Here is a 72089-nt window from a genome sequence, read left to right on the forward strand (position 1 = left end):
CTTCTAACCAAACTGCATGCCTACGGAGTATCGCCTCAGTTGTGCGACTGGATTCGTGATTTCCTGTCAGAAAGGTCATAGTTCGTAGTTAAGGACGGAAAGTCATCGAGTAAAACAAAAGTAATATCCGGCGTTCCCCAAGGAAGTGTTATAGGCCCTCTATTGTTCCTGATCTATATTAACGACATAGGATATAATCTGAGGAGCCGTCTTAGATTGTTTGCAGATTATGCTCTCATTTATCGTCTTTTAATGTCATCAGATGATCAAAACGACTTGCAAAATGATTTAGATAAGATATCTGTATGGTGCGAAAAGTGGCAATTGACCTTGAATAAAGAAAAGTGTGAGTACTAAAAGAAATCAGCTAAATTTCGATTACGCGATAAGTAATACAAATCTGAAGGCTGTAAATTCAGCTAAATACTTAGGGATTACAACTACAAATAACCTAAATTGGAACGATCACATAGAGAATATGGTGGGTAGAGCAAACCAAAGACTGCGATTCATTGGCAGAACACTTAGAAGGTGCAACAGGTCTACTAAGGAGACTGCTTACACCACGCTTGTCCGCCCTATTCTGGAGTACTGCTGTGCGGTGTGGGATCCGCATCTGGTGGGACTGACGGATGACATCGAAAAAGTACAAAGAAGGGCAGTTCGTTTTGTATTATCGCGAAATGGGGGAGATAGTGTCACATACATGATACGTGAATTGGAGTGGCAATCATTGAAACAAAGGTGTTTTTCGTTGCGACGGGGTCTTCTCATGAAATTTAAATCACCAGTTTTCTCCTCCAATTGCGAAAACATTCTGTTGGCACCGACCTACATAGGGAGAAATGAACATCACGATAAAACAAGAGAAATCAGGGCTCGCACAGAAAAATTTAAGTGCTCGTCTTTCCCGCGTGCCGTCCGAGAGTGGAACGGTAGAGAAACAGCTTGAAGGTGGTTCATTGAACCCTGTGCCAGGCACTTTATTGCGAATAGCAGAGTAATCACGTAGATGTAGATGTAGATACATTGAGAGAGACACACAGAACAGGGACAGAAACCCTGTCTCCAATACTGAAGTGTTTCTAATAGTTGGACGTATCGCCAAGTTCTATGCGTTAAAGCTGTGTGCGTAGTGGAAAGAGGATAGAGGTGCTATTTTAGCGTAGGACCTTGCGCGTGTGTCAACTACTCGGTCAAACACGTTACAAGCGGTGTCATCAAGCAGCCATCAGCTCGAGCGCGGAAGCGGCTAACAAGATGATGACGCGGTCGAACGCCGAAGAGAGGCGATGGTGGGTGCCGTAATTGCCAGCAGTAATTACTGCGTTAATTTGCACCGTAAGCAAGAAGGTAAAGCTGCCCGCACACGCGGCACTCTGAGCAACTGCGCATGCGCGATCACTCTCGACACACGCCATTCATGCCACCCTTAGGTTCAAATGGTTCAAATGGCTCTGAGCACTTAACATCTTAGGTCATCAGTCCCCTAGAACTTAGAACTACTTAAACCTAATTAACCTAAGGACATCACACACATCCATGCCCGAGGCAGGATTCGAACCTTCATCATAACCAACATGGATTCCGCAAACAGAGATCATGTGAAACTCAGCTCGCCCTATTTGCCCAAGAAATTCACAGTGCCGTAGACACTGGCGAGCAGATTGATGCCGTATTCCTGGACTTCAGGAAGGCATTTGATACGGTTCCGCACTTACGTTTAGTGAAAAAAATACGAGCTTACGGAATATCGGACCAGGTTTGTGATTGGATTCAGGATTTCCTAGAAGAAAGAACACAACATGTCATTCTTAACGGTTCAAAATCTGCAGATGTAGAGGTAATTTCGGGAGTACCGCAGGGAAGCGTGATAGGACCTTTATTGTTTACAATTTACATAAATGACTTAGTTGACAACATCGGTAGCTCCGTGAGGCTATTTGCAGATGACACGGTTGTCTACAAGAAAGTAGCAACATCAGAAGACTCGTACGTACTCCAGGAGGACCTGCAGAGGATTAATGCATGGTGCGACAGCTGGCAGCTTTCCCTAAACGTAGATAAATGTAATATAATGCGCATACATAGGGGCAGAAATCCATTCCAGTACGATTATGCCATAGGTGGTAAATCATTGGAAGCGGTAACGACCGTAAAATACTTAGGAGTTACTATCCGGAGCGATCTGAAGTGGAATGATCACATAAAACAAATAGTGGGAAAAGCAGGCGCCAGGTTGAGATTCATAGGAAGAATTCTAAGAAAATGTGACTCATCGACGAAAGAAGTAGCTTACAAAACACTTGTTCGTCCGATTCTTGAGTATTGCTCATCAGTATGGGACCCTTACCAGGTTGGATTAATAGAAGAGATAGACATGATCCAGCGAAAAGCAGCGCGATTCGTCATGGGGACATTTAGTCAGCGCGAGAGCGTTACGGAGATGCTGAACAAGCTCCAGTGGCGGACACTTCAAGAAAGGCGTTACGCAATACGGAGAGGTTTATTATCGAAATTACGAGAGAGCACATTCCGGGAAGAGATGGGCAACATATTACTACCGCCCACATATATCTCGCGTAATGATCACAACGAAAAGATCCGAGAAATTAGAGCAAATACGGAGACTTACAAGCAGTCGTTCTTCCCACGCACAATTCGTGAATGGAACAGGGAAGGGGGGATCAGATAGTGGTACAATAAGTACCCTCCGCCACACACCGTAAGGTGGCTCGCGGAGTATAGATGTAGATATAGATGTAGACAGCAGCAGTCCCGCGGTTCCGGACTGCAGCGCCTAGAACCGCAAGACCACCGCGGCCGGCCCACCCTTAGGGACCGCAGCGCATTACATTGTGGCAGGCATTAACAATTGAACGCTGACTGTTGCGAGCGATACCGTACTGCAAGTGGGAGGTAACGCCAGGGTCGTTATATCAAGTACCATTTTGGGGCCAGTATTTGCCTGCTTGCAGTTTACAAAGAAAATTTGTTCCACACATTTAAAATTACAAGCGAATGTTGGGCTAAACTGTCTGTTTAAGATACGAAAATCAGTACGTAACCAGTGAGTAAACATTAAGGTTTTTTATAAAATTTACGACACGTTTCGAAGGCTGTGCTGCATCATCAGGTGGCAGTTGCGGTGTTCAGTTCAGTTTCATTGCTTCCAGAAAAAACAGCGATGTCAAAAATTGTAGAATGTTTTATCAGTTTGATTTCCAGGATGTTATCAGTAGATTAATGACAAGAAATATTTTTCAAGTAGCGTGACGTACCTGCAACAGAGTACATTTTTTAATACTTTCCTCAAGAGCTCGACATTTGAGCATTACACACTCACTGTTTCCTAACTTTACCACAGATGTTACAGGTGTTCACCGACTCCCGACTTACAGAGATATTTCAGGTTTTTTCGTCTTATTCTACGCAAAGTTTAAAGCAAAGTTAGACATCAGTGAATTTTTTTACACATTTTCGCAAAATTTCTACGCTTTTCTATATATGTGAGACCTGTGTTAACTCCACTTTGTAAATATTATACTGTATGGTACTATACCAGGTGATCAAAAAGTCAGTATAAATTTGAAAACTGAATAAATCACGGAATAATGTAGATAGAGAGGTACAAACTGACACACATGTTTGGAATGACATGGAGTTTTATTAGAACCAAAAAAATACAAAAGTTCAAAAAATGTCCCACAGATGGCGCTTCATCTGATCAGAATAGCAATAATTAGCATAAAAGCAAAGATGATGTTCTTTACAGGAAATGCTCAATATGTCTACCAGCATTCCTCAACAACAGCTGTAATCGAGGAATAATGTTGTGAACAGCACTGTAAAGCATGTCAGGAGTTATGGTGAGGCATTGGCGTCGGATGTTGTCTTTCAGCATCCCTAGAGGTGTCGGTCTATCACGATACACTTGCGACTTCAGGTAACCCCACAGCCAATAATCGCACGGACTGGGGTCTGGGGACCTGGGAGGCCAAACATGCCGATTGTCATGCGCAATCACTGACATTTTGCTGTCCAGCGCCATCTGTCGGACATTTTGTGAACTTTTTTTGTTCTAATAAAACCCCATGTCATTCCAAGCATGTGTGTCAATTTTTACCTCTCTATCTACATTATTCCGTTGTTTATTAAGTTTTCAAATTTATACTGACTTTTTGATCATCCAGTATGTACAACAAGAAGATCTATTATAAATGCAGTGGAACAGGGTCAAATGCGAATGAGGTAGCCTAAGAGACAAGGCATATCAAACTAGGGGGGGGGGGGGGGGTTCCTTATAACTTCTGCATGTCCATTGTCAGTCGTCTCAATTACACTTACACAGTACTGTAATTGAGATGACTGAGAATGGACATGCAAAGGTTATAAGGAATCTTAGTGCGGCATGCCTTTTCTCTTAGGCCACCTCATATGCAGCTAACCCTACTCCGCTGCATTTATTATAGTAGGAAGGGATGGAAGAGAGGAAGAGAGTGAGAGACTGGAGAGCAGAGGATGAGATAAATGTAGTAAGAAGGTTGGATGGAAGGGAAAGAGGAGAAATAGAGAAGTGGAGTAATACGTGTGAAATGACCAATGGAAAGACAGAGAAAGGGAAGGTTAGAGGGAGAAAGAAGAAGAAGAAGAAGAAGAAGATGGAGTGAGAGAGGAAGCGAATGGAGTGAGAGAACAAGGGGATGAAGTAGCAGACAGTGGTAGAAAGGAGAGAGGAAGAGGGAGGAATGAAGGAGAGGGTGAAAGGTAAGGGCGAAGAGTGATGGAAGTGAGGGAGGAGGGGAGGAAGAGGATAGGGAGGGGGCAGGCAGGGACGGGAAGAGAGGCAGGGGGAGAGGGTGGGAGGGGAGACAGACACAGGGAGGAAGGAAAGAGAGTGAGGTATCACTCCCTCATTCAAACAGTTTATTATGCAAGTAATTAGGAGTAGTAAAATTGAGGCACTGATGGTAATACTGATGCCAAGGCTGAGGAATATAATTTATGGAGAATTAAAAATAGATATATCTGACTGGTACACCGGTCAGAGCAGAGGGGAGGTCTTCTGGGGACCATCTGCGACAGAGAAACTCCGCTTGCAAAGGAAATTGTGAGGTGAAAGAATCGAGAGGGAGAGGATGTAAGTGAGACTGACGGTGAAAGTGAGTGTGAGTCACTGCAATTGAGTAAGAATGAGTGTAAGAGAAGAAAGAGGAGAAGAAAGGCAAAATAAGAGGAGGAGGAGTAAATGAATAAAAAGATAAAGTAGGCTAAGTAGAAATAGTAATTGGAATCTCTATTTCGTGACGTACACCATTAAAAACGGCGACTGCAGTACGTCAATAGAGTGTGGAGACCGCTTGCAGCGCGGTGCCGTACATCGCTCCACAACACACCGTGGACCACGAGAAATACGGGTCCACAACAAACTTGTCACGTCACACTAGTCGGCTTGTTCGCCACACTTCGCGAACGCTCTGCTCCCCGCAGGGCCCACGGGAAATCAATACGTAATTGAAAAAGTACCCTCTAAAGTACTTAACTTTGTCGTCTTCTGTCACTTAAGTCATGTGAAACCATTTTAATTAAAAACCGTAAATATTCCATTTTGAACTACTGAATCGGCGATAGTCGACACTTATGTATCACTAGTGCCCTATACTGGTTACAGCTCATGTTGCTTAGGTAAACGATGCCCTCCGGCCATTGTTAGCACTTATTCATGTACCTACGTGTGCAAAGCATTTGACGCTGATACTTACATCAGAATGCTCATATTGTTATAGTTGTCAGACTTATTATAGTTTATTACGTTCTTTTTTGTTTACAGTGGCCTTCAACCAACTGAGCCTATTACTGATGATGACAGTAAGCCAAATCTGGTCATACCGGGAATTATATAACAATACACGTTCAAGATGGACGGTTTCGAATAATGTATAGTTGTGAATACACTCTAATGATTGTACATTGTTTGTTAGACGAGAATGAGGCAAAGTGCGTCAATATGTCAACTGTACGTAATTTTCGACAAGCCTTGTTACCAATCCTTGTTGTCTGATACCCCTTTTTGCAGAAATGGATTGGTTTTAAAGCACATGGCTTACTTTGGCCGCACGCCGCCGTAACGCCACACGTCTGTATCTAACAAAGCGTCTGACACGCAAGGACGCAATAAGCCGTAACCCAGATACATACTCGGCGGCGTTCTGTGGGGCGCTGGGAGTTGCATCAGACGTCCGCCTGGCCTTCTATAACCGCTACCTTCCCGGTGCGGAGTTTTGGAACTGCCCCACAGCCTTGCGAAAGATGAAATTATGGCAGAAGGTGAAATCACATAAACCAGTAAGCAGTCAGTCTGTAGCCATGCTGATAAATTGAGGAATCTTTGAAACGAATTTCGTCATGGCAACACTGTACAGATTAAGCTGAACCGGAACCAGCTACGGAAATATATGACGTATATGTCACGCTGACAGGGCACTGGTTTATTTCTCTCCAACTGTTCTTGTGTCCAGAAGCACTGAGTATAAACTATCTACTGAAAACTACACACCTGTTAGAAGACACTAATGTGGGGTGTGTCACTCTTCATCTTTATGAGGACTTAAACTTTTCTGGAGACATTTTCAATGAGGTATCTGAATGTCTGTGGAGCCTTCATCAAAGGGCGAAATCAGAAAGGACTGGACACTGTGGTCTGGAGGGAAGAAGACGTTTTAACACGTCCCAGAGGTTTTACACTGGTTCAGGTCGGGACTCTCGTCAGGAACGTTATTGTCAACAAACCATTGCCTCATGGGTGCTACTGTGTGACAGGTCCCTTCAGCGTTTAGCGTTTTCTCAAGCGCAATAAGACCAGGATGTATATGCGGACAAGGAAAAAAAAATCCCGGATTTCCCGGTTAAAAATACACTTTCTCCCGGACGAAATACTGTGTGACAGGTCCCTTCAGCGTTTAGCATTTTCTCAAGCGCAATAAGACCAGGGTGTATATGCGGACAAGGAAAAAAAATCCCGGATTTCCCGGTTAAAAGTACACTTTCTCCCGGACGAAAATACACTTTTTCCGTGTTAAATAACAGGATACGTTCCCTCAGTGCTGCAAAACTTATCAATCATTTGAAGGGTTAAGGTTTCATACACCGGCCTGAAATTCCCGGCACATTAGTAAACGACCTCGATCTGGTTAAAAAAAATTATATGCAGCCACAAGTACGCTGCATATTTTCACATTACAAAAGTATATATTCGAATTTCCACCAAACTCGGCAAGTTAGTTACCGAAGCATTGAAATCGAGATTGCGATGCGCTTTTGTAAGTCAATCATAGCTCATGCAACGTGATCTCGCCAGCCAATGAAAGCAGGTATTCAGAGCATAGAACACGCGATATAGTCAGTCAACAGCAACATCGCTGTTAAATAGTGCGAACACACGACAAGAAAAAGTTAATGGTTTAAATTGATATACAAGTGTGGCTGCAAGGGAAGGTACGATTTCACTGGTATAATACTGGTCTCGAAGATCAATTAGCCACCAGAAAATCTAAGGTTTCAATTGTTCTTTTTTTACGTGTGTTACACTTTAACATACATCACACAAATTCGCCAGTAAAATTTTAAGTTTTAAACGACAGTCAAACGATCTATGATTTAAGAAATTCATCGCACATTCTCATACGCAACATAATTCATCTTGCGTAAAAGGATATTTACATAGACGCTTTTCAAACAACCATTCGTAATATTTTCCCGCGAGCTATTAGAAACAGGTTCGTTTCTTCAGCTGCCATTGGCCCCCAGGTAACAGTTGTTACTGTCCGTGCGCAGCCTGTATGTTCATACGTTTAAAGCATTAAGAGAACTTGCATGACGTAGTACACTACTGGCCATTAAAATTGCTACACCACGAACAACACGTGCTACAGACGCGAAATTTAACCTACAGGAACAAGATGCTGTGATATGCAAATGATTAGCTTTTCAGAGCATTCACACAAGGTTGGCGCCGGTGGCGACACCTACATCGTGCTAACATGAGGAAAGTCTCCAACCGATTTCTCATACACAAACAGCAGTTGACCGGCGTTGCCTGGTGAAACGTTGTTGTGATGCCTCGTGTAAGGAGGAGAAATGCGTACCATCACGTTTCCGACTTTGATAAAGGTCGGATTGTAGCCTATCACGATTGCCGTTTATCGTATCGCGACATTGCTGCTCGCGTTGGTCGAGATCCAATGACTGTTCGCAGAATTTGGAATCGGTGAGTTCAGGAGGGTAATACGAAACGCCGAGCTAGATCATAACGGCCTAGTAACACTAGCAATCGAGATGACAGGCATCTTATCCGCATGACTGTAACGGATCGTGCAACCATGTCTCGATCCCTGAGTCAACAGATGGGGACGTTTGCAAGACAACAACCATCTGCACGAACAGTTCGACGACGTTTGCAGCAGCATGGACTATCAGCTCGGAGACCATGGCTGCGGTTACTTTGACGCTGCATCACAGACATGAGCGCCTGCGATGGTGTACTGAACGACCAAGCTGGGTGCACGAATGGCAAAACGTCATTTTTTCGGATGAAACCAAGTTCTGTTTACAGCATCATGATGGTCGCATCCGTGTTTGGCACATTGGAAGCCACCTCTTGTTCGCATTGACGGCACTTTGAACAGTGGACGTTACATTTCAGATGTATTACGACCCCTGGCACTACCCTTCATCCGATCCCTGCGAAACCCTACATTTCAGCAGGATAATGCACGACGGCATGTTGCATGTCCTGTACGGGCTTTTACGGATACAGCAAATGTTCGACTGCTGCCCTGGCCAGCACGTTCTCCAGATCTCCACCAATTGAAAACGTCTGCCGGCCGAAGTGGCCGTGCGGTTAAAGGCGCTGCAGTCTGGAACCGCAAGACCGCTACGGTCGCAGGTTCGAATCCTGCCTCGGGCATGGATGTTTGTGATGTCCTTAGGTTAGTTAGGTTTAAGTAGTTCTAAGTTCTAGGGGACTAATAACCTCAGCAGTTGAGTCCCATAGTGCTCAGAACCATTTGAACCATTTTTGAAAACGTCTGGTCAATGGTGGCCGAGCAAGTGGCTCGTCACAATACGCCAGTCACTACTCTTGATGAACTGTGGTATCGTGTTGAAGCTGCATGGGCAGCTGTACCTGTACACGCCATCCAAGCTCTGTTTGACTCAATGCCCAGGGGTATCAAGGCCGTTATTACGGCCAGAGGTGGTTGTTATGGCTTCTGATTTCTCACGATCTATGCACCCAAATTGTTTGAAAATTTAATCACATGTCAGTTCTAGTATAATATATTTGTACAATGAATACCCGTTTATCATCTACATTTCTTCTTGATGTAGCGATTTTAATGGCCAGTAGTGTAAAAGAAACAGAACATCACATGATAATCCAAGAGCATCTGAATTTCTTAAACCATACTAAAATACCCAATTCCGCTTAAAGCGTACATTCGTATGTTCAGATTCACAATGAAGTATGTCACAACCTGATATTAAGCTTTTCAGTGTGGTTTTCTGGATATAAATTTTCTTGGAGTACCAATACTACATCATCTAGTGTTTGGTTCTTTATTATCGTGGCGTCGAGTGAAATAAAGACTTGCATCTGGCGGCAGAACTTCCCCGAATAGGGACCTCCCGGCCAACGATGCGATACTCACATTTCATTTTATCGATAATTCCATACGTGCCAGAAGATGAAAACGTACACTTGAAGTCCAGCAAACAGTTGACACTAGCCAACAGTATGGAACGAAACACTTCGTTTCCAATAAATTGACTGCCTCAGCGAAAAATATTAAGAACAGCCAAATTTCTTTAGCAACCACACGAAAATAACTTAACTGTTCTGCAAGGCGATTAGTGCTGACTCTTAAAAACCTGGAAAGAAAACAAAACCAAAAAACTGAAACGAATTACGTATTTTAGTCTTCCATAATCATGTGAATCTATTTTATCTATGAAATCTATGAATTGATGGATGGCTCCCGGCCACAGGAGTCCGTTTTGTTTTCATGACGTGAGATCTGTAAACGAAGAGGAAACAAACAGCAAAATAACTAAAAGTAAACACAGTGTGCCAGAAAAAATTTTCCTGGTAGCACCTGGCTGCTTGCTACAGCCACACTTCCAAGTAGCCCGAAGCGGGAGAATGTACTGTTCATGCGCCACTGGCATCTTCCCTAGCGAAGTTAACGTAAACAATTGTGACATCACGCTCATCGCAAGCAGTTTGCTGTTATGAAGTACTGCATAGTCTTTCGTCCTAATGCCTTTAACACGTTTTGTTGTTGGCAGACGTTTGCGTCTGCAGCTTGTTTTGTTGTAAATGGTGCGTTTCCTTTGCAATTTTTCTCTTGTTTAGGTTTTATGGCTGCAATATAATTCTGCAGCAGCGAGGTCTAATATTCTTTCTTAGATTATCAGTTGTTAGCAATCAAAATTGCCCACTAAAGCCAGCCGGCGTGGCCGAGCGGTTCCAGGCGCTTCAGTTTGGAACCGCGCGACCGCTACGGTCGCAGGTTCGAATCCTGCCTCGGGCATGGATGTGTGTGATGTCCTTAGGTCAGTTAGGTTTAAGTAGTTCTAAGTTCTAGGGGACTAATGACCTCAGCTGTTGAGTCCCATAGTGCTCAGAACCATTTGAACCATTTTTTTCTAGGCGCTTCAGTCTGGAACCGCGCGACCGCTACGGTCGCAGGTTCGAATCCTTCCTCGGGAATGGATGTGTGTGATGTCCTTAGTTAGGTTTACGTAGTTCTAGGTTCTATGGGACTGATGACCTCAGATGTTAAGTCCCATAGTGCATGTGAACCATTTTTTTTTTTTTTTTTGCCCACTAAAAACTCCCACATACCGTAAAACTTCTTTTTCCGTACCTGACTGTTGCCACCACAACCAATGGCAAGTAACGCTCTCCAGGAATTCGCGAAACCGAGACCTTTCCATCGGATTGACACAGGCTATGGTGTGACTCATTATTCCGAATCATTCGTTTCCAATGATCAACTATCCACCGGTGTCGCTTTTTACACCACTTGTTGTGCGTAACGAGCTAAAAAAGAATGAGTTACAGTGGTCAAGAAGCGCCTCGTAACCCACAGATTTCTGTCAATGGTGAGGGAGGCTTATGAGTCGTAACTATCGACGACACAATAGTGGGTACCAAGCATAGCGTTCGTGCATTAGTGGTGAGTTCCTACGTAGGTCTCGTCGGCGTCAATCGTTGCTATTTTCTACTAATGAGGAGAGGGATTCACGAAATATTTTAAAAAATGTCCTTAGTGCAACCACTTCCGTCATGGGGTACACCCATCATGACCTACACCACCATTCCCTGTTGCCATACTGCGGCAGCCAGTGTTGGCTGTGGGAAAGGAGGTGCTGGATTCGTGAGAGGCATTTGGAGCAATTTGGTTGAACAAAGCGAATCGCCAAGCTTGCGACAACGTGCTAACCAGTACGTTCCAAAACGCCGCCCATAAAGGGATTTTCCGGTACTCATACCTCGAGTTCTGTTGGCGACAGAAAGATAAGGTGAAGTGTTTTGTATAGCCAGTGGGCTAGGTTCAAAAATGGCTCTGAGCACTATAGGACTTAACAGCTATGGTCATCAGTCCCCTAGAACGTAGAACTACTTAAACCTAACTAACCTAAGGACAGCACAAAACACCCAGAGTGGGCTAGGGACCATTTGTATACCCAACAGAAGGATCGTCTTAGTGTCACTATCCTATAGTAAAAAGCGGAAGTTCGAGTACTACACACTTTGTCCTGCTTAAGCAAATGAAGCATATCGGTTGGTTCATTCTGAATTTGAGTAGTCTACCGTGTGGCGTAAGGAGCATATAGAGGCACCATTAAATCATGGGCGATTCCTTAGAAAAACCCCAAAAACAATTTTTACCATCTTTTCGTATCAAAACCGAAACGCGAAGACGGTTATGCACAGCAAATGGCTGAAATGTTTACGATGTATTCTTAAGGTCCCGGTATTGAACCACCTTTAAAAGTTTCTACATATCTTTATCAGTTTCTGAGATACAGAGATTCAAACTTACCCTACTTGTACGCGTAAAAAATGTACGTAAAAGTTTGAGGTGAAACGTGTATGAAACGTCCGCTTAGAAAAAATTATGAATGACAGTGCTGGAAAACTTCTTACGTTATTTGGTTTTCAAACAGGTGAGCAAAACTGAACGTACTCAGACATTTATCTCTTTACTTATTTTGATCATCACTAAACTGACACACAATATTTTTAGCGCAACGCAATCTGATTTTCAATAATCCCTACGAAAGAATGGCCCTGTCTAACAATAACCTACACCTTTCAAGAATCACTTACCTTACAACAATCTTCGTTACTCTAACTACTGCAATACAGCCAACGCCAATACTGCCAGCTAAATAAAAGATTCTAACTACTGTATGCGCTAACTATTGATAGGCATAGTTAGCAAATGAGAGATTTTGGTAGAGAACAAACAATGTATTTACCTTAATAGTGTTCAGAAGTCATCATTTTCAGACGGAGACACTTCCAGATCGTCCGCTTATAGTAACCTCTCAAAACTCTGGCATCTCTCTCTCCACATCCACCACTACTGGCGCCTCACCTCCAACTGCCCAGGGCTACGTGCTGTTCACATCCAACTTCCCAACACTACACAAGAGAATGAGTCCAACCAGCCACAGACTGCACACAGCACAGTCAGTGATTTTCATACAGAGCGCTACGTGGCGTTACCAACATAAAAACCTAAACTGCCTACTTACACGTGGTTTGTGAAGCGACGTAGCTCGGAGAAATATACTGTGCAGTGTCTCCTATATCATCAGAAGGGTTCTGAAAAGTCCGTGTTGTAGCACCGAAGCACATGCAAAATTTTTCTGCGGGGAAGATCCGGTCTCAGACGTAAAATGAGTTTCTCGTTGTTCCCATTGCACATAAGTAAACAACCAAAATTTTACTGACATATCACGTTTTTTTCATATGAGTGACATGCAATGTTGTGGCAGGGAAAAGAAGGGAACTAGCGGAAGAATGCTCCTATCGGAGCACAAAAAGTACTGTGGGAGAAACAGGCAGTGGCAGTTAGGAAGAGACGGAAAAGTAATAGACACCGGAAGCTGCTAGACAATGATTGTGGTACAGAGAGAGTGACAGAGACAAGCACAGTGTCAGACAAGCTGAGAGACACAGTGGCAGTGGTATATTGTTGACAGTACAGTACTAGAAAAGAGGGAAGGAGACAGTGTCAGAGGGAGAGGAATAAAGAGAAAGAAAAAGTGGAAGTGGTTGAGAGCGACTCATATTGACAGACAATGAGGAAGGGATAGTGACAGTGGAAAGAGGCAGCAGCAGTGGGAAGCGACGTAGTAGCAGTAAGAGAGAACACGTGAGATACAGTGGCAGTGGTAATAGGACAGAACGAAGGGGACTGTGGCAGTGACAGCTAGACAGACACAAAAAGATAATGACAATAAGATGGGCTGCATGAGTGAGTGAGAATGGACAAGTGGGAGTGGATGGGAATGAGCGTCTTCAAGAGACAGACTAGTGAGTGTGAGCGAGCTACAGTTAGGTGAGCTTATGGGAGTGAGGCGTGAGTTGCCTGTCAAAAAAAGAGCACGAATACGTTTGCGTGCCAAAATTTTTGGGAAAATGAATGAACCAGCTGGTAACCCACTTTCCAGTCAGAGTCTTCTGAACTGGAACATATTCGCCTCCTCTGTGGATTTTTCCACTGGCTTCAGGGTGACCAGCAGAGAAGGCTGTGGCCAGCGCAAGCGCATCCAGAAGCGAGCCCGGTGCGCGGCACCAAGGCCGCTGCCTCAGCCGCTGCCAATGTCCTGGCCCGCGACGCGACGCGTGACCGGTTTCGAACGGGCGACCCGCTGGGCGCGCCGCGCGGCCCGCTCGTCTGACCTTTACCCAAATTTACATACGAGGGCCGCAACCGGAGCCGGCGGCCCACGCCACGCGGGTCGGGGTCGTTTCCCGGTCGCTGCCGCCGGCAGCCGACCGCCTCGCCGATCCAATTGTGTGCACAGCGCAGCGGCGCGCGCTTCTCCCTCTGTTGTCGAGGCCCACGACAAAGACAGGCCGTGGCAAGTACGTCACTGCACGTGACCCTGCAGGACTTCCGAGGGCCAGCAGTCGTCTTCGGCGGGGAGCGAGTAACTATTCCTGACGAGTTTAATTATTCCTGATTGCGCATATAAATGCATGCAAGCTCTCGACAGAACACGACAAATTCTATCTATCTATCTGTCTGTCTATCTGTCGCTTGCGCCTGTGTCCCGCATTTTGCGCGTGGTTGGCGTGGTTAAATCGGAATTGGCATGTTAATGTGAAGGGGTGGCCGGATGCCCTTCCTGCCGCCACCCTGTACCCCCCGGGACGGAATCAGAGTACCCCATCTGTCAGCGTCTAGTGCAAATCATGGAAAAGTGCGGATGTGTTTCAAATGTCTGTGAGTCGTGTAACTCAGGAGGGACGTGGGGACCGGCCCGGTATTCACCTAGAGGAATGTGGAAAATCGCCTAAAAACCACATCCAGGCTGGCCGGCACACCGGTCCTCGTCGTTAATCCGGTGGGGGGATTCGATCCGGGGCCGGCGCGCCTACCCGAGTCCAGGAAGCAGCGCATTAGCGCTCTCGGCTAACCTGGAGGGTCGACAGCACACGACAAAGTGACACATATTTTAAATTACTGAATCTGTTACGCTAGATACTTTTGTTACCTCGTAACTAGCCCCTTCTACCGGCTACAGATCGTGTTGTGGAAGTATACAATGCCCTTTGTGGAAGTATACAATGCCCTCAGGCCATTCGTTCCGCACTCATCCGTAACACTGCTACTAAAACACTACACTACCAATTTTCGTTTAGTGAGTATTCTTATAAGAAAAATTGTTCTCTGATCTATATTGAGGTAAGCCTTAGAACTTCAGGTTAAGATTGAGAATTTGAACTAGTGACGATGTTCTCTTCGAGAACGTGGGTATAGTCAGGATAGTTTTCCATGGTAGTGGTTGTTGCCGTGGTAATGGAAATGAGCGTTTGGCGTCATTGGCCGGGAGGCGTGTTTCGGCGCAGGTCCGGCCGCCTTGGTGCAGGTCATTCGACGCCACATTGGGCGACCTGTGCGCCGGATGGGGATGAAGTGATGATGAAGACAACACAACATCCAGTCCCTGAGCGGAGAAAATCCCCGACCCAGCCGGGAATCGAACCCGGGCCCGTAGGACGGCAATCCGTCATGCTGACCATTCAGATTTTTTTTTTTATTTTTTTTTTTAAGGAACCGCTGCAGGAGCAGGACGACGGGTAGGGCAGGGTTCGACACCCGAAGCCTGGCCATCCCGCCGCCATGCCCAAGCAACGTGTTCGAGGATCGAAGTATTAGGAAGAGGATGTAGCGGGCTTGTCTGTTTTGCTTTATTTATTTATTTCTTTAATTTTTATAACATTTCTAATTTTGTTTAAATTTTTATTTTGTATTCTATTGATGGATTTATTTTTGTTTCATTACAAAAAGGATCCAACAACTGCCGCAGCCAAGCGTCCGAGGCGTCTTCTCGTCTGTTGGGAGCGGTTTCCCCCTATTCCGTCCGTAGAGGATCAATATGCTCGAGGATTCTTCTTCATTTTCAGCGTCTCATACCCGGAACGCCCTAGTGAGCAGGAGGATCCGCAAATAATGAACCTAAATAATTTGCGAAACGAGTTCTGTACTTCGGATGACGGCTGAAAGCTGCATGTGTCGTCAGCTATCGGGACGGACGTTGCCGTGGCAAAGGGTAAGAAGTGACTACCTTGTCTGCAAATAGTAACTGAATTTCCGTTTCTGCTTGATGATGGATAAATACATATAAGGGAGAACAAATTAGACAAGTTTCAGTTCCAATGGCAATGCTATCTCCAAGAAAATGTGAAACTCGTTGCCAACAGCATAGATATACACTGAAGCGCCATAGAAAGTGGTACAGGATTACGTATTCAAATACACACGTATGTAAACAGGCAAATACGGCGCCTCGGCAGGCAACGCCTATATAAGAAAACAAGTGTCTCGCGCAGTTGTTAGATCGCTTACTGCTGCTACAAAGGTAGGTTATCCAGATTTACGTGAGTTTGAACGTGGTGTTATAGTCGGTGCACGAGGTAGAGATGAAGTGGGGATTTTCCCGTACGACCATTTTACGAGTGTACCGTGAATACCAGAAATCCGGTAAAACTTCAAATCGCCGACATCGTTGCGGCCCGAAAAAATTACAGCAAGAACAGGCTCTGAGCACTATGGGACTTAACTTCTGAGGTCATCAGTCCTCTAGAACTTAGAACTACGTACATCTAACAAACCTAAGGACATCACCCACATCAATGCCCGAGGCAGGGTTCGAACCTGCGACTGTAGCGGTCGCGCGGTTCCAGACTGTAGCTCCTAGAACTGCTGACCAGCCCGGCCAACGCAAGAACAGGATCAACGACGACTGAAGAGAAGTGCAGCCCTTCCGCAAATTGCTGCAGATTTCAATGCCGGGCCGTCCACAAGTGTCAGAGTCCGAACCATTCACGGAAGCATCATCAGTATGAGAACTAGTGGTCGAAAGAGCACTCTTGTGCCCTTGATGACTAAACGACACAAAGCTTTACGCCTCGCCTGAGCCCGTCAACACCAACATTGGACTGTTGATGACTGCAGACATGCTGCCTGGTCGGACGAAAAATGGTTCAAATGGCTCTGAGCACTATGGGACTCAACATCTTAGGTCATAAGTCCCCTAGAACTTAGAACTACTTAAACCTAACTAACCTAAGGACATCACACACACCCATGCCCGAGGCAGGATTCGAACCTGCGACCGTAGCAGTCCCGCGGTTCCGGACTGCAGCGCCAGAACCGCTAGACCACCGCGGCCGGCGCCTGGTCGGACGAATCTCGTTTCAAATTGTATCGAGCGGTTGGATCTGTACGGGTATGAGGACAGCCTCACGAATCCATGGCACCCCCATGTCAGCAAGGGTGTGTTCAGGCTGGTGGAGGCTCTGTAATGGTGTGAGGCGTGTACAGTTGGAGCGATATGGGGTCCCTGATACGTTTACATACGACCGACAGGTGACAAATGCTTAAGCATCCTGTCTGATCACTTGCGTCCATTCATGTCCATTGTGCATTCCGACGGACTTAGGGAATTCCAGCAGAACAATGCGACACCCTACACGTTCACAATTGCTACACAGTAGCTCCAGGAACACTTCTGAGTTTCAACACTTCCGCTAGCCACCAAAGTCTCGAGACAGGAACATTATTGAGAATATCTGGGATGACTTGTAACTTGCTGTTCAGAAGAGATCTCCACCCGCTCGTACTCTTGTGGATTTATGGACAGTCCTGCAGGATTCATGGTGTCAGTTCCCACCAGCACCAATTCAGACATGCCGTGTTGTATTGCGGCACTTCTGCGTGATTGCGGGGGCCCAACACATTATTAGGCACGTGCACCAGTTTCTTTGGCACTTCAGTGTAGCTGCTTGTCTGTAAGTCGTCAGACGTTTTGTCCTTACCAGTAACGTATTTACGTCGTGACGTCGTGTTCTGAAGGCCGTTTCATCAGCAGCAAACTTACCTGAAAAAGAAAAAAGAATGCATGAGATGCAGGCTTTGCAGTAATTTTAAGCCTTCTTAAAATTAATTACCTGTTTCCGAATGCTCCAGCACGTAGATATAATCTAAGAACGCAGATGACGGAATCATTTTTCTTTGTCGGAACATAGCTGCTAAGATGAGGCGGGTGAGCCAACGTCGTGGGTTAAGTGTCAATCCTTTCACAGTATCTTATGGAGTGATGGAGCTTGGCAAATGCGATCGTGATCAGTACGCCGAGCTCCTTTCTGATGTTCGCAAGGCAAAAGTTGTGTGAGCCTCGTTAGACGAAATAAGAAAAAACATACCCTGGCAACACATTATCTGACGTTTATCTGAGTGCCAGGAGCCAGCAACCTAAGACGAACGAAAAAACACAACAGTTCTGCTTCAAATCACCAGTGCATACATTATTATACTGTAATGTGGTGATGTCCAGTGTACTGCAAAGTTACAGAAACTGTGGTTAGCAATGGAGATTAGTACAATAATATGAAGTGTGTCTTCTGCAGTTTGGAGGAATGTTCCGTGGGCGATGAGGTCGTTAGAGCAAACCTGAAGCTAGGGTTGGAAGGACGGCGAAGACTGTCGACTGAAATAATCGAATATGTCGCCTCGAAGGATGTAGGTTAACCACGGAACACCTAATTCTGGATCAGCCGGACTTGGATATGAACCACTATCCTTTCGAATACGGGTCCAGTGACTAAGGACTGTACCACCTCGTTGGTCGTACCATCAACGTCAAGTGCTGCAGTGAGAAACCATTTGGAGGAAGAGACTGTCACAAATCTGAAAGTGATCAAAGGTCACCATGACAATGAGAGAACGCACACCTGTTCGTCAACAAATCACATGATCGTCCAGCTGGTCTGGTTTGTGGTCCCCATTCACCGCACAACCAGGATTTGGTGCCGTCAAATTTATGTCTGTTTACACCAATGTAGAAAAAGATTTCGAGGACAACCGTATTGAGGACAAGGTGAAGCGGGTATGAATATAAGGATAAGCACTGTGTTCACCTGATATTTTTACTTTGTGCTTGGTGAAGATCCGATCTATTTTTGACGCTTTATTTTAAAAAAAAACTCGCACAGACTTCGCTACGATGCAGCTCATAATGATACATCCATATCCCAGCAGGGATCAGCCACGGAGCTACAGAGTCAATTTATGCGCACTTCTTTGCCGCCGATCAACGTCTTTGGCACTTGTGTGTGTGTTTGGCCGCAACGCAGTGGCACGGTCCGTGGGTTTAAAAAGATGGAACTTCAGTCACTCAGAAGCTGGCGGAAAGCGGCCGAAATATTAGAAAAATAATTGTGAGCAACCCGGCGCCTCGGCCGATATTTAAAGGACCTGCTAAAACATTACGAGTCCTATTAGCGACCGGCCGCTGTGGACGAGCGGTTGTAGGCGCTTCAGTCCGGAACCGTGCTGCTGCTACGGTCGCAGGTTCGAATCCTGCCTCGGGCATGGAAGTGTGTGATGTCCTTAGGTTAGTTAGGTTTAAGTAGTTCTAAGTCTAGGGCACTGATGACCTCAGATGTTAAGTCCCATAGTTCTTAGAGCCATTTGAACCATCCTATTAGCGTTGATGACAGAAATACCAACAGTGTGTTGAGCACCAAGTTTGAGCAGAGTAGCAATCAACTGAAAAATTTTCAGTAAGGGGTATAGAATAAGATACTCTACCAGTTACACATTCATTTAGTGTTTCCACTTTCATTGTTGGAGTTCACTCTTTAAGTAAAAGGCAAATTAGGTGGTGTTGGCTCAAAAGGTCAAGCGGCGGGGTGACATGTGATGAAGTGTACTAGGAAGAGAATAGAAGCTTTCTAAATGTGGTGCTACAGAAGAATGCTGAAGATTAGATATGTAGATCACATAATGAGGAGGTATTGAACAGAATTGGGGCGAGGAGGAGTTTGTGAAACAATTTGACGAGAAGAAGGGACCGGTTGGTAGGACATGTTCTGAGGCATCAAGGGATCACAAATTTAGCATTGGAGGGCAGCGTGGAGGGTAAAAATCGTAGAGGGAGACCAAGAGATGAATACACTAAGCAGATTCAGAAGGATGTAGGTTGCAGTAGGTACTGGGAGATGAAGAAAGTTGCACAGGATAGGGTAGCATGGAGAGCTGCATCAAACCAGTCTCAGGACTGAAGACCACAACAACAACATATAGCTGGAATATTCAAATCGTTATTGCACATTTTCCACATTTTTTGTAAACAAATCTACAATGTGTTTGTCAAAAATGTGACAAATGTGCAAAAAGGATTTGAATATTGGTTCAAATGGCTCTGAGCACTATGGGACTCAACTGCTGAGGTTATTAGTCCCCTAGAACTTAGAACTAGTTAAACCTACCTAACCTAAGGACATCACAAACATCCATGCCCGAGGCAGGATTCGAACCTGCGACCGTAGCGGTCTCGCGGTTCCAGACTGCAGCGCCTTTAACCGCACGGCCACTTCGGCCGGCGATTTGAATATTCCAGCTATATGTAAGTACACTAATGTTTTCATCACATATCACGCCGCCGCTTCCAGTTCTTTCACTCACACCATGTAATTTGCTTTTTACTTAAACAGTGAGCCCCAACGAAGAATGAGTAAATGTTAAATGAATCACCTGAATATAGGCACAAGCCCGATACCGGTCCTGTCTTAAACAAATCACCTTCAATTGCGACTGGTAGCGGATCTTATCTAACACCCTATAAAGGAACAGTCACGGAGTTCAATAGCATCCATTATGGATGCCGTGTCGTGTGGCTAGGGCCTCCCGTCGGGTAGACCGTTCGCCTGGTGCAAGTTTTTCGGGCTGACCCCACTTCGGTGACTTGCGTGTCGATGGTGATGAAATGATGATGATAAGGACATCACAACACCCAGTCCCTGAGCGGAGAAAATCTTCGACCTAGCCGGGAATCGAACCCGGGCGGTTATGTATGACATTCCGTCGCGCTGACCACTCAGCTACCAGGGGCGGACGTCCATTATGGATAAAATTCACTTATTTTTATTATGTTCCGTGCAAATTTTGTTATTCACCCCTTTCACATGTCTCTGCTTCTCAAGCTACTGCCTAAGATGTGTAAGAAGATTCCATTCACAAAAAAAGCAAACCTACATAGGTGTAAGATTCGGCACAATATTACAAATGTTCCACTACTTTATTGCCTGAGACAGTGCGGTGCCCCTTTTTCAACTACAATGGCGAAGCAATATGAGTACAGATGGCGCCTGCGATGAAAAGTCGGAACAATGGCCAAAGAGTATTAATGAGCCCCCGCTGAACGACGGCATTTGTTCCGTGAAACAAGCAGACCCTTCAAACTCGGGCTCGGTGGGGTGAGAGCCATTCAGGGCTGTATACATCGTAGCCTAAAGCTCGAGTATTACAACCGACGTGAAAAGTGGCGTAATTTTTTCCCCTGTACTGGTATTTTGACATCACCGCACGGTCGTTCATTAGTCTTACGCAGTACGATACCATTCTTAACACCAATTGTACTGTACATTACACTGAATTACATATTCACATATATTACAAAGAACAAATGGTTCCTACATATCATTAAGAAAGGTGATAATACACTCCTGGAAATGGAAAAAAGAACACATTGACACCGGTGTGTCAGACCCACCATACTTGCTCCTGACACTGCGAGAGGGCTGTACAAGCAATGATCACACGCACGGCACAGCGGACACACCAGGAACCGCGGTGTTGGCCGTCGAATGGCGCTAGCTGCGCAGCATTTGTGCACCGCCGCCGTCAGTGTCAGCCAGTTTGCCGTGGCATACGGAGCTCCATCGCAGTCTTTAACACTGGTAGCATGCCGCGACAGCGTGGACGTGAACCGTACGTGCAGCTGACGGACTTTGAGCGAGGGCGTATAGTGGGCATGCGGGGAGGTCGGGTGGACGTACCGCCGAATTGCCCAACACGTGGGGCGTGAGGTCTCCACAGTACATCGATGTTGTCGCCAGTGGTCGGCGGAAGGTGCACGTGCCCGTCGACCTGGGACCGGACCGCAGCGACGCACGGATGCACGCCAAGACCGTAGGATCCTACGCAGTGCCGTAGGGGACCGCACCGCCACTTCCCAGCAAATTAGGGACACTGTTGCTCCTGGGGTATCGGCGAGGACCATTCGCAACCGTCTCCATGAAGCTGGGCTACGCACACCGTTAGGCCGTCTTCCGCTCACGCCCCAACATCGTGCAGCCCGCCTCCAGTGGTGTCGCGACAGGCGTGAATGGAGGGACGAATGGAGACGTGTCGTCTTCAGCGATGAGAGTCGCTTCTGCCTTGGTGCCAATGATGGTGGTATGCGTGTTTGTCGCCGTGCAGGTGAGCGCCACAATCAGGACTGCATACGACCGAGGCACACAGGGCCAACACCCGGCATCATGGTGTGGGGAGCGATCTCCTACACTGGCCGTACACCACTGGTGATCGTCGAGGGGACACTGAATAGTGCACGGTACATCCAAACCGTCATCGAACCCATCGTTCTACCATTCCTAGACCGGCAAGGGAACTTGCTGTTCCAACAGGACAATGCACGTCCGCATGTATCCCGTGCCACCCAACGTGCTCTAGAAGGTGTAAGTCAACTACCCTGGCCAGCAAGATCTCCGGATCTGTCCCCCATTGAGCGTGTTTGGGACTGGATGAAGCGTCGTCTCACGCGGTCTGCACGTCCAGCACGAACGCTGGTCCAGGTGAGGCGCCAGGTGGAAATTGCATGGCAAGCCGTTCCACAGGACTACATCCAGCATCTCTACGATCGTCTCCATGGGAGAATAGCAGCCTGCATTGCTGCGAAAGGTGGATATACACTGTACTAGTGCCGACATTGTGCATGCTCTGTTGCCTGTGTCTATGTGCCTGTGGTTCTGTCAGTGTGATCATGTGATGTATCTGACCCCAGGAATGTGTCAATAAAGTTTCCCCTTCCTGGGACAATGAATTCACGGTGTTCTTATTTCAATTTCCAGGAGTGTATACTAACCAAACCGCCGGACCAATTTCGATCAAATATGACATGGAGCTAGATCGAACCCAGAGGAAGAACATAGGCTACTTTAGAAAATGTGAAGTATAAGATTATCGATCTGAAGAATATTACGCGAGTTAATGAAAAAAAAATAACTCTTTAAAAGATTTTTACTCATCGACTTCTGAAAATACGTAAAAATGCTTTTATTGGTTGATATTATGTTCTACGTAATACGATTGAACGTTATTAATACAATGTTCATACAGTCCGGAAGTTTTAATCCATACTTCCATATGAATATTATGAAAGGCCAAACTAACTCTGTCCGTTACGTTTTCGTGACTAGACCGCTGAAGTGAATTCATGAAATTTGGTGTGGTGGTGATTTCAACACTAAGGAAGAACATAGACTACTTCAGAAAGTGAAAAAAAAGTGCAGGGCGAAGTAGAGAACAAAACTTATCATTTACATCAGTGACCATAAACCACGGCAAAGAATTATTAAATTTGTTGGACAATATTAAATGAGGAATAAAAAGCTCCGTCTGAACAGGCCTTGGAAGGCCCAACGGTACCGACCGGCCGCCTCCTCATCCTCAGTCCACCGGTATCACTGGATGCGGATATGGAGGGGCACGTGATCAGCACACCGTTCTCCCGGCCGTATGGCAGTTTACGAGACCGGAGCCGCTACTTCTCAATCAAGCAGCTCCTCAGTTTGCCTCACGAGGGCTGAGTGCACCCCGCTTGCCAACAGTGCTCGGCACACCGAATGGTAACCCATCCAGGAGCTAGCGTAGCCCGACAGCGCTTAACTTCGGCGATCTGACGGGAACCGGTGTTACCAGGCCGTTGGCGCAAACCATGTGTAATGTATAATTACTTCAATAGCACGTTGTACAGATGTACACTCCTGCCCATACCGCTCCGCATGCATTGCTCGGCTGTGACTGCACATGCGACTGCGTCGTGGGGCAGTTCAGGGGGGAGGGGGGTAGGTCGACGACACACGTCATTAGATTCAACTGTTACTGAGTTACTGGAATTGCGGGCAGTTCTTGTAGGAGTTACGCAGTTGCATATGACACACAAATTCTGTTGTCTAATTTTAATCTTATTTGCGAATGTTCTGTTACAGATTTAATCCAGTTATCCCACGGATTTTTAATGTAGGTTGAAAGGTAACTCAGTTCTGATGTCTGAATTATAGGTAGTGGCTTTTCTCTTTTACAATTTTTCTGTATTCATTGTAAATTCATAAATAAGTGTCTTAATTAAGTTTTTAATGGTTACTGTGCTCATTTCAATAGACTATTTGTTTGAGCTTGGAACCGAATCCAGTGAGTTGTTAAATACGGTGTATTCTACTAAAATATGCATGCATCCACACATCCATATACTCATGTACATCTACATAATTACTCTGCAATTCACATTTAAGTGCTTGGCAGAGGGTTCATCGAACCACAATCATACTATCTCCCTACCATTCCACTCCCGAACAGCGCGCGGGAAAAACGAACACCTAAACCTTTCTGTTCGAGCTCTGATTTCTCTTATTTTATTTTGATGATCATTCCTACCTATGTAGGTTGGGCTCAACAAAATATTTTCGCATTCGGAAGAGAAAGTTGGTGACTGAAATTTCGTAAATAGATCTCGCCGCGACGAAAAACGTCTTTGATTTAATGACTTCCATCCGAACTCGCGTATCATATCTGCTACACTCTCTCCCCTATTACGTGATAATACAAAACGAGCTGCCCTTTTTTGCACCCTTTCGATGTCCTCCGTCAATCCCACCTGGTAAGGATCCCACACCGCGCAGCAATATTTTAACAGAGGACGTACGAGTGTAGTGTAAGCAGTCTCTTTAGTGGATTTGCATCTTCTAAGTGCCCTGCCAATGAAACGCAACCTTTGGCTCGCCTTCCCCACAATATTATGTATTTGGTCTTTCCAACTGAAGTTGTTCATAATTTTCACACCCAGGTACTTAGTTGAATTGACAGACTTGAGAATTGTACTATTTATCGAGTAATCGAATTCCAACGGATTTCTTTTGGAACTCATGTGGTACTACGAACTGCGACCTTCCTGACAGGAAATCACGATTCCAGTCGCACAACTGAGACGATACCCCATAGGCCCGCAGCTTGATTAGAAGTCGCTTGTGAGGAACGGTGTCAAAAGCTTTCCGGAAATCTAGAAATACGGAATCAACTAGAGATGCCCTGTCGACAGCGGCCATTACTTCCTGCGAATAAAGAGCTAGCTGCGTTGCACAAAAACGTTGATTTCTGAAACCATGCTGATTACGTATCAATAGATCGTTCCCTTCGAGGTGATTCATAATGTTTGAATACAGTATATGCTCCAAAACCCTACTGCAAACCGACGTCAATGATATAGGTCTGTAGCTCGATGGATTACTCCTACTACCCTTCTTAAACACTGGTGCGACCTGCGCAGTGCGACCACTCCACACCTCATGTTGCTGTTACATCAAAGTAACACTACAGAGATCTCAGATTCGATCTCCAGTCAGTTCAAGGATTTCATCTATCACTTTTCAGCTCTGGAAATGTTAACATGAAAAATGATGAGCTGCAGGCTGGTTTGCAATCCACGTTAAACTGTAGGCTACCCTGTAATAAATGACCGGCTAGCTAGTTCAAAGATCGGAAGAAGGCATCGTCGTTCTACCTACAATAGGACTATGCCTCGTGGTACTGTACATTGGTGTTCAAACCATTCCTCTGGTCGACAGCTTTACATTCTTATTTTCCCGCATCTCTAGGTTAGCGCCCTCTTAAGTGGTACAGATGTTCGTGTGGTCCACGAGGAGGTGCCATGAATTACGGAACATTTGTTTGCGGTATGTGGTCACTGCATGTCCAGCATGATTTGTCGGTGGATTGCACGAAGTTCGCTTGCACTACAGCACGTGACCGAGAGCGCCAACACGACAAAGCTATGAGTAGTCTCAGTTGAGCAGTGTGGCGGTACAAACCCCGTTACTAGATGAATAGGTCTAGATTGCTTTGTGGAGACCGAGCGCGCTACATGGTGCGTGATTTGCGGAAGCGCGTGGCGCGCCCATGCGAGATATTGCAACGGTCGGTGGGATGGTCTCCGTCGGCACGTGGCCCGCAGCTTGGGGCATTGTTTGGTTTTTCGCGCAATACGCGAAAACTATGTAACTTACGGTGAAGAGCGATGCGGCAGTGGATTGTGGTCAGTAATATGCACCTTCTGAAAGATCGATCTTTATTTCAAGTCACGAGACGCAAAAGTTATAGTAACCTCAAAATCGGTTAATATCACGAATACAGAAAGATTAATAAAAATAGTGAATAACCACTTACAGGGAAGAGCGAGCACTCATTAAAAAAATTCATCATAGCGGAGCGAGTGCCGTAGTCATATGTTAAGATTCATAAATAATTAAGCCCGTACAGAGCAATAAACAAAGTTTGAGGGAAAATTGTGTATAAAATTCAATAGAAAATTCACGACGTAAAGAACGGCACTATACAATATTTTGGGTGGCATCTCACGTATTTTAAGTTATAATACACACTTAACTTGCAATAGTTTTCATTGTTTGCAAATTATTATTAACACTTATCGCCCATAATTAATTAATTATTATAGATATGAAAATTTTGAGCAGCGCAATGTGTAGATCGCTATATATTACGTCTAAAAACAGTGCTATATGCAGTTCCATGTTAGAACTTTGCATCACAGATGCAAACAAACAAATTTGCGCTAAGTGGCGAAATTTTGCAAAAACTAAATATTGATTTACGGGCGATATAATAATCCTAGAAATTAATGTAAAGTAGTAAATGGGATGTACTTTTTAGCGCGGTTCCGATGGTGTACTTATTTCTGTCGAGGGATGTGTGTATCAAAATGTGTAACATTAACTGGTGTGGAAGTGTACTAACGCACCAAGTGTGGAAATCGTCCCCTGAGACTTACGTGAGAACCAAAATTTGCAATAACATTTTTAACCAACATTTGTATATGAACATTCGTGTGAACTCTGCAACCGCATTTCTCCTTTATTTATAGCGCCCCGTCGCAACAGTGACAGCAGGAAGTCGTATACTAAAGTAAAGTCGTATGGCATGAATGGATGGGAGACCACAGGATTAGCCACCTGAATTGAAAGATGTTTTGCATCGTTCACACTCAAGATACCTTTCGTTCGTGAGGCGTGAGCGTTGTGTGTTGCTTAAATGTAACTGACAAGTGTAGGTGACTGTAAGTTAATGCAGACGATCGGCCGCTGTGGCCGAGCGGTTCTAGGCGCTTCAGTCCGGAACCGCGCTGCTACTACGGTCGCAGGTTCGAATGCTGCCTTGGACATGGATGTGTGTGCTGTCCTTAGGTTTGTTAGGTGTAAGTAGTTCTAAGCCTAGGGGACTGGTAACCTCAGATGTTAAGTCCCATAGTGCTCAGAGCCATATGAACCATTTTTTTAAATGCAGACGTGTAGGAAAAACAATTCAGTAATGTTCGAATACAGCATTACTTTCGTGCTAATTGGCACATGCAGATCGATTAAATATCTAAACGTAACGTTGCAGAGCAATATGAAATGGAACAAGCACGCATGGACTTTAGTAGGGAAGGTGAATGATCGACTTGGATTTATTGGCAGGATGTTAGGAGAGCAAATGTAGAACACTAGTGCGACTCGTTCTTTAGTACTGCTCGAGTGTTTGGGATCCCCACCAGATTGGATTGAAGGACGACATCGAAGCAATTCAGAGGCGAGCTGCTCGATTTGTTACCAGCGGGTTTGATCAACATTCAAGTACTACGGAGGTGCCACGGTAACTCAAGTGGGAAGCCCAGGAGGGAAGGCGGTGTTTTTTTTTCGAAGAAGAGTGCTAAGAAAATTAGAGAACCGGCGTTTGCAACTGACGACAGGACGATCCTATTGCCGCGAATGTAAATATCAAGTAAGGACTACGACGATAAAATACAAGAGATTAGGGCACGTACAGAGATTCATAGACAGTTGTTTGCTCCCTCCTTTGTTTGCTCAGGAAAGGAAATGACTAGTAGTGGTGCAACGTACCCTCTGCCACTCACCCTACGATACGGAGTAGGTATGTAGATGTACACTCACGCTCATAAATTATCGATAATACTGATACGTAGTGAAACACCGCTCTGGTGCTCGGTTTTCGGGTTTAAATCACCTCGGGGTATGACCATGCGGTGCATTTGACCTACGGTCGTCGCACGGTGGCGCTGGCAGCAGTCCACATACGCAGTAGTGTGTTGGTGAATGTCAGAGTACGGTGCAGCGAGTAAGTGTGCAGACATTTTCAGACGTGCTAATGGTGACTGTGTGTTGAAAATGGCTCAAAGAACACATATTGATGATGTTATGAAGGGTAGAATTACTAGGGCGACTGGAGGCTGGTCAAACACAGTAGGTCGTAGCACGGGTCCTCCGTGTGCCACAAAGTGTGATCTTAAGGTTATGAAAACGATGCAAGCAGACAGGAAACGTGTCCAGGTGCTGCAGTGCGGGACGTCCACAATGTACATCATCACAAGAAGACCGATATCTCACCATCAGTGTCCGCAGACGGCTCGGAAACCTTACAGCAACCACTGGAACAATTGTCTCCAGACAGTCCACAGACGATTGAACAGACATGGTTTATTCGTCTGGAGACCTGCAAGGTGCATTCCACTGACCCCTGGTCACAGGAGAGCCCGTAAAGACTGGTGTCAAGATCAGAGTACATGGTCAGCGGTCCCAGGTTATGTTCAAGGACGAATCCAGGTATAGTCTGAACAGTGATTTTCACCGGATTTTCATCTGGCGTAAACCAGGAACCAGATACCAACCCCTTAATGTCCTTGAAAGGGAACTGTATGGAGGTCGTGGTTTGATGGTGCGGGGTGGGATTATGAAAGGTGTACGTACACCTGCATGTCTTTTACAGAGGAACTGCAACAGGTCAGTTCTATCGGGACGTCATTTTGCACCAGTATGTCCGCCTTTTCTGATGGATGATAATGCACGACCCCACCGAGCTGCCATCTTGGAGGAGTACCTCGAAATAGAAGATATCAGGCGATTGGGTGGCCTCCCTGTTCTCCAGGCCTAAACCCCAACGAGCACGTCTGCGATGCTCTCGGTCGACGAATCGCTGCATGTCTTAAAACCCCTACGACACTTCAGGAGCTTCGACAGGCACTGGTGCAAGAATGGGAGGCTATACCCCAGCAGCTGCTCGACCACCTGACCCAGAGTATGCCAACCCGTTGTGCGGCCTCTGTACGTGTGCATGGTGATCATATCCCATATTTATGTCTGGGCACATGCGCAGAAAAACAGTGGCGTTTTGTGGCTTATGTGTTCCGGGACGGTATTCTCAACTTATCACCAATACTGTGGGCTTACAGATCAATGTAGCGTGTGTTCCCTATGTGCCTATGCCATTAGCGCCAGTTTTATGTAGTGCCACGTTGTATGGTACCACATTCTGCAATTATCCTTAATTTATGAGCATGAGTGTAGACGTAATGGGTTTGTGTGTAGTGTGGTGTGCTGTGTACGATGGATGATGAGATGAGAGATGGAAGTGAGTGAATCTCAATGCTGACATACACTGATGAGCTTAAACAATACGATCACTGCCCACCGAAAGGCTGTATGCTGTCTCGTGGCACTGAGGGCACATGATGCGGTAAGAGAAGCATACGAAAGCAGCAGAGAGAAATGAGGAATCATTCTAGCGACGATCAGCGGTGCAAATGCGGAAATCCGCCGACTTAAGCGTCTTTGACAAAAACGAGACTGTTATGGCCCAGTGGCTGGGAGCGGGCATCTCGGAAACGGCGAAGCTAGTCAGCTGTGCTACTGTCTTGAGCATCTACGGAAAGTAGTTGTAGAATGCTGAAACCAGGAGTAGACGACAAAAGTTGGACGCCCATACCTCATTACACAACACAGGGATCAGAAGCTTGCCCACTCTCTAAAGCAGGATAGGCGGCGATGTGTGGTCGATCTGACGACAGAGTCCAGTGCTGGCGCAGGCACAGGTGTTTCGGAGCTCGCCGTTCAGTGCAAAATGTTGAATATGGTGTTCCGCAGCAGAGGACCCCTACGTGTTCCCAATTTGACCCAACAACATCGTCAGTTATGATTAAATGGCCACGGAATCATTGAGATTGGACCGCGGATCAATGGAAGCGTGTCACCTGGTCGGATAAATCCCGTTTATTGTTAAACCAGGTCGATGGTTGTGTCCAGATACGCTGTCATTCAGGAGAACGGCTGCTCGAAACATACAGCACGCCCCATGGACGCAGGCCGGCGGAAGCTCTTTTATGTCATGGGGGACATTCACCTGGGCCTTCATGGGACTTGCGATAGTAATGGTAGGCACCTTGACAGCTGTGGGCTACGTGAACATTATTAGGGACGACATGTAACTCCTTATACTAGATGTCTCCCGAACAGCGATGGCATCTTCCAGCAGGATAATTGTCTGTGTCACAAGACCAGAATTGTGCTGTAGTGGTTTGAGGAGCATGATATTGAACTCACGTTGGTGTCTTGACCGTCGCCGGCCGGAGTGGCCGTGCGGTTCTAGGCGCTGCAGTCTGGAACCGAGCGACCGCTACGGTCGCAGGTCCGAATCCTGCCTCGGGCATGGATGTATGTGATGTCCTTAGGTTAGTTAGGTTTACTTAGTTCTAAGTTCTAGACGACTGATGACCTCAGAAATTAAGTCGCATAGTGCTCAGAGCCATTTGAACCATTTTTTCTTGACCATCACAACAAACCAGCCGCCCATATAGTACGGGAAATGTGTGGCCTGTGCGTAGGCATCTGATGCCACAGACCTCCAGAAAGCTCTCAAGTACTTGTCGAATCAATGAAACGCAGTATCACTGCTGAAATGCTTTCCAGAGGTGGACCACCACACTTTTAAGTGGGTGGTCATATCGTTTTGGCTCATCAATTCATCTACATCTACATACATACTCCGCAATCCACCATACGGTGCGTGGCGAAGGGTACCTCGTACCACAAGTAGCATCTTCTCTCCCTGTTCCAGTCCCAGACAGAACGAGGGAAACATGACTGCCTATATGCCTCTGTACGAGCCCTAATCTCTCTTATCTTATATTTGTGGTCTTTCCGCGAAATGTACGTTGGCGGCAGTAAAATTGTACTGCAGCCAGCCTCAAATGCTGGTTCTCTAAATTTCCTCAGTAGCGATTCACGAAAAGAACGCCTCCTTTCCTCTAGAGACTCCCACCCGAGTTCGTAAAGCATTTCCGTAACACTCGCGTGATGATCAAACCTACCAGTAACAAATCTAGCAGCCCGCCTCTGAATTGCTTCTATGACCTCCCTCAATCCGACCTGATAGGGATCCCAAAAGCTCGAGCAGTACTCAAGAATAGGTCGTATTAGTGTCTTATATGCGGTTTCCTTTACAGATGAACCACATCTTCCCAAAATTCTACCAATGAACCGAAGACGACTATCCGCCTTCCCCACAACTGCCATTACATGCTTGTCCCACTTCATATCGCTCTGCAATGTTACGCCCAAATATTTAATCGACGTGACTGTGTCAAGCGCTACACTACTAATGGAGTATTCAAACATTACGGGATTCTTTTTCCTATTCATCTGCATTAATTTACATTTATCTATATTTAGAGTTAGCTGCCATTCTTTACACCAATCACAAATCCTGTCCAAGTCATTTTGTATCCCCCTACACTCACTCAACGACGATACCTTCCCGTACACCACAGCACCATCAGCAAACAGCCGCACATTGCTATCCACCCTATCCAAAAGATCAATTACGTAGATAGAAAACAACAGCGGACCTACCTCGCTTCCCTGGGGCACTCCGGATGATACCCTCACCTCCGATGAACACTCACCATCGAAGACAACGTACTGGTTTCTATTACTTAAGAAGTCTTCGAGTCACTCACATAGTTACTCCTCTCGAATAGCACTAGAGTAGAGCAGCAAAATTGACTGCCTGAATTGCAATTGGACAGGGCGGTGGTTTTCTGTAGAGATGAGGTATCGTGCTGGTCTGAAGCAGCGTACATTACTGTGTTCGTGGATCTATAGAACACAGTGCGGCCAAGAGTCTTACATTGTATAGCTGTGGTGTGTTCTTGGCTACAACGGTTAAAGGAAACCGTGTGAGATGTGATCAATGCTGTCTTGTAGTGCAGACAAGTGTGGCTGGATTCGCCAAATTAAGTTAACAAGAGATCACAATTTTTATCCACAGCGTAGCCAGTTAGGGGCTCAGTGTATTAAAGTTGGAAAAAATTGTTTTATTATTGTTGTCTTCAGAAGAGTTTAAATCCCTCTGTCTTGTTCAATGTTTGTTCTCATATATTGTGCCCAGTAGAGGCTAACTTGGTCTGCTGTATCCATCTGCTGATTTTCGTGTAGTGTATTGGCCACTCGCCCCGTAGATCCACAACGCCATCACACCTGTGGTGTGCGTGCGGCCTAAGCCCGAAGGCGCTACACTATCAGTAAAACAGAACTTCATACACGCAGACTACGCCCGCACGCGGCAACGCAAGCACCTCTGAAGGTCGCCGGTAAAGCAGACCTGATCACAAATAGTTTCTCTAGTATCCTTATGCGCCCTGGGTATTTAGGACGGTGCAAAGTTGCTTCAAGCCAGTCTTCTGTCGAGCTCTGAGCCAAGCGCCGCCTGCATCCACAGTTATACAGTCAGAGACTCTTCCAGAATCTTGGCTACCTACGACATTGTTCCTCCTACGTAGGGATCCATCAATGTGTTCCACCACTACAATCACAAGGATTCGTCACCTGCATCGGGATCGGAAAACAGAAGGACTTGGGTATCAGCCGTCTATCTTATGTAACCTCACAACAGAAAAATTCCGTAATCTCTCGACAATAAAATGTGACTAATCTCTCAATAAAAATTGTGGCTTACTTACACTCTTTCAATAATTGACTGTGAATTTAAACTGGTAAATCCTGGACGTCAGCAGTGCTGCGTCATGGCCCTGAAAGATCATACCGAATAAATTGAAAATTCTTACCTCAATCAAGTCGCAGGATAACGCATATATATCTGCTCCTACAAGTAATTTTTCTAGCACAGCCCAGTGCAATGCTGGCCGATAGATTTGTCATGTATAAAAGTAAACAATTGATTTTTCTTTACAATAATCGGGATGACCATGGATTGGAGAAATTAGAAAATTCTTTAAATTGAGATGAATGATTGTCAAAAGTTAATTTTTATAAGAAAGATTATTATTAACAGATTTTTTGAAAAACATTTACATGGGACTTGATGTTACAATAGTACATATGCGCGAGGCTGCTTTTACCTTATACTACAAAGCTCAGGCACCGCCATCGCTCCACACGACCGGCTCAGCCAACATGATACACCAGACTAGCTACTACTTACTCCTACTGCCACACAGTTCCTACTGCATACAACACTGCTCTCTGGTCTGAGATTCTCTTATAGCTTACATATCGCAGGCAGCGCGTGAGCAATCCATCGAAGTTACATCTGATCGAGTTCACTAGCAATAAATTCCTTAATCATGGACCTCTTACACTTAGCTTTGTATATCGTTCTGCTACCAAGTGAACCTAAGGCTGTATTTTGTTCCACTTCCGAGTGAATAGCAATCATTGACTGTTTCATCAGGTTCGGACTGGCGTAAATTCAAAGCTGCTCACGAACTTCCGCAAAACTACTGTGGTGATTAACTTTTCTCCATAGGAGAAGCAGTCAGCTATAACTATTTTAAACAAAAAGCTGTTCTACACTGAAGAGCCAAAGAAAATGGTACACCACCTAATATGGAGTAGGGTCCCCGCGGAGACGTACAAGTGCCGCAACACGACATGACAAGGACCCGACTAATGTCGGAAGTAGTGCCGGAAGGAACTGACACCAAGAACCCTCCAGGGCTGTCCATAAATCCACAAGAGTACGAGGGGGTGGAGATCTCTTCTGAATAGCGCGTTGGAAGGCATACGAGATATGCTCAGTAAAGTTCATGCCTGTGGGCTTTGGTGGCCAGCTGAAGTGTTTAAACTCAGAAAAGTGTTCCTGTAGCCACTCTATAGTAATTCTGGATGTGTGAGGTGTCGCATTGTCCTGCTGGAATTGCCCAAGTCCGTGGCAAAGCAGAATGGACGTGAATGGATGCAGGTGACCAGACAGGATGCTTACGTACATTTCACCTGTCAGAATCGTATCTAGACACATTAGGAGTCCCAATTTACTCCAACTGCACACGGCCCACCCCATTACAGAGCCTCCACCAGCTTGAACAGTCCTCTCCTGACATGCAGGGTCCATGTATTCGTCAGGTTGTCTCCATACCCGTAGACGTTCATCCGTTCGATATAATTTGAAACGACACTCGTCCGACCAGGTAACATGTTTCGAGTCATCAACAGTCCAATGTCGGTGTTGACGGGCCCAGGCGACGCGTAAAGCTTCGTGTCACTTAGTCATCAAGGGTACACGAGTGGGCCTTCGGATCCGAAACCCCATATCAATGATGTTTTGTTGAATGGTTCACACGCTGACACTTGTTGACGACCCAGCGTTGAGATCTGCAGCAATTTGCGGAAGGGTAGCGCTTCTGTCACGATGACCGATTCTCTTCAGTCGTCGTTGGTCCCGTTCTTGCAGAAGCTTTTTCCGGCCGCAGCAATGTCGGAGATCTGATGTTTTACCGGTTTTCTGATATTCCCGGTACAGTCGTGAAATGGTCGTACGGGAAAATTCCCACTGCATCGCTACCTCGGAGATGCTGTGTCCCATCGCTCGTGCACCTGCGCCTGACACTTGTTGTCTTGCATAAGCGTTGCCGACCGGAGCGCCTTATTCCGCCTGTTTACATAACTCTGTATCTGAATACGCACGCCTATACTACTTTCTTTTGCTCTTCAGTCTTTCTTCCTTTCTTTGGCTTGTGCCTTTTTCCCACAATGACGCAGGGTCGGCATGGCTAATCGGATTTGGCAACGTTAATTGAAGGGGTGGCTGGATACCCTTCCTGCCGCCACCCCATACCCCCCAGGACGCAATTAGTGTACCCCAACTGTCTGTGTCTAGTGTAATCCATGGAATAGTGCGAATGTGTTCAGATGTCTGCGAGCCGTGTAACTGAGGCGGGACGTGGGGACCAGCCTGGTATTCATCTAGTGGAATGTGGAAAACCGCCTAAAAACCACATCCATGCTGGCCGGCACACCTGCCTCCGTCTTTAAGCCGCCGGGCGGCTTCGATCCGGGGCCGGGGCGCCTACCCGAGTCCAGGAAGCAGCGCATTAGCGCTCTCAGCTAACCTGGCGGGTCTCTTTTATTCTTCAGTATATATTGCTTATTTGGTAATGTTCTTCTTGAGCCTCAACCGGCTTGATTACTGCTTGTGTAATGTAACTTAGGATGTAAGCTTTTGGTTTGGTTTATCTTTGCCTGTTGTATTCTGGGCTGATCGTTCATTATGTGCTTTCTTGGTCTACTGTTCTACGGGAAGCTGTCGTCGTTGAGAGAGTGCAGGAGGATACAAGATGACTTGGACGGGTTTTGTGATTGGTGTAAGGAATGGCAGCTAACTCTAAAAATAGATAAATGTAAATTAATGCAGATGAATAGGAAAAAGAATCCCGTAATTTTTGAATACTCCATTAGTAGTGTAGCGCTTGACACAGTCACGTCGATTAAATATTTGGGCGTAACATTGCAGAGCGATATGAAGTGGGACAAGCATGCAATGGCAATTGTGGGGAAGGCGGATAGTCTTCTTCGGTTCATTGGTAGAATTTTGGGAAGATGTGGTTCATCTGTAAAGGTGACCGCTTATAAAACAGTAAAACGACCTATTCCTGAGCACTGCTCGAGCGTTTGGGATCCCTATGAGGTCGGATTGAGGGAGGACATAGAAGCAATTCAGAGGCGGGCTGCTAGATTTGTTACTGGTAGGTTTGATCATCACGCGAGTGTTACGGAAATGCTTCAGGAACTCGGGTGGGAGTCTCTAGAGGAAAGCAGGCGTTCTTTTCGTGAATCGCTACTGAGGAAATTTAGAGAACCAGCTGACTGCAGTACAATTTTACTGCCGCCAATTTACATTTCGCGGAAAGACCACAAAGATAAGATAAGATAGATTAGGGTTACTACTCAGGCATATACGCAGTCATTTGTCCCTCGTTCTGTTTGGGAGCGGAACAGGGAGAGAAGATGCCAGCTGTAGTACGAGGTACCCTTCGCCACGCACCGTATGGTGGATTGCGGAGTGTGTACGTAGATGTAGATGTACTGAGAATACTTCTAATTACACTGCTAGATGGTACGCTTGCAATGAACCGACGCTTGCAATGAACCGGTCACTTGTTCCAAAAAAAATTATATGAAGACGTTTCAGGGGCATAAAGTCGAACAAAATGTTTTCATACAAAGTATGGCATCACACGCGTATGTTGGGCATTGGGTTGTTTGGGGAAGCAGACCAGACAGCGAGGTCATCGGTCTCACCTGGTTAACGACGGGGAAGGAAGTCGGCCGTGCCCTTTCAAAGGAGCCATTCCGGCATTTGCCTGGAGGGATTTAGGGAAATCACGGAAAACCTAAATCAGGATGGCCGGACGCGGGATTGAACCGTCGTCCTCCGGAATCACGCGTCTGTTCTCACCACCAGTGGTCAACCGAGTCCGGAAAAAGACGCATTATCGGGACCACCCACACAGGGCACCTGCGTGAGGCGAGCGTTCCGCAGGCGGACGGACGGGTCCCGCAGTTCGTGACCGCCGCGAGGCGCTGGTGTGGGGGACCGCGGAAGGCGGAGGCGGAGGAGCAGCCGCGGCCTGGCGGGCTGGGGCAGCGCAACCGGCGGCCGCGTGTGCGGGGCGCCCGCGGCGGTGCCCGGCCGTGCTGTGAGCTGCGCTGCGGTGCGGGGCTACTCCCCCCCCCCCCCTTCCAGACCATTCCTGTTTTTGTTGCCGTTTCGCTGACTGCGTTACGTCAGCAGCGGCCGGCCGAGCTGTCAGACAGGACGGCACCTGTGCCAGGGGTGCCAACCTGTTGCCGCAGCTGTGCCGCTACTTGTGCTCTGCGCCGGCTGGCGTCCCGATGGGTGGGTCGCTGTTCAGAGGACAGCAACTATGGCGCGGCGTAGTTCAAGTGCGTCTGTGCTGTGTGTGTGTGTGTATGTGTGTGTGTGTGAGTGTGTGTGTGACATGTAAATGTTTCTCCAGTTAAGTTGCAAAATGTGTCCCATAAAGGAAGCAACTTATCAAATGCCCACCATTCCTGTTCTACACGGTGACGACAGAAGACATGAGATACCTCCTAATATCGTGTCGGGCCATTCTGCCTCCACAGCCGTCCATAATTGCGCATGTGTTGCCGGTGCAGGATTTTGTGTACTAACTGATATCGCGAACATGACTCATAACTGTTCGATGGGATACATGTCGGGCGATCTGGGTGGTCATATCGTTAAATCGAACTACACTACTGGCCATTAACATTGCTACAACAAGAAGAAATGCAGATGATAAACGGGTATTCATTGGACAAATATATTATACTACATGTGATTACACTTTCACGCAGTTTGGGTGCGTAGATCGTGAGAAATCAGTACAGAGAACAACCACCTCTGACCATAATAACGGCCTTGATACGCCTGGGCGCGGAGTCAAACAGAGCTTGGATGGCGTGTACAGGTACAGCTGCCCATGCAGCTTCAACACGATACCACAGTTCATCAAGAGTAGTGACTGGCGTATTGTGTTGAGCCAGTTGCTCGGCCACCATTGACCAGACGTTTTCAATTGGTGAGAGATCTAGGGAATGTGCTGGCCAGGGCAGGAGTCGAACATTTTCTGTATCAAGAAAGGCCCGTACAGGACCTGCAACATGCGGTCGTGCATTATCCTGCTGAAATTTAGGGTTTCGCAGGGATCGAATAGAAGGTAGAGCGACAGGTGGTCCACTGTTCAAAGTGCCGTCAATGCGAACAAGAGGTGACAGAGACGTGTAACCAAAGGCACCCCCTACCATCACGCCGGGTGATACGTCAGTATGGCGATGACGAATACACGCTTTCAATGTGCGTTCACCACGATGTCACCATACACGGATTCGACCATCATGATGCCGTAAACAGAACCTGGGTTCATCCGAACAAATGACGTTTTGGTCCATCATATTTCGGGCTTGCAGCCGGATCACGTTGACATCTTGGCACGATATTTCGGCTGACAATCATTTTATTAGTAGACTGAAGTAGCTCCAACTCCACAATTCTGACTTATTAGTGAGTTTTGATGTCGTCTCTTTATTTACTAAGGTTCCACTGATGGATTCACTGGCACTCATTAGCAGAAGGTTCAAAGCCGACATAACAGCATTATTTCATCATTGCCTGTCCTCAACTTATTTCTTATTCAATAATGAATATTTTGAACAAGTTGACGGTGTTGCCATGGGCAGTCCTTTGTCCCCTCTGGTAGCAAACCTTTTTATGGAGGACTTTGAGGAGAAGGCACTCGAGTCGGCTGAATTTAAACCGAAAGTCTTCTGGCGTTACGTGGATGACACATTTGTAGTTTGGCCCCATGGAGAAGAAAAACTGGCAGGATTCTTAAAACATCTGAATTCCATTCACAAGAATATTCAGTTTACCATGGAGGTCGAAAAAGATAGATGTCTGCCGTTTCTCGATGTCCTTGTCAATCGTAGAATCGATGGATCTTTGGGGCACTCTGTCTACCGGAAGCCCACACACACAGATCTGTATTTGCAGGCGACAAGCTGCCACCACCCTGCACAAACCATGGGTTTGCTGCGTACTCTGGTGCACCGGGCACATGTGGTATCTGATAAGGACAGCCTTCCTAAAGAATTAGAACATTTGCAATCCGTCTTTAGGGAGAATGGATATTCTACACGCCAAATCCGCACAGCTGTAACAAAGAAGAAATGTAAAGAGAAACAAGAAGAAGAAGACAAAGAGGTGGTCAGGTTCAGGGCGTTCCTTCCGTATGTGGGTAACCTCTCCTCTAAAATAGGAAGGATTTTAAAGAAGCATTGTGTACGAAAATATCGGCTTTGCTTGGCTCTGTGAAGGACGATCTGGGTCTGAGGAAGGAGGGTATTTATAAGATCCTTTGTCAATGTGGCAAATCCTACATTGGCCAAACTACTCGCACAGTACGGGAAAGATGCGTGGAGCATGAGCGCCACACACGTCTACTACAGCCCAACAAATCAGCCATAGCAGAACACTGTATTTCGACGGGACACTCCATGGATTATTGTGGAACAAAAATTTTAGCAACAACTACATCTTTTTGGGAATCCATTATCAAGGAGTCCGTGGAGATACGATTGGCAGAAGATCTTATTAATCGAGACGGCGGCTTTCAGATGGATAAAGCATGGGATCCTGTAATTTCTTTAATCACTTCACAGAGACATTGGTCTGCATCTAGTGCGACGGCTGACGAAAATTGATTTCATACTTTCGACTACCGCGCCTCAGCTGCGCGAAGGCGCTTTACTACAGATAGCGCAAATGTAGGTACACCACTACGCATGCGCGGCCCGCTTCTGCTGCAGAGAGCGCCAAATTAGATAGGGGGCGCGGTATTAGCCTTCTCCACTGCGCAGGCGCCGCCGCGCCAATTTTCGGTATATATAGAACGACGCGCACCAGTAATCTTCAGTCTCGTACTCACCTGAAGATGGCTGCATGTTTGTTAGCCGAAATATCGTGCCAAGATGTCAACGTGATCCGGCTGCAAGCCCGAAATATGGTGGACCAATCAATACGCCGGGAAAACTTCAAGGTACACAAATGACGTTTTGCCATTTGTGCACCCAGGTACGTCGTTGAGTACACCATCGTCGGCGCTCCTATCTGTGGTGCTGCGTCAAGGGTAACCGCAGTCATGGTCTCCGAGCTGATAGCCCATGCTGCTGCAAACGTCGTCGAACTGTTCGTGCAAATGGTTGTTGTCTTGTAAACGTCCCCATCTGCTGACTCAGGGATCGACACGTGGCTGCACGATCCGGAACAGCCATGCGGATAAGATGCCTGTCATCTCGACTGCTAGTGATACGAGGCCGTTGGGATCCAGCACGGCGTTCCGTATTACCCTCCTGAACCCACCGATTCCATATTCTGCTAACAGTCATTGGAGCTCGGCCAACGCGAGCAAGGCATCCCAAATATGCTCAACAATGTTCATGTCTGGGGAGTTTGGTGGCCAGCGGAAGTGTTTACACTCAGAAGAGTGTTCCTGGAGCCACTATGTAGCAATTCTTGACATGTGGGGTGTCGCATAGTCCTGTTGGACTTGCCCAATTCCGTCGGAATATACAATGGGCGTGAATGGATGCAGGTGACAAGACAGTATGTTTACGTAAATGTCACCTGTCAGGTCCGTATCTAGACGTATCACGCCTCCCTTATCAATCCCAATGACGCGTGTTACACCATTACAGAGCCCCCACCAGCTTGAATAGTACCCTGCTGTTATGCAGAGTCCACGGATTCATGAGGTTGTCTCCTTACTCGTACACGTCCATCCGCTCGATACAATTTGAAACGAGACTCGTTAGACCAGGCAACATGTTTCCAGTCATCAACAGTCCAATGTCTGCGTTGACGGGCCCAGGCGAGGCGTAAAGCTTTGTGTCGTGCAGTCATCAACGGTACCGGTACTCGAGTTGGCCTTCGACTCCGGAAGCCCATATCCATGATGTTTCGTTGAATGGTTCGCACACTGGCACTTGCTGATGGCCCAATGTTGAAATCTGCAGCAATCTGGGGAAGGGTTGTACTTTCGTCACGTTTAACGATTCTCACCATTCGTCGTTTGGCCGTTTCTTGCAGGATCTTTTTCCGGCCGTAGCAATGTCAGAGATTTGGAGTTTTACCTGATTCCCCATATTCACAGTAAACTCGTGAACTGATCGTACGGGAAGATCGTCACTTCATCGCTACCTTGGAGATGCTGTGTCCCATAGCTCGTGCGCCGACTGTAACTCCACTTTCAAACTCACTTAAATCTTGATCACCTGCCATTGAAGCAGCAGTAATCTATCTAACAACTGCGCCAGACACTTTTTGTCTTATACATGCGTTGCCGACCGCAGCGCCGTCATTCTGCCTGTTTATATATCTCTGTATTTGAATAAGTATGCCTATACCAGTTTCTTTGGCGCTTCAGTGTACGTCGGTGCGTGTTGTAACCGAGTTCCGAAGTCGAAAAGTTCGCCCACTCATGGAGTATCCTCTTCTTCAGCGTGACAGTGCCAGATCACACACGATTGCTTTGCCATCTACAGCAATCTGACGCCTTTGGTTCACTGTCATCGATTACATTACTGACTTGGCCCCATCCGATTTTCGTCTGTTTCCAAATATATATTAAAGAAGACCTTCGAGAAATTCAGTTTCATACTGAGGGAGAGGTGCTGGAGTCAACATCTTAACTTGTGGTAAGATCTTATGGGACCAAACTGTAAGAACAGGACCAACGACGACTGAAGAGAATCGTTCAATCACAGAGGTGTAACCCTTCCGCAAATTGCTGTAGATGTCAATGCTGGGCCATCAAGTGTCAGCGTGTGAACCATGGAACGGAACATCATTGATATGGGCATTCAGAGCCGAAGGCCCAATCGTATATCCTTAATGACTGCATGACACAAACCTTTACGCCTTGCCTGCACCCGTCAACACCGACATTGGACTGTTGATGACTGGAAACATGTTGCCTGGTCGGACGTGTCTCGTTTCAAATTGTATCGAGCGGACGGACGTGCACGAGTATGGGGACAACCTCATGGATCCTGCGTGTCAGCAGGGGACTGTTCAAACTAGTGGAGCCTCTATAATGTTGTGGGGCGTGTGCAGTTGGAGTGATATGGGACCATTGATATGTCTAGATACGATTCTGACAGGTGACACGCACGTAAAGCATCCATTCATATCCATTTTGCATTCCATCGAACGTGGACAATTTCAGCAGTATAAGACGACACCCCACACTTCCAGAATTGCTACAGAGTGGCTTCAGAAACACTCTTCTGAGTTTAAACACTTCCGCTGGCCACCAAAATCCCCACACATGAACATTATTGAGCATATCTCGGATGTCTTGCAACGTACTGTTCAGAAGATATATCCACTGCCTCGTACTCTTACGTATTTATGGACAGCCTTGCAGGTTCCAAGGTATCACTTCCCTCTCGCACTATTTCAGATATTAGTCGATTCCATGCCGTGCCGTGTTGCGGCACTTCTGCGTGCTCGCGGAGGCCCTAAACGATATTAGGCAGGCGTACCAGTTTGTTTGGCTTTTCAATGTACGAGGGTGAGTCAAATGAAATCCTTAAATTTGTAATAACAACTCGAAATTTCACGCCGTTATCCTGTAAGTAGGTAAGCGTGCTACAAACAGCGCCCAGAATGGCCTGTAGGTGGCAGCATAGTTCAGATGCACACATACCGTCGCAGTATCTGTATAAAGACGGGCGCCCCACTTGCGACTTGCACCAGAGAAGAACAGCGTACTGTTATTCGGTTTTTGCGTTGTGAAGGTGTGAAACCTATTGAAATTCATCGACGAATGAAGGTTCAGTACGGTGATGCATATTTGTCACAGCAGCAAGTCTACGAATGGACTTCACAAATGGTGTGACTTCAGCGGAAGATGCTCCTCATCCAGATCAGGTACAACGAGTTGTGACTCCACAGAACATTGCAGCAGTTGAAGCCATAGTGAAGGAAAACCGCCGAGTGACACTGAATGACATTGTAGCATGTTTACAGATTAGTCATGGGTCAGCACATCGCCTTGTGCACGATGTGCTCCAGTTTCACAAAGTGACAGCAAGATGGGTGCCACGGCAGATGACTCTTGAAACGAGAGAACGACTTGTTGATGCTTGTGAAGAACAACTTCGGCGCTTTGAACGAGAAGGTGATGGCTTCCTTGCAAGAATCGTTACTGGGGACGAAACCTGGGTTCACTTCCACCAACCAGAAACGAAGAGAGAGAGCAAGGAATGGCGTCATTAGTGATCACCAAGTGATTTCCATATGTTTGGACCACTGAAAGACGCAATGGGAGGAAAGAAGTTCCGTTCTGATGAAGAGGTACGGCACGCGGTGCATGAGTGGTTGCGAGGACTAACAAAAGAATTTTTTTCTAAAGGAATTTATGCACTTTGTAAGCGCTGGAGGACTTGCCTTGAGCGTGGTGGAGATTATGTTGAAAAGTGATAAGAGCTTTGTACCACTTCTGCACAATAAATAATATTTAAAAAATATTTAAGGTTTTCATTCGTGTAGCGCTCCATTTTTAATAAACCTGTACTGTCAGCTGTCCTTTTTGTCGTTGGCAACATTTTACAACACAAATGGGGTAAATCATCTTGCATGTATTTGTGACCCCCCCCCCCCCTTATAATAACAAGTGCGCCATGACAGCTATTATCTTCTTGGCTGAGCCTAAACAATCAGCACTATCTGACACAGCTGCCGAAGGAGGAATAGTGAAAGGTGGCTACACTGAGCCACAGCGCCAGAGATCGCGCTAGAGAGTATTGTTCCGCCGCCTCCACTGGCAGTGATTATTGAGAACTCGTAGTGGGCAGTGCTTGGGGAGAGCTCGTGGTAGTCAGTGCTGAGATGTCGTAGTGAGGAGTGTTTGTTGAGATGAGCTAGTAGGCAGTGCTTGCTGAGATGTGATACTGAAAAGTTCTTGTTGAGATGTGATAGTAGCGAGTCGGTGTGGAGAGATTGTAATGTCTAGAGTGCTTTACATCAATATAAATTAAGGTAACAAACTACTTTTCTTTTCTTTCTCATTATTTCAATGTCCTGAATAATGCGTCATTACAGGTTCAGTCAACAAAGCATCTGGCTTGTGTTCTTGTATTAGAGTGTAATTCTGGTTTTCTTGAGTAATTATGGTATTTCTATTTAATTAATTCAGTATAAATGATATTTAAAATTTCTTGTGTTGTTGAAGAACCGTGCCAGATGCGTACGTTGAGTCATACTTCCACACACAGAACAGTTACACTTGTGCTTTGGTTTCGTAGGTTTTATAGTTGCTGGGGACTTAATTAATTAATTGTGTTAATGAAAATTTCCATTTCATTCTTTGTTGTTGTTCTATGCAGTCAGATTGCGTAATAATACTAGTCAGGGCCAACCGTTTACGAGACTTCGTAATCGGACAGACAGCTACAAAAAATTAAAATTATTTGCATTTTATTTTAATTAAGCCCGCATGCAATAGAAGCGGCAAAAGTTCACCTTACAAATGATATGGTGAAATTTTGGTAGAGTGGTGTTTCAAACCAAGCGACTACCCCTGCTGCATGAGGCCCATGCTGCGACGTAATGCGCCTGAGTGGTCCTGACGGCCGCTGCACGTAAAGGCAAGTTGGCCCCGCGGCTGAGTCCCGCATTTCGTATACAGCAGAAAGGACCGCACTCTAGCCTTGAGGAGCTGCCTCCGCCGGAAGCGAGGAAGACGCAACTGTCGCCGGGCTGTGCCCGCTCGGCTGGAAGTGAGGCTGACGTAGGGAAACTCTCGTTTTCCGAGGGGAAGGGATGAAAGATCGGAAAACAGAACGGAGGAATGCGGATGAGGAGTATGGCCGTGTCCTTCCGCTCCTTGAAGGAAACGCCGTGTCGTCTCGCCTCTTCCATATTTCATAGCTGCCAAAGCGGACGCTACTACACGAGCTGCAGGCGTCAATACCTTCTCGCGAGCGCTATAAACAGCGACAAGAACTGGATTAACCGGCAAACAAAGAAAGTAACCAGCAAAAAGAAACTGTAGCTACTCACTGGCTCTTAATCTTGTCCGAGCACGTACTTACAGTGCGTGAACCAGTTTCGCCACAGCTACATTTTGTATGCAGGGGGTGCCCTGTATCCACGTTGCCGGTCGACGAAGCTCAGTGGTTATGAAACTAGGAATACTATTGCCGAACGGCAGCCCCAGTTGCACGACGGCTAATACAGGGAGCTGGCACAGGACAAAGAAGTCGTACTGTCTGTTAGGTCCAAATAAATTCTCAAATGTTCACAACTGGACGACGGAGCCTTTTTCTCGGTTGTAGTTCTCAGGACACCCTGGCCCAATATAAGGAACAGGCGCTGTTATAAGGACGGAAGGGCGTAAGAAAGTGACCTGCGCAAAGGCGAGAAAGCTGGGCTAAACAGCACTCCAGCACAAATTATACCAGCCAGTTGTCATCGCTGACTTGTTGCCGTGCTGGATACTTTTTCGTTGTTGTACTGTCGTTTACTGGTCATTACAATAAATTTGGATATGTACAACTTCAGCGTGTAGGGCCACTACTTCCGTCGTATGTTATTTTCAAACTCTGAACCTATTTATCTACGAGGGCTACTCGAAAACTAAGGTCCCATGACGCGCAGATGTGTTGGGCAGTGTTTCTAGTTAAAATGGCTCTGAGCACTATGGGACTTAACATCTGAGGTCATCAGTCCCCTAGAACTTAGAACTACTTAAACCTAACTAACCTGAGGACATGACACACATCCATGCCCGCGGCAGAATTTCAACCCGCACCCAAATTGCGTTAAAATGTAATCACATGTCAGTTCTAGTATAATATATTTGTCCAATGAATACCCGTTTATCATCTGCATTTCTTCTTTCTTCTTCATGTAACAATTTTAATGGTCAGTAGTATATATATATATATATATGAAGAGAAGATAGTATCTGTTCCAGTACTTGGCTGGCGTTGCTTGGCTGTCTCGTAGTCTGATAGTTGGAGGTCCGTTTTGAGTGACATAACGGAAACAAAATTACATAGATTAATAAATACAAGAATTTATGATAGAATACACACCGCAGCGTACTTTAACGTTCAATTTTAGATTCAACGTGAAAAACAAGTGAAACAGTGCAATAACTGAATAAAGAAAAATTAAATTAGTGTGTGAAATTATCTTGCTCAGTCCTACATGCGAAGTGCGAAACAGGTCGTAAATAAATAACGAAATAAAATAAATGAGGAAATAAAATTTTTGTTTACATTAGTAATAATAGAAATAAAATGGTACGTCTATACAAAGTTTACTGCTGGAAATGACCTCTGTCGCCTTCTGGATTATCATCTTCGTCTCCTGGGACATTCTATGGACATAAGCTATAGCCACTTCAAACACATGACACCTTGATGCGCTAACATTCGGGAGCCACGCCTTTAATCATATTATTCAGGCATTTACCTGTGGGACACACCGGCAATTTCCATTACAGTAATTAACGTGAAAGTATTTTCGTTCACTATTTTCACGCTACAGTGGTTCCCATGGGAAGATCTTATCGTATCTCCGCGAACAGCTACCATAAGAGTTTCTATGTACTTTGCAGGGTCCTAATTGCCTTGTTAACAACGGAAGCGTCTACTGGACGTTATCGAGCAAGGTGGCGCTGTGGCAAGACGCTGGAGTCACATGTGGGGGGACGGGGGAATATATCCCGTCCGTTCTGAACGTCGGCGGGACTTTACACTGCGATCTTATTGTCTGTTTTACTGGATACGAGGGATGATCGCAAATTAACGCACCTTAACTTTTAGACTGGAATTTTTACTTTGCAGCGGAGTGTGCGCTGATATGAAACTTCCTGGCAGATTGAAACTGTGTGCCGAACCGAGACTCGAACTCGGGACCTTTGCCTTTCGCGGGCAAGTGCTCTAGCGAGCTCCACCATTTTTTTTTTTTTTCTGTCTTGATGTTGCAGCTGGATTGTTAAATTTCACGACAGTATAGTTTTAAATATGCACTGCAGAGAGTATTTTGTTTTTATAAGCTGCTCTAGCAAGAGAAGCCAGAACTAACAAGGGAACCTCCCCATCGCACCCCCCTCAGATTTAGTTATAAGTTGGCAAAGTGGATAGGCCTTGAAAAACTGAACACAGATCAATCGAGAAAACAGGAAGAAGTTATGTGGAACTATGAAAAAAATAAGCAAAATATACAAACTGAGTAGTCAATGTGCAAGATAAGCAACATCAAGGAGTGTGTGGGCTCAGGAGCGCCGTGGTGCCGTGGTCAGGGTGAGTAATTGCGGAACGAACGGTCGTTGGTTCAAATCTTCCCTCGAGTGAAAATTTTAATTTTTTAATTTTCAGACAATTATGTGACGCACATGCCGTCACTAGTGTCGTATAGAATATATCAGACGTGTTTTCCTGTGGAGGAATCGGTTGACCTATGACCTTGCGATCAAATGTTATCGGTTCCCATTGGAGAGGCACGTCCTTTCGTCTACTAATCGCACGGTTTTGCGGTGCGGTCGCAAAACACAGACACCAAACTTATTACAGTGAACAGAGACGTCAATGAACGAACAGACAGATCATAACTTTGCGAAAAAAATAAGTAAATTTTTCACTAGAAGGAAGACTTGAACCAAGGACCTCTCGTTCCGCAGCTGCTCACGCTGACCACGGGACCACGGCGCTCGTGAGCCCAACCCTCCTTGAAGTTGCTTATCTTGCACATTGGCTACTCAGTTTGTATATTTTGCTTATTTTTTTCATAGTTCACACAACTTCTCCCTGTTTTCTCGATTGATTTGTGTTCAGTTTTTCAAGGCCTATCCACTGTTCCAACTTGTAACTAAATCTGAGGGGGGTGCGATGGGGAGGTTCCCTTGTAAGAAACAAAAATGGCGCGCATATTACTGTCGTCAACTGGTAAAAAGCAGCGAAGTGTAGTTAGATATTTGTGGGCCATAGGCCATAAACCGAGTGAAATACACACTGACGTGCGTGCCGTGTTAACAACGGGAACGACTGTATGGGCCGTAGCAATGTCTGGGGGTGGTGTGCATTCTTCCAGGAGGGCCGTGTGAAGAACTTCAGTGATTCGCCGGGCTCTGTGCGATCGTTAGCAGCAGCAACCCCGCAGAACGTCGAGCCATTGAGGCAGCAGTTTGTGAACTACCATTGTCTGCAACTTCTAATCTTATCAGAGCAGTTCACCAGCTTAGTGGTGTGCTGTACGATACTGTCATGAAACGTTGAAATTTCGTAAAATTAGGGCCAACGAATGATAACAAGCGTGGACCACTTACGTCCCAGAAGTGCATGACTTTCTGAAAGGAGTCGTCTCTAGTGATGACTAGTGGGCGTACCAATACACGCCCGAAACCAAGCAGCCCTCTGTGAAATGGAGTGGAAACATGCTGTCTTCCCACTGCGCAAAAAACTCAGTGACTCAATCTGCTTGAGAGAATGTTATGGGATACGCTTGGTGTGTTACTGGTGTACTTTTCTGAACACGGGGCCACTGTGCATGCTGCAGCTTCCATTAAAACTTTGGTAAAGTAGCGTCGTGCCCTTCGCGACAAAAGCCACAACATTAATGCTGACGACGTCAAACGTCTTTTGGGCAATGCTCACCCCCATGTTGCTGCTCCTGTTTGTGAGAAAATCGTCAGATTTGGGTGGAAAGTACTCCAGCGTCCACCATACAGTCCAAATCTTGTACCGCCGGACTTTCATCTATTTTGTCCCACGAAGAAATTACTGGCCGGCCAACGCTTTGCGACAGATGCGGAAGTGAAATCAGCGGTCCGCAGATGGCTACACTCCAACCACACGGGCTTCTACGAACGGGGCATATTGAAACCGGTACCACGATGGGTGAAATATGTACAGAACGTTGGTGACTGTACAGGGTGTTACAAAAAGGTACGGCCGAACTTTCAGAAAACATTCCTAAATGGCTCTGAGCACTATGCGACTTAACTTCTGTGGTCATCAGTCGCCTAGAACTTAGAACTAATTAAACCTACCTAACCTAAGGACATCACACACATCCATGCCCGAGGCAGGATTCGAACCTGCGACCGTAGCGGTCTCTCGGTTCCAGACTGTAGCGCTTAGAACCGCACGACCACTCCGGCCTGCGAAACATTCCTTACACACAAAGAAAGAAAAGATGTTATGTGGACATGTGTCCGGAAATGCTTAATTTCCATTTTAGAGCTCATTTTAGTTTCGTCAGTATGTACTGTACTTCCTCGATTCACCGCCAGTTGGCCCAATTGAAGGAAGGTAATGTTGACTTCGGTGCTTGTGTTGACATGCGACTCATTGCTCTACAGTACTAGCATCAAGCACGTCAGTACGTAGCATCAACAGGTTAGTGTTCATCACGAACGTGGATTTGCAGTCAGTGCAATGTTTACAAATGCGGAGTTGGCAGATGCCCATTTGATGTATGGATTAGCACGGGGCAATAGCAGTGGCGCGGTACGCTTGTATCGAGACAGATTTCCAGAACGAAGGTGTCCCGACAGGAAGACGTTCGAAGAAACTGATCGGCGTCTTAGGGAGCACGGAACATTCCAGCCTATGACTCGCGACTGGGGAAGACCTAGTACGACGAGGACACCTGAAATGGACGAGGCAATTCTTCGTGCAGTTGATGATAACCCTAATGTCAGCGTCAGAGAAGTTGCTGCTGTACAAGGTAACGTTGACCACGTCACTGTATGGAGAGTGCTACGGGAGAACCAGTTGTTTCCGTACCATGTACAGCGTGTGCAGGCACTATCAGCAGCTGATTGGCCTCCACGGGTACACTTCTGCGAATGGTTCATCCAACAATGTGTCAATCCACATTTCAGTGCAAATGTTCTCTTTACGGATGAGGCTTCATTCCAACGTGATCAAATTGTAAATTTTCACAATCAACATCTGTCGGCTGACGGGAATCCGCACGCAGTTGTGCAATCACATCAACACAGATTTTCTGTGAACGTTTGGGCAGGCATTGTTGGTGATGTCTTGATTGGGCCCCATGTTCTTTCACCTACGCTAAATGGAGCACGTTATCATGATTTCATACGGGATACTCTACCTGTGCTGCTAGAACATGTGCCTTTACAAGTACGACATAACATGTGGTTCATGCACGATGGAGCTCCTGCACATTTTAGTCGAAGTGTTCGTACCCTTCTCAACAACAGATGCGGTTACCGATGGATTGCTAGAGGCAGACCAATTCCATGGCCTCCACGCTCTCCTGACCTCAACCCTCTTGACTTTCATTTATGGGGGCATTTGAAAGCTCTTGTCTACGCAACCCCGGTACCAAATGTAGAGACTCTTCGTGCTCGTATTGTGGACGGCTGTGATACAATACGCCATTCTCCAGGGCTGCATCAGGCGCATCAGGGATTGCATGCGACGGAGGGTGGATGCATGTATCCTCGCAAACGGAGGACCTTTTGAACATTTCCTGTAACAAAGTGTTTGAAGTCACGCTGGTACGTTCTGTTGCCGTGTGTTTCCATTCCATGATTAATGTGATTTGAAGAGAAGTAATAAAATGAGCTCTAACATGGAAAGTAAGCGTTTCCGGACACATGTCCACATAACATATTTTCTTTCTTTGTGTGTGAGGAATGTTTCCTGAAAGTTTGGACGTACCTTTTTGTAACACCCTGTATAGAAAACGAGTTAAAGGATGTAAGCTTATTTGTGATTTCTTCCTTTTGTTACCTATTAAACTTGCTAGTAACAAAATTATTATGCGTTACTTTCTAATCTTACATTCAGTGCTTGTAGCCTTTTCAAATTACGCTCTCACAACTGTGTTTACTGTGTAATCTTCATGGGGTAAATTCAGAGCTGCAATCTTATTAAAGAAAGCAGTAACAAAGCTAAACGTCGGACAACCGCACTGTCCTAGATTGAGTCCTGTTTCAAGGAAAGGGAATGTATTGGCGTTTTGCTAAAGAAACCAGCACCACCCGCCAGGAGTGATTTTGGAATTACTACCTGATAGATTCTGACACGCCATCTTTAATTTCATTCTCTTATATTCCGTGTAGATTGATTTTCTTTTTCACTATTCATTAGATCATACAGAGTTTCTTCTATTAAAGTGACTCAGTTCATTAATTGGTAACGAATATAAAAATGGTCGTGACAAATACTTATGGGGCGCTATATACAGTCTGTCAGCTTCTATCTGTTTAAACTTCAATTCGATACATTCCAGCATCTAATTAACAGAGTTAACAGTTCTTATCAGAAATTATCACTAATTAAACTTCCGCCTCCCACACAGTTCAAATCTAGAGTGCAAATTTTAATAATCTTTGGGTTTAACATGACATTAACCCCCACTTACATAATAATGCAGCTTATAGAATTGCCGTTGCACAGCCTCCATGTCACCCTCACTTAGCCAGTAACTCTGCGGAACCACTTCCAATCTCAAATCCATTATCAAAATGTCCGACAATCTAAAATCTCCACACAGCTTACCTGCAAGACTCATGCGCCTTCTCCCGACACGGGAACTAACATTCTCTTGTTTCAGTAACAATATCTGAATCTTGATAACATTTTACGTATATAAAATATATCTTCAATTGGGCAATCGCATTACCTTGCATAAAGAACAATAATTTCAGTTATTATAATTACGACCTAGAAAATATTTATTAATATAAAAAACAATATAATTCTATAGTTTGTCACAGGACGTACATTAATAATATACGTGATATTTTGTATAATAAAATTTGACAACGAAGAAATGATTGGACAGACAGATCGCTGCATACATGTTAATAATAAAAAAAAGTCTGTGTCGTACTTCTCTGGCGAACACCCAGTGTTAAATGTACACTCCTGGAAATTGAAATAAGAACACCATGAATTCATTGTCCCAGGAAGGGGAAACTTTATTGACACATTCCTGGGGTCAGATACATCACATGATCACACTGACAGAACCACAGGCACATAGACACAGGCAACAGAGCATGCACAATGTCGGCACTAGTACAGTGTATATCCACCTTTCGCAGCAATGCAGGCTGCTATTCTCCCATGGAGACGATCGTAGAGATGCTGGATGTAGTCCTGTGGAACGGCTTGCCATGCCATTTCCACCTGGCGCCTCAGTTGGACCAGCGTTCGTGCCGGACGTGCAGACCGCGTGAGACGACGCTTCATCCAGTCCCAAACATGCTCAATGGGGGACAGATCCGGAGATCTTGCTGGCCAGGGTAGTTGACTTACACCTTCTAGAGCACGTTGGGTGGCACGGGATACATGCGGACGTGCATTGTCCTGTTGGAACAGCAAGTTCCCTTGCCGGTCTAGGAATGGTAGAAGGATGGGTTCGATGACGGTTTGGATGTACCGTGCACTATTCAGTGTCCCCTCGACGATCACCAGTGGTGTACGGCCAGTGTAGGAGATCGCTCCCCACACCATGATGCCGGGTGTTGGCCCTGTGTGCCTCGGTCGTATGCAGTCCTGATTGTGGCGCTCACCTGCACGGCGCCAAACACGCATACGACCATCATTGGCACCAAGGCAGAAGCGACTCTCATCGCTGAAGACGACACGTCTCCATTCGTCCCTCCATTCACGCCTGTCGCGACACCACTGGAGGCGGGCTGCACGATGTTGGGGCGTGAGCGGAAGACGGCCTAACGGTGTGCGGGACCGTAGCCCAGCTTCACGGAGACGGTTGCGAATGGTCCTCGCCGATACCCCAGGAGCAACAGTGTCCCTAATTTGCTGGGAAGTGACGGTGCGGTCCCCTACGGCACTGCGTAGGATCCTACGGTCTTGGCGTGCATCCGTGCGTCGCTGCGGTCCGGTCCCAGGTCGACGGGCACGTGCACCTTCCGCCGACCACTGGCGACAACATCGATGTACTGTGGAGACCTCACGCCCCACGTGTTGAGCAATTCGGCGGTACGTCCACCCGGCCTCCCGCATGCCCACTATACGCCCTCGCTCAAAGTCCGTCAACTGCACATACGGTTCACGTCCACGCTGCCGCGGCATGCTACCAGTGTTAAAGACTGCGTTGGAGCTCCGTATGCCACGGCAAACTGGCTGACACTGACGGCGGCGGTGCACAAATGCTGCGCAGCTAGCGCCATTCGACGGCCAACACCGCGGTTCCTGGTGTGTCCGCTGTGCCGTGCGTGTGATCATTGCTTGTACAGCCCTCTCGCAGTGTCCGGAGCAAGTATGGTGGGTCTGACACACCGGTGTCAATGTGTTCTTTTTTCCATTTCCAGGAGTGTATATCAGAGGGCAAGGTGGTCACACAGAACAGCCTAAAACAATAGCGTCTCCCGCCAAGTATGTTGATCTCGTGAGAGATTTTGGCTGAAGCTACGCAGCCCACGTAACATAATACTTGAGTATTGCTCATCAGTGTGGGATCCGTTCCAGGTGGGTTGATAGAGGAGATCCAAAGGAGAACGGCGCGTTCCGTCACAGGGTTATTTCGTAGGCGTAATAGCGTTACGGAGATGTTTAGCAAACTCAAGTGGCAGACTCTGCAAGAGAGGCACTCTGCATCGCGGTGTAGATTGCTGTCCAGGTTTCGAGAGGGTGCGTTTCTGGATGAGGTATCGAATATATTGCCACCCCCTACTTATACCTCCCGAGGAGATTACGAATGTAAAATTAGAGAGATTCGAGCGCGCACGGAGGCTTTCAGACAGTCGTTCTTCCCGCGAACCATACGCGATTGGAACAGAAAAGGGAGGTAATGACAGTGGCACGTAAAGTGCCCTCCGCCACACACCGTTGGGTGGCTTGCGGAGTGTAGATGTAGATAAATGTCATACGTTTCTTTCTTCAAAGAAATACTCAGCCACGTTCTGGAAGGGGAATGAAGACGCTCCTGAAGCGTTTCCTATGGGAGGTGTTCGATCACCCACAATACAGCCCTTCATTAGCTCCCTCCGATGTTCATCTCTGCTCGCATGAATCGCTGGCTTCGAAGACAACATTTTGGCACAAACAACGAAAGGCAGACCAGAGTAGAGAATTGGCGGAAAGCAAAGGCGGCTACTTTCTGTGTCGAGGATACTGGGAAGTTTGTACAACGCCACGACAAACGTCTTAATCGGAGCTGCGACTGTTTAGAGAGGTAGAGGGAAGGTGTGGCTAACAGTTGCGAATAAAAAAATTTTGATTTTCACTGTGGTTTCCATTTCGGGACCGTTCGGACCTTACTATCCGAACACCCTTCGTACATCTAGAACTGTTGTCAGAATGACGGGCGGCAGTTACAGCTCGAAACGGCGAGGTGTGTCGCGTTTGCTGGCGGGTGTCTGGTCCGGCCCCAGCGCGACGAGCAGCTGTCGTTACCTGGCGTGTGGCGCGGCGCGGTGTGATTATGGCGGTCGCGGTCGCGCCCGCTCTATTCTTAGCCCATTGTCTCGCTGGCGGAGGCGATTCGAGTGTCACGCGGCAGCAGCGGGGACGCGCCGGCTCGCGGCAAGCAGCACCTGTTGCCTGGCAACACGTGGCCCGCTGCCGGCAAAGCGCAACACGCCCGGGTACCACTACTGGTACTGTCATACTCCTTTGTCTAAATTAATTGCACAACCGTCCGCTCCACACTTCGAACGACGCAACACAAAACATTGATGTAAAAACAATCCATTACTCTACAAATCTGAATTAATCCCTGTTGAGACAAATGACTGTAGCTTCTCTGGCGAGGGATCTTGTCTCCTCCGTCGTTGCTTCCGATGTATATGCCCAGTTTGAAAGGAGTGTAAATGTAAGACGAGGGAACGTCGAAGTCTTGATAACGTGGTACAATTACACTACTGGCCATTAAAATTGCTACACCAAGAAGAAATGCAGATGATAAACAGGTATTCATTGGACAATTATATTATACTAGAACTGACATGTGATTACATTTTCACGCGATTTGGGTGCATAGATCCTGAGAAATCAGTACCCAGAATAACCACCTCTGACCGTAATAACGGCCTTAATACTCCTGGGCATTGACTCAAACAGAGCTTGGATGGCGTGTACAGGTACAGCTGCCCATCCAGCTTCAATACGATGCCACAGTTCATCAAGAGTAGTGACTGGCGTATTGTGACGAGCCTGTTGGCTCAAACGGCTCTGAGCACTATGGGACTCAACTGCTGCGGTCATCAGTCCCCTAGAACTTAGAACTACTTAAACCTAACTAACCTAAGGACATCACACACACCCATGCCCGAGGCAGGATTCGAACCTGCGACCGTAGCAGCAGCGCAGCTCCGGACTGGACTTCCTAGAACCGCACGGCCACCGCGGCCGGCCGAGCCTGTTGCTCGGCCACCATTGACCAGATGTTTTCAGTTGGTGAGAGATCTGGAGAATGTGCTGGCCAGGGCAGCAGTCGAACATTTTCTGTATCCACAAAGGCCCGTACAGGACCTACAACATGCGATCGTGCAATATGCCGCTGAAATGTAGGGTTTCGCAGGGATCGAATGAAGGGTAGAGCCACGGGTCGTAACACATCTGAAATGTAACGTCTCCTGTTCAAAGTGCCGTCAATGCGAACAAGAGGTGACGAGACGTGTAACCAATGGCACCCCATACCATCACGCCGGGTGCTACGCCAGTATGGCGGTGACGAATACACGCTTCCAATGTGTGTTCACCGCGATGTCACCAAACACGGATGCGACCATCACGATGCTGTAAACAGAACTTCAATTCTTCCGAACTAATGACGTTTTGCCATTCGTGCACCCAGGTTCGTCGTTGAGTACACCATCGCAGGCGCTCCTGTCGGTGATGCAGCGTCAAGGGTAGCCGCAGCCATGGTCTCCGAGCTGATAGCCCATGCTGCTGTAAACGTCGTCGAATTGATACTGCAGGTGGTTGTTGTCTTGCAAACGTCCCCATCTGTTGACTCAGGGATCGAGACGTGGCTGCACGATCCGTTAGAGCCATGGGGATTAGATGCCTGTCATCTCGACTGCTAATGATACGAGGCCGTTGGGATCGAGCACGGCGTTCCGTATTACCCTCCTGAACTCACCGACTTCATATTCTGCTAACAGTCATTGGATCTCGACCAATATGAACAGCAATGTCGCGATACGATAAACCGCAATCGCGATAGGCTACAATCTAACCTTTATCAAAGTCGGAAACGTGATGGTACGCATTTCTCCTCCTTTCACGAGGCATAACAACAACGTTTCACCAGGCAACGCCGGTCAACTGCTGTTTGTGTATGTGAAATCGGTTGGAAACTTTGCTCATGTCAGGACGTTGTACGTGTCGCCACCGGCGCCAACCTTGTGTGAATGCTGTGAAAAGCTAATCATTTGCATATCACAGCATCTTCTTCCATTCGGTTCAATTTCACGTCTGTAGCTCGTCTTCTTCGTGTTGTAGCAATTTTAATGGCCAGTAGTGTAATCGGCCGCCATTGTAGCAGCCTATGTGCAAATTTAGATGATGAGTCACAGAACCTGTCTTCATTATCTTTACACGATTTACGAAGTCAGATTACAATTTGTTGTACACGTTTTTATGCACGCCAGCATTGGCGAGTCAAACCTTCATTACCGATACACGGTTTAGCATCACCCTATTGATGACTGACCACGAAAGCAACTACGCTGTTTATGATAGTTTTTGATTCATTTCGTTTTCACTATCGGAACGTCTCGGCTCCCTTATAAAATTGCTGCTTTCATCAATTCCCTTAGTGCACATTTCTTTAACTGAGTAGCTCTGTCCCGGAGCAGAACTATTGTAGTTGATTGGTTGATTTGGGCGAAGGGGACCAAACAGCGAGGTCATTGGTCCCATCGGATCTGAGAAGGTTGGTGAGGGAAGTCGGTCGTGCCCATTCAGAGGAACCATCCGGGCATATGCCTGAAGCGATTTAGGGAAATACCCGTCCAAATACAGCAACTTTCACATGCTGCGCCATGAAAGTTGCTGTATTTGGACGGGTTACCCCTGTAACCGAAATATCAGATCTGAAGATGGTTCTAGAGGAACCGAAACCGGTCACATGAATAAACATTTTGCAATCAAGACGGATTAAAAGTTACATGGTAAAATCACTGATTGCGGCTATCCTATCAGACATTATGTCTGTTTTTGCAAATGCCTGGTTGGTTCCAGTAAATAGGGCAGCTTTTGAAATGTGATGATACAGGACAAAGTTTAAGATCAGACGGCAAGATCTGGTAACTAAAGAGGAGGTACTGAATGGTATTACGGAAAGAAGTCATTTATGGCGCAACTGGAATAAAAGAAGCGTTCGGTTGAAAGGACGTATCAAGGCATCTCCTATTTATTTAGTAATGAAACGAAGTTTGGGGGATGAACATTGTAGAGCGTGACTACGGGTTGGCTGCACAAACAAGTTGAAATGGGTAGATTGCAGTAATTGTGCAGAGATGGAGCTTGTACAGGGTAGACTAGCGTGGAAAATTGCATCAAACCATTCTTCAGGTGACAACAACAACAACAACAACAACAAAACAACAACCGCAAGTTTGTTGTGAAATTGTTTCATTAGATAGGTTCTTGTTGATTTGAGCAGTAACGAGACAATTCTTACGGATGAATAATATATCTCTGATTGACACCACTGCTTTTAAATTACACGTATTCTAAAAGACGACGGGGCTAATTAAGAATCGTGATGGTATAGACACCACTACGAAAGAAGGCTTCGGTTGGTGTGTTAGACCGCTCGGAAAGTAACAGAACTCTTTTTAAAAGACAAGTATGCGTCTTATCTCTGCCGTTTTTACTTTTTGTAAATTTATCTTTATCTTATAACTCTGCCAACTCATTCAAAAATCATATCACCTCAGTCAATCAAAAAGACATAGAACGGTATCTCAATGAAAAGCCTTATTTCAATGGAGAACAAGGCCACTCCAATCGCTTTTTAATTTACTACCGCAGCGAGGAAAGCTCTGTGTTTCTAATCCGATAGATATTCAGGACATGTTAGGGACCATCCGTCGGTGAGCAATTAGAAGGAATCCAGTAATCTGAAATTTAATGTCTAACAACTAAATTCTTGTCGTCGTCTTGTTAACAGTTGAATTGTAGCATCGCTGCTGCCTGCAGAATCATTCGGCGTCGCGTCGCAGGCGGAGGAGTTCTGTACTGGAAGCACTCTCTGAAATTGCGTCTGCTGCATAGTCGTCTTCTCTGTTTGGATGCAAGTCATTTGTGTTAGAATGAAATACATCGTTGTTTGCTCACATTAAAAGGCAACGTAAACAGGCGCGTCGCATTCACGTATGCTCCAAGTAGCTCCGCGAGTTGCGAGCGAAAATTTTCCAGTTATTAAATGCAAAATTTCGTGGTAGCAATTCATGAGTGCCCTAGAGACATGACGTTCAGCTTCATACGGTCAGGATGGGTGTGTTTCAAATGTATTTCAGAGCGCGTCTGATTCATTCGTCCTCATTTGCTATTTGAATACGACGCCGGATATTAAAAAAAAAGTAATATCCAGGCAGAGTATGAAAAATTCTACATGGATTAACTCATCTCATTTTGGGCAGCAAATAAGAATTTTGTAATAAAAAAACCAGTAGCGAGTGAAATTTTACCGATAGCAGCAAAATCTCTACATTATAATACTGATTGTATTTGATTTCTATTCCAAGTTTATCAGCATCATATTCCCCCTTATATTGTTGAAGGCGTTCTTTACATCAAAAATGCCACAACTGCTTCCTTGCTACCTGTAATCTCTTAGCTCTTCCTTTCCAGTCATCAATATTTTCCATGTAGTGAACAGTTTACATGGATTAAATGTAAGATTCGTCGTCTCATAGTTGTAGCACTAATCCATTCGAAGTATACATTAGAAGAGAATGTCTTCCTGTTAGTCGTATCGCTGGAAGACCCCGTAATACACAAACGACTACGACCATCAATGAGCTAAATAGATTGGATCAGCAGCACTGTCGGAATGTTTGCTGGCGATGCTATAGTCCAGTGCTGCCACCTATTCAGGACTATTTCTCTCCGGAGTAGCAACACAAGCGTGCCGTCTCCGAGGTGATAAAACTGGGATACGCACACTTCTGATCCCACCCAGAAGCAGTTCCAGTGCAGCGGAAGATAGGCATGTAGCAGCCATCTTAGTCACAGCATGACCTGGACTTCATGAATTTGAACCTGGACATGTCCAGTAACTAAGCGGTTGGAATCCGACTGCATTGCTAGATATGCACGCTTAGGACTGTTTCAGCGTGAAATATGAACACGGGACATTTGCTTATGGACTTTGCTACACTATGTATATCTAGGTACCACCTTATCCTAAACACATTTGTGAGCCGGCCGGGGTGGCCGAGCGGTTCTAGGCGCTACAGTCTGGAACCGCGCGACCGCTACTGTCGCAGGTTCGAATCCTGCCTCGGGCATGGATGTGTGTGATGTCCTTGGGTTAGTTAGGCTTAAGTAGTTCTAAGTTCTAGAGGACTGATGACCACAAAAGTTAAGTCCTATAGTGCTCAGAGCCTTTTTTTGAAGAAACGCGCTCGTTTAGGAACCCACGGGCGGTCCACCCACTACTCTGCAATGTACGAGGGAACTTCAAGAAAGTAAGTTCTGTCACTCTTTTGTCACGAAACCTTTGTTAGCAAAACAAATATACTATGGGATCATGAACTACACGCACCCCGTTTTGTATCCCGCCTGGAAGGCGGCGCGCGGATTTGCTCCTGTAAACTGAAGGGTAGGACGAATCTAGGAAGTGAGTAGGATCAGGAAAAGGTGAAATGCTTCGTACTGCAATTAGGTTATAACTCTTTTACTTAACTTTTCGTACAGATGAGCACGTAGGTGCGAAGTCGTTCATCCATCAAATCTAACAGCTACTAGTAGTTGGACAAACTATCATTGAAGTAATTGAAGTAACACAGCCGGTAATGGCTGGCCCCTTATGAAGTAGAAACAATGTTGCTAGGTCGTCCCCTCGGATCTGCATCGGAGCTCCTAGATCTGCACAGCGCCAGCTAGAGGGCGCTGTCGTCGGTGTCCGTGTCGTAGTGCCAACCTAAGAACTTGCACCTACGCCGTGGCATCCTAGCCATCGATACCGCACCCTGCACTATTTTTTGAGATCGTCGCCACCGACTTTGAGATATTTGTCGCAGCGTACAATCAGTTTCAAGAAACCACTCCGGTACAGCTCGGTGCCCCACGATGCAAGGAATTATCGCGCAGGCCGCTCCAACACAGCAAAAGTTTTGAAGTGACGTCTCGAGAGTGCGGATTTCAATGTAGGAAACATGTGGAAGAGCGATGGGGCAATACCGTGGCGGTAGGCCGGGTGATCCACTCCCTCCCATCCGGAATGACGAATCTGATACTGCGTGAGCCTTGCTATGTGTGGTTTTGCGTTGTCGTCACTTAGGAGGCCTGATCTCTTTCATCGAATGATACTAAAATGTAGACTTCCACGGCCGGAAATGTCATGTCCTTTATAATTATCCGGGCTGTTATACCGTGGTCGGTTGATGAATTCTGTGTCAATTCCCAACGTTTCGTCCCCGTCGTGTTTTTAGAAACGAAAATGGTAGTTTGGGTCACTCAGTATACCGCAAACCCACGCACACGGACCGTTATTTGCATCGGGATTCGAACCACCACCCACAACAGAAGCGGGGTGTTATCAAGACGATAGCGGACAGAACTAGAAATATTTGTGAACCTGAGTTGCTCGACGCTGAGATGGAACATCTCCACAATGCACTAATAAAGAACGGATATTCGTCCGCCGAAATAAAACGTGCGTTACTGCAAAATTTAAGGTTTTCCTGCCGTTTGTTAAAAATGTAACAGAAAGAATAGGGAGGATGTTGACGAAGCGGAATATTACCGTAATTTACAAGCCCACCAGGAAGATACAGGAACACCTTAAGCCTGCCAAGGACACTCGCAAACCATTGGAAAAAGCTGGAGTGTATAGGATCCAATGCAGCTGTGGAGATGTTTATGTGGGTACCACTAAAAGAACTGTTTCAAAACGTTTGGAAGAGCAGAAGGGCAATTGCAGAAGATGAGAAACGGAACGATCAGCTGTTGCGGAGCATGCTTTCCAACCAGGTAGCCACCATATTCGGTTTGAGGAGACGCGAGTACCAGCGGCCACAAGCGGATATTACGAAAGGCTCTACAGGGAGGCAATCGAAATCGCCAAACACCCTAATAATTTTAATCGAAAGGACGAGGGCGTGAAATTAAACGGTATACGGATGCCGGTGTTGAAGAAGATGTGTACCACCCGTCCACCACTGGATGATGGCAAAGGCGATCGACGGCAGCGGACAGCGGCCAATTGCACTGACGTTTCCAAAACACGTGACGTCACGCCTCAGCGCGGGAGCGCGCGGACACGGAATTTAGCGGCAGTCAGTAGCGAACCAGTGGGTGTGTTGGACCTTCCATCGAGCTACAAACCCCCTTGAAGATGTCCTCCGCAGACGGGGACGAAACGTTGGGAATTGACACAGAATTCATCAACCGACCACGGCATAACAGCCCCGACCACGGCATAACAGCCCGGGTAATTATAATAGACATTTCATTGAATGTTGAGGGTGTCGAAGTAACGTGTAGTAACGTGTCGGACAGGTGGTCCCTTGCAGGAGAAAATCGAGGTGAATCACTTCCTTCGCATCCCAGAATACTGTGCCCATAATGTATCATGTGGAGGATGACGTTCTGAATTTTTTCCTCACTGATGAACTGGGATGCTTCCACGTCACTGAGGCGGCCTTAGGTTCTACTGTCTCGTCGCCTGTAATGATTATGCGTCTCGCGCATACCGCATCAAGTGATCCAGGCTAATTTGCGTTCCTGCACTCTTGTAACCCGACGTCGGGTTTCCATTATGCAGATACTTTTCGGTAACCCAACACACCACGGAACATGTGATGAGACTGAGTACGGCCAATAGGCGGGCGGTGTGGACGTTACGTCTGACACCGTTTTGCTCCTGTGTGCTAACCACCATGTCCTGTACTCTACATCTACTTCTGCATCTACATGGATATTCTGCAAATCATATTTAAGTGCCTGGCAGAGGGTTCATCTAACCACCTTCACAATTCTCTATCATTCCAGTCTCATATAGCGCGCGGAAAGAATGAACACCTATATCTTTCCTTACGAGCTCTGATTTCCCTTATTTTATGGTGGTGATCGTTGCTCCCTATGTAAGTCGGTGTTAACAAAATATTTTCGCATTCGGAGGAGAAAGTTGATAATTGGAATTTCGTGAGAAGATTCCGTTGCAACAAAAAAACGCCTTTCTTTTAATGATGTCCAGCCCAAATCTTGTATCATTTCTGTGACACTCTCTCCCATATTTCGCGATAATACAAAACGTGCTGCCTTTCTTTGAACTTTTTCGATGTACTCCGTCAGTTCTATCTGGTAAGGATCCCACACCGCGCAGCAGTATTCTAAAAGAGGACGGACAAGCGTAGTGTACGCAGTCTCCTTAGTAGGTCTGTTACATTTTCTAAGTGTCCTGCCAATAAAACGCAGTATTTGGTCAGCCTTCCCCACAACATTTTCTATGTGTTCTTTCCAATTTAAGTTGTTCCCAATTATAATACCTAGGTATTTAGTTTAATTTACGATTAGTCTGATTTATCGTGTAATCGAAGTGTAACGAGTTACTTTTACCACTTATGTGGATGGCCTCACACTTTTCGTTATTTAGAGTCAACTGCCACATTTCGCACCATTGAGATATTTTCTAAATCGTTTTGCAGTTTGTTTTGATCTTCTGATCACTTTATTAGTCGATAAATGACAGCGTCATTTGCAAACAACCGAAGACGGCTGCTCAGATTGTCTCCAAAATCGTTTATATAAATAAGGAACAGCAAACGCCCTATAACACTACCTTGGGGAACGCTAGAAAATTGCTCTGAGCACTATGGGACTTAAAACATCTGAGGTCATCAGTCCCCTAGAACATAGAACTACTTAAACCTAACCAACCTAAGGACATCACACGCATCCATGCCCGAGGCAGAATTCGAACCTGCGACCGTAGCAGTCGCGCGGATCCAGACTGAAGCGCCTAGAACCGCTCGGCCACTCCGGCCGGCACCTATCTGACAATATTGTTTTTATTCGTGGAATTGGACCTTCATTCTCCACACTCTGCCTTCCCTCTCTGAACAGGCAATACCAGCGATCAACCATTTGACAAAGCGTGACCTCTCCACCATGGACAGCCTGTGGACATTCGTGGATGAAGGAGACCCTACCCCATGTGCCCATTCATATCGGGTAATAGCACGAACTTCGCCTGGCGAACTCGAATAACCTCTATGACATACCGGTCTGCTGTTACTCTCTCTTATTCGGGGCACTGCGCATGCGTCATTTCCCCTTCGTTTACGCCCCTTCCGTCGTTGAACAGGCAACGGGTATGGATTCACACGGCGTTTGTTTGTGTCACTTGTACCGTCTTCTCTTTCAATAATAACAGTGAAGTATCAATCATTTTCATTTGCAGCTCCTTGTATTGGCCGTGTTTGCAATTAAAATTGTTGGATGTGAGGTCCGCCAGTTATGCAAAACACCGTTTTTCTCAGTATCCAAACATGTTTCGGCACCACTGTGCCATCATCCGTAAATACCTTTACATTTGGTGTGCTTGAATTTTCGGGATCACTTGTGTGTTAATTACTACAGGTAGCTTGTCATCTGCAACCAAACGATGTTGATGAGATTTTTTTTATTTTTATTTATTTATTTATTTATTTTGTTTTTTGTTGGGAGTTAACCTATCTTCTAGAATGTAATTCAGTTTTTCGCGATGTTTTTGCGCCTACATTCGTTTTTACTTACGTTTTCGTGTGGCAAGTACTTCCATTCTCCGCGTAACGCTGAGATGTTGTGATGCACACGTAACTATAACAAGTATTTTTCACAAATAACATAGTAAAACACTTTTCACTTCACCAGAACACAGTGTGATTGTGGTTTGTTGTGTGTCTCAGCCCAGTCAGTGTTCATTTGTTCACAAGAGAGTTCGGTAACACACACACACACACACACACACACAAAGATAAAATGCAAACAAAATTCAATTTTGGCGCCGAACTCTCTGGTGAACAAATGGACACTGACTGGGCTGGGACACATAACAAAGCACAATCACACTGTGTTCTGGTGAAGTGAGAAGTGTTTCACTACGTTATTTGCCGGCCACGGTGGCCGAGCGGTTCTAGGCGCTTCAGTCCGGAACCGCGCCGCTGCTACGGTCGCAGGTTCGAATCCTGCCTCGGGCGTGGTTGTGTGTGATGTCCTTGGGTTGGTTAGATTTAATTAGTTCTAAGTCTAGGGGACTGATGACCTCAGATGTTAAATCCCATACTGCTTGGAGCCATTTTTGAACTACGTTATTTGTGAAAAATACTTGTTATAATTACGTGTGTATCACAACATCTCAGCATTATGCGGAGAATGGAAGTACTTGCCACACGAAAACGTAAGTAAAAACGAATATAGGTGGGGAAACATCGCGAAAAACTGAATTACATTCTGGAACATAGGTTAACTCCCAGCAAAAAAAATAAAAAAAAATAAATAAATAAATAAATAAAAATAAAATAAAATTCCCATCAACATCGTTTGGTTGCAGTTGACAAGATACCTACAGTAATTAACACACAAGTGATCCACAAAATTCATACACACTAAATGTAAAGGTATTTACAAAAAGAAACGCTCTGTTGTTTGAACTAAAGATGCACATAATTTTATTATCATTAAACAAAAATGTTCACATTGCAGAATAAATAAAAACGAAAACCTACTGATGGTGCACAGTAGCGCCGAAACATGTTTAGATACTGAGAAAAACGGTGTTTTGCATAACTGGCGGACCTCACATCCAACAATAATAACAACAGTGAAGCTTACCTTTGGAATGTCCTTCGTACTTACGGTAAGCAATGCGGTGACGCGCTCGTCCCCTCGTTTCCTCGTCTAAATCTCTCTCGTGGCTCACTGATTATGTGCGTATATCTTCCCTGGTTTTGTTCTCTTAATACTGTGAGTAATTTTTCGGTAAGGCTGAACGAATGGTTCAAAAATGGCTCTGAGCACTATGGGACTCTACATCTTAGGTCATAAGTCCCCTAGAACTTGGAACTACTTAAACCTAACTAACCTAAGGACATCACACACACCCATGCCCGAGGCAGGATTCGAACCTGCGACCGTAGCAGTCCCGCGGTTCCGGACTGCAGCGCCAGAACCGCACGGCCACCGCGGCCGGCTCCAAGGCTGAACGAACTCACACTATTATTCCCTTGTATAATTCGCTTATCAGTTTTCCGTGGATAGCTTACTGGAGCCATTTGTAGTCGGAAATTGCCAATACTTGGCTTTTCCCATATTGTGAAGCATGCCTCGCTTTTTACATTGTTCTTGTGGGCAATAGACGAACTTCGGTTAATTCTGTAGTCCTTCTCCCTTTCTGTGAATAACCGTAAGCACGCCGCAACTGAAAACTGAATAACTGTAATCAGTCTGCAACTGAGAAACCTCTTTTCGTTTGCGAGGTCTGATGCTAACGGTTAATGTGACAGGCAGTTTTACGGATCTGGTCTGATTTATCTGTGAAATTACACTAAGGATTAAACAAGCTGCAAGTACATTTTTGATCGGTCTTACTACATCGTTTCTCTTAGTTAAGCTCGCCACGGAGCGTGACATCTCGACGAGATAATCCCCTCCAAGGCATCACAGGCCTGGAGATTCTCAAGCAATTACCAGGGTGGTTTGATAAAGTCTGGTAAATTTCCATGAAAGACTGACACAGTTTCGTTGCGTCTTCATCGTTGATAAGCTTGATTATTCCAAAGATTGTAGAAATAATTTGAGCAATGTAGCGTACAGTTCATTGTTGACAGCTGTCTGAATTGGTCTGTGTGTCGAATGCGATTGAAGGAGGAGAAGAGCGAGTTTCATGTTGTGATTAAACATTTTCATTTGAGAGATTGGACTGATGCACAAATCAAAACAGAATTGGATGACGTTCACGCGGTCTCCCGCGCCATCATTGAGGTCCATTTTCTTTTGGATTCATGAAATTAAAAATGGTCGGACAAGCACCGCAGACTAAGCGTACTCCGGTCACGTAACTGAGGAAACCAGAAAGGAAACCACTGACAAAATTCTCGATACGGTAACGCAAGACCGCCGAATAAAAATTCGTGAGAGTGCTTTGACTGAAAGCATCTCAACTGGGCGAGTGAATAATATTCTGTACGGAGAATTGCCTATCAAGAAGCTGCCTGAGAGGTGGGTGCCGCGATTACTTACAAGGAGAGGCCACGACGTTTGGAGCGCGGATTTACTGTAAACTTCGTACCCGTGGTCTAGGGGTAGCGTCTTTAATTCATAATCAAAAAACGTCTTCGGTCCCGGGTTCGATCCCCGCCACTGCCTAAATTTTGATAAATAATCAGCATTGCCGGCCGAAGACTTCCGGCATAAGAAGTCAGCCTCATTCTGCCAACGGCCTTGTCAAAGAGGGCGGAGGAGCGGATAGAGGTTCAGGGCACTCTCTTGTCCTAGAGGTGGGAAATTGCCCCTAAAAGGCGGAAGAATCAGCAATGATCAACGACATGAGGATGCAGAAGGCAATGGAAACCACTGCATTAAAGACACGTATCGTGTATCCACAGGACATGTGGCCTGTAATTGAAGAAGTGTCATGATGCTCTCTCCATTGGCAAAAGATTCCGGAATAGTCCCCCATTCGGATCTCCGGGACGGGACTGCCAAGGGGGAGGTTACCATGAGAAAAAGATTGAATAATCAACGAAAGGATAACGTTCTACGAGTCGGGGCGTGGAATGTCAGAAGCTTGAAGATGGTAGGGACACTAGAAAATCTGAAAAGGGAAATGCAAAGGCTCAATCTAGATATAGTAGGGGTCAGTGAAGTGAAGTGGAAGGAAGACAAGGATTTCTGGTCAGATGAGTATCGGGTAATATCAACAGCAGCAGAAAATGGTATAACAGGTGTAGGATTCGTTATGAATAGGAAGGTAGGGCAGAGGGTGTGTTTCTGTGAACAGTTCAGTGACTGGGTTGTTCTAATCAGAATCGACAGCAGACCAACACCGACAACGATAGTTCAGGTATACATGCCGACGTCGCAAGCTGAAGATGAACAGATAGAGGATATTGAAAGGGTAATGCAGTATGTAAAAGGGGACGAAAATCTAATAGTCATGGGCGACTGGAATGCAGTTGTAGGGGAAGGAGTAGAAGAAAAGGTTACAGGAGAATATGGGCTTGGGACAAGGAATGAAAGAGGAGAAAGACTAATTGAGTTCTGTAAAAAGTTTCAGCTAGTAATAGCGAATACCCTGTTCAAGAATCACAAGAGGAGGAGGTATACTTGGAAAAGGCCGGGAGATACGGGAAGATTTCAATTAGATTACATCAGGGTCAGACAGAGATTCCAAAATCAGATACTGGATTGTAAGGCGTACCCAGGAGCAGATATAGACTCAGATCACAATATACACTCCTGGAAATGGAAAAAAGAACACATTGACACCGGTGTGTCAGACCCACCATACTTGCTCCGGACACTGCGAGAGGGCTGTACAAGCAATGATCACACGCACGGCACAGCGGACACACCAGGAACCGCGGTGTTGACCGTCGAATGGCGCTAGCTGCGCAGCATTTGTGCACCGCCGCCGTCAGTGTCAGCCAGTTTGCCGTGGCATACGGAGCTCCATCGCAGTCTTTAACACTGGTAGCATGCCGCGACAGCGTGGACGTGAACCGTATGTGCAGTTGACGGACTTTGAGCGAGGGCGTATAGTGGGCATGCGGGAGGCCGGGTGGACGTACCGCCGAATTGCTCAACACGTGGGGCGTGAGGTCTCCACAGTACATCGATGTTGTCGCCAGTGGTCGGCGGAAGGTGCACGTGCCCGTCGACCTGGGACCGGACCGCAGCGACGCACGGATGCACGCCAAGACCGTAGGATCCTACGCAGTGCCGTAGGGGACCGCACCGCCACTTCCCAGCAAATTAGGGACACTGTTGCTCCTGGGGTATCGGCGAGGACCATTCGCAACCGTCTCCATGAAGCTGGGCTACGGTCCCGCACACCGTTAGGCCGTCTTCCGCTCACGCCCCAACATCGTGCAGTGGTGTCGCGACAGGCGTGAATGGAGGGACGAATGGAGACGTGTCGTCTTCAGCGATGAGAGTCGCTTCTGCCTTGGTGCCAATGATGGTCGTATGCGTGTTTGGCGCCGTGCAGGTGAGCGCCACAATCAGGACTGCATACGACCGAGGCACACAGGGCCAACACCCGGCATCATGGTGTGGGGAGCAATCTCCTACACTGGCCGTACACCACTGGTGATCGTCGAGGGGACACTGAATAGTGCACGGTACATCCAAACCGTCATCGAACCCATCGTTCTACCATTACTAGACCGGCAAGGGAATTTGCTGTTCCAACAGGACAATGCACGTCCGCATGTATCCCGTGCCACCCAACGTGCTCTAGAAGGTGTAAGTCAACTACCCTGGCCAGCAAGATCTCCGGATCTGTCCCCCATTGAGCATGTTTGGGACTGGATGAAGCGTCGTCTCACGCGGTCTGCACGTCCAGCACGAACGCTGGTCCAACTGAGGCGCCAGGTGGAAATGGCATGGCAAGCCGTTCCACAGGACTACATCCAGCATCTCTACGATCGTCTCCATGGGAGAATAGCAGCCTGCATTGCTACGAAAGGTGGATATACACTGTACTAGTGCCCACATTGTGCATGCTCTGTTGCCTGTGTCTATGTGCCTGTGGTTCTGTCAGTGTGATCATGTGATGTATCTGACCCCAGGACTGTGTCAATAAAGTTTCCCCTTCCTGGGACAATGAATTCACGGTGTTCTTATTTCAATTTCCAGGAGTGTAGTAGTGATGAAGGGTAGGCTGAAGTTCAAGACATTAGTCAGGAAGAATCAATACGCAAAGAAGTGGGATACAGAAGTACTAAGGAATGACGAGATACGTTTGAAGTTCTCTAACGCTATACATACAGCAATAAGAAATAGCGCAGTAGGCAGTACAGTTGAAGAGGAATGGACATCTCTAAAAAGGGCCATCACAGAAGTTGGGAAGGAAAACATAGGTACAAAGAAGGTAGCTGCGAAGAAACCATGGGTAACAGAAGAAATACTTCAGTTGATTGATGAAAGGAGGAAGTACAAACATGTTCCGGGAAAATCAGGAATACAGAAATACAAGTCGCTGAGGAATGAAATAAATAGGAAGTGCAGGGAAGCTAAGACGAAACGGCTGCAGGAAAAATCTGAAGACATCGAAAAAGATATGATTGTCGGAAGGACAGAATCAGCATACAGGAAAGTCAAAACAACCTTTGGTGACATTAAAAGCAACGGTGGCAACATTAAGAGTGCAACGGGAATTCCACTGTTAAATGCAGAGGAGAGAGCAGATAGGTGGAAAGAATACATTGAAAGCCTCTATAAGGGTGAAAACTTGTCTGATGTGATAGAAGAAGAAACAGGAGTCGATTTAGAAGAGATAGGTGATCCAGTATTAGAATCGGAATTTAAAAGAGCTTTGGAGGACTTACGGTCAAATAAGGCAGAAGGGATAGATAAAATTCCATCAGAATTTCTAAAATCATTGGGGGAAGTGGCAACAAAACGACTATTCACGTTGGTGTGTAGAATATATGAGTCTGGCGACATACCAGCATCATCCACACAATTCCGAAGACGGCAAGAGCTGACAAGTGCGAGAATTATCGCACAATCAGCTTAACAGCTCAAGCATCGAAGCTGCTTACAAGAATAATATACAGAAGAATGGAAAAGAAAATTGAGAATGCGCTAGGTGACGATCAGTTTGGCTTTAGGAAAAGTAAAGGGACGAGAGAGGCAATTCTGACGTTACGGCTAATAATGGAAGCAAGGCTAAAGGAAAATCAAGACACGTTCATAGGATTTGTCGACCTGGAAAAAGCGTTCGACAATATAAAATGGTGCAAGCTGTTCGAGATTCTGAAAAAAGTAGGGGTAAGCTATAGGGAGAGACGGGTCATATACAATGGTTTGAGAGTAAATCGGAGAAAGACGAAGGTAATGAGAAGTAGTAGAAATGAGAACAGCGAGAAACTTAACATCAGGATTGATGGTCACGAAGTCAATGAAGTTAAGGAATTCTGCTACCTAGGCAGTAAAATAACCAATGACGGACGGAGCAAGGAGGACATCAAAAGCAGACTCGCTATGGCAAAAAAGGCATTTCTGGCCAAGAGAAGTAGGGATATCAAATACCGGCCTTAATTTGAGGAAGAAATTTCTGAGGATGTACGTCTGGAGTACAGCATTGTATGGTAGTGAAACATGGACTGTGGGAAAACCGGAACAGAAGAGAATCGAAGCATTTGAGATGTGGTGCTATAGACGAATGTTGAAAATTAGGTGGACTGGTAAGGTAAGGAATGAGGAGGTTCCACGCAGAATCGGAGAGGAAAGGAATATGTGGAAAACACTGATAACGAGAAGGGACAGGATGATAGGACATCTGCTAAGACATGAGGGAGTGACTTCCATGGTACTAGAGGGAGCTGTAGAGGGCAAAAACTGTAGAGGAAGACAGAGATTGGAATACGTCAAGCAAATAATTGAGGACGTAGGTTGCAAGTGCTACTCTGAGATGAAGAGGTTAGCACAGGAAAGGAATTCGTGGCGGGCCGCATCAAACCAGTCAGTAGACTGATGACCAAAAAAAGAAAAAAAATAGTACACTCGTAGTACTCCATGAGGACAACAAAATGTGTAAGCAGTAGCGCGTACTTCCCAAGCGTTACTGAGAAAATCGCAAGATAATTTCTGTCGTCGAATATATATCTGTGCGTGGCCATTTTAACCATGAAGCGACTACAGGCGAATGGTGACGGCACGGTAGCTCAGCGTGTTTGGTCAGAGGGTTAGCTGCCTTCTGTAATAAAAAAAACTCAGTTAATCGATCAACAATGAACAAAAACGGGTGTCTTACGAGGTCCGCACGGAGCAGATACAACGAACGAACGTGAACAAAATTAGATTAAAAAATAAAAAAAAGCGTGTTCCGTCAGAGTGTTAGCTTCCCTTTCTAATAAAATAAACTGAGCGGACAGATTAACGAACAAACTGAACGGGTGTCATCGGACGTCCACCCTGAACAAATTTAGCGAACAATATAGAACAAAATGTTTTTTTAAGACGCTATTAAAATACACTCGATACTGCATAACCAATTATGAGCACCGATTTTTAAGGAAATACTGCGTTATGCATGGTTTGCTTCCAAACTATCGTCTGAAAGAGAGGTTTTTGAAAATGTTAACAAGGTTTGTTTTTCCACGGAAAATGTCAAAAGAACTTGCGTATGCTGAAACATAGCATTTATTCAACGGCGCTGGTGCCGTTTAACTTTATGTTTTCCATGTTTTTACGAAAAATACCATCCTGCAACTTGTACTCGTAATGTCGAAAGCGACGATTAATTGTACATCTTTGGAAAGCCGTCTGTGCCAGTCAAAACTTGGAGGTAACAAGTCGTTTCGGGCTCCTTCCAGGTATAAATGATTTCTCAAATCACGGACAAGCATACATTTTCAGTATGACTTTATGCATTTGGTCGTTTACTAGTCGATAGTTATGAATCTTACATTATTTGTGATAATAAAAATTAGTAGACTGGCAAATAACATTGTAAATTTAATAAAATTTCATCCGATTACACGTACTTTCCCCATTATATCAGTTGTAATATAAATAATAAAGAAAATGACTGTTTAAAAAAAAAACGGACGAAAGCAACTCGATCCATCGGCCTGAACGCCAAACACTTAAAAAAGAAAACATTTTTTCTATATTGTTCATTGAATTTCCAGAATGAGATTTTCACTCTGCAGCGGAGTGTGCGCTGATATGAAACTTCCTGGCAGATTAAAACTGTGTGCCGGACCGAGACTCGAACTCGGGACCTTTGCCTTTCGCGGGCAAGTGCTCCATCAACTGAGCTACCCAAGCCCGATTCACGCCCCGTCCTCACAGCTGTAGTTATGCCAGTACCTCGTCTCCTACCTTCCAAACTTTACAGAAGCTCTCCTGGGAACCTTGCAGAACCAACACTCCTGAAAGAAAGGATATTGCGGAGACATGGCTTAGCCACAGCCTGCGGGATGTTTCCAGAATGTGATTTTCACTCTGCAGCGGAGTGTACGCTGATATGAAACCTCCTGGCAGATTAAAACTGTGTGCCGGACCGAGACTCGAACTCGGGACCTTTGCCTTTCGCGAGCAAGTGCACTTGCCCGCGAAAGGCAAAGGTCCCGAGTTCGAGTCTCGGTCC

The sequence above is a fragment of the Schistocerca nitens genome, chromosome 1, assembly GCF_023898315.1.
Source record: "Schistocerca nitens isolate TAMUIC-IGC-003100 chromosome 1, iqSchNite1.1, whole genome shotgun sequence".
Classification (NCBI taxonomy): domain Eukaryota; kingdom Metazoa; phylum Arthropoda; class Insecta; order Orthoptera; family Acrididae; genus Schistocerca; species Schistocerca nitens.